General features: G+C 35.0%; 5 protein-coding genes across 7 annotated transcripts; 2 read left to right on the top strand and 3 right to left on the bottom strand.

Moving 5' to 3' along the window:
* The first annotated feature begins 1,214 nt into the window (after positions 1–1,214).
* LOC107194487 (GTP-binding protein Rit2) lies at positions 1,215–2,871 on the top strand. The gene is made up of 5 exons (XM_015584127.1): positions 1,215–1,395; positions 2,036–2,092; positions 2,213–2,286; positions 2,362–2,553; positions 2,615–2,871. Exons 1-5 carry the CDS (start codon positions 1,254–1,256, stop codon positions 2,855–2,857), a joined length of 708 nt encoding a protein of 235 aa, XP_015439613.1. The 5' UTR covers positions 1,215–1,253; the 3' UTR covers positions 2,858–2,871.
* A 2,759-nt stretch (positions 2,872–5,630) lies between these two features.
* LOC107194489 (Golgi membrane protein 1-like) lies at positions 5,631–9,322 on the bottom strand. Of its 2 annotated transcripts, XM_015584130.1 has the most exons (7): positions 9,128–9,322; positions 8,635–8,818; positions 7,953–8,253; positions 7,793–7,868; positions 6,885–7,055; positions 5,936–6,010; positions 5,631–5,752 (listed from the first exon to the last, which is right to left on the bottom strand). In XM_015584130.1, the coding sequence occupies exons 2-7, from the start codon at positions 8,799–8,801 to the stop codon at positions 5,655–5,657; spliced, it is 888 nt and encodes a 295-aa protein (XP_015439616.1). In that variant the 5' UTR covers positions 8,802–8,818; positions 9,128–9,322; the 3' UTR covers positions 5,631–5,654. The 2 variants fall into 2 exon arrangements, with proteins under 2 accessions (XP_015439616.1, XP_015439615.1); XM_015584129.1 differs by lacking the exon at positions 6,885–7,055.
* A 7,895-nt stretch (positions 9,323–17,217) lies between these two features.
* LOC107194493 (host cell factor 1) lies at positions 17,218–25,135 on the bottom strand. 2 transcript variants are annotated; one of them, XM_015584133.1, is made up of 8 exons: positions 24,989–25,135; positions 24,691–24,908; positions 21,857–22,561; positions 21,635–21,786; positions 18,651–21,563; positions 18,331–18,567; positions 17,878–18,262; positions 17,218–17,672 (listed from the first exon to the last, which is right to left on the bottom strand). In XM_015584133.1, exons 2-8 carry the CDS (start codon positions 24,857–24,859, stop codon positions 17,551–17,553), a joined length of 4,683 nt encoding a protein of 1,560 aa, XP_015439619.1. In that variant the 5' UTR covers positions 24,860–24,908; positions 24,989–25,135; the 3' UTR covers positions 17,218–17,550. The 2 variants fall into 2 exon arrangements, with proteins under 2 accessions (XP_015439619.1, XP_015439620.1); XM_015584134.1 differs by having other exon boundaries at positions 21,641–21,786; positions 24,691–25,135.
* A 2,914-nt stretch (positions 25,136–28,049) lies between these two features.
* LOC107194486 (coatomer subunit alpha) lies at positions 28,050–32,367 on the bottom strand. Its single transcript, XM_015584126.1, has 5 exons — positions 32,288–32,367; positions 30,720–31,944; positions 29,697–30,644; positions 28,466–29,620; positions 28,050–28,388 (listed from the first exon to the last, which is right to left on the bottom strand). Exons 1-5 carry the CDS (start codon positions 32,365–32,367, stop codon positions 28,152–28,154), a joined length of 3,645 nt encoding a protein of 1,214 aa, XP_015439612.1. The 3' UTR covers positions 28,050–28,151.
* Positions 32,366–34,859, top strand: LOC107194485 (cysteine-rich with EGF-like domain protein 2). The gene is made up of 5 exons (XM_015584125.1): positions 32,366–32,562; positions 33,337–33,463; positions 33,715–34,372; positions 34,451–34,546; positions 34,639–34,859. The coding sequence occupies exons 1-5, from the start codon at positions 32,366–32,368 to the stop codon at positions 34,857–34,859; spliced, it is 1,299 nt and encodes a 432-aa protein (XP_015439611.1).
* The last annotated feature ends 30,674 nt before the right edge of the window (positions 34,860–65,533 follow it).

The raw sequence follows: 65,533 nt of genomic DNA, 5'->3' as shown, positions 1-65,533 counted from the left end.
CGTACCTACTGTTGCACATAGATACGTCCATGGAAACAACCGCCGTCGAGCTGTGACGTCAGCTTGCGCATGCGCACGAAGGCTCCCACGTGGGAGAAAATCCCACGTCCTGGCATCACTGCGCTCCACTCGCCTGAACCTATATATATAAGTGTATCATATAGCAGTATATAGGTATATAACTTGTCTGTAGCTGTACGCAAATTACGCCAGATGCCAACCGCTTACTTTTTTGCGATTGTTCCTTACGCGAATAGAAATTCGAATCTATAACGTGTATTATTTGTATTACCTGAACCTGTACTATGACTTATATTATTTGTTGTTTGTCGTTTGTTATAAAAAAGCAAGACAAGATGTAATTATACATAGACATATATTTTTTTAAAGAAGATAGTCAAATTTTATGCATCGTTTCTATAGCAGACACTTATTTAAAATATCTCACAAAATATTCATTTTTCGACTATTTCACCTTAATACTTTTTTACGCAGGACAACGAAAGGAATCAGCGTACATATAAAAAAATATATATCTATCATAAAAAACTGTGGAATCGCATATTGCACATACACCTTACGTTACGGATAAGATTTTGTCACGCGAACATGTGCTCTTTGAACCATTCAACTTTTCCCTCTAACATTTTTTTCCAATTGCAATTATAGAGAAGAGATATGCTTTAGTTACGTGGGGAACTTCCTTACAAGGTGAATGCTTTTGTCGAATAAGTACAATTAATCGACGTTTATGATGTATGGTGTTGATAGTGAAAATGATGTATATAGCCAAAACAGAAAGTTTGTTGTGAGCTATTGATACCCAACTGGATACAAGGAACATGATGAACGCGTAAAAAAGTCTATTTATCCCGACAATAGAGCCGACAGATACGCCCCTGGAGGCACGATTCCGCGCGTGCTTAATCTCCGCAACTGTCACATTCTGTCAATCCCGGTCGTCAGCCTGTGCTCATCAGCCATGCTATGTCTAACTGTAAAACGTGCGAAATCGTAGACATTTAATCGTCGCCCAAGTGCGGTTTCGGGCCACCGGGAAAAACGGCGGCCCGCAGTTCCGATCAAACATGTACCGTATCTGTCACGATCTAACAGTCGATACGGGTGTGTCTACGCGTGTGTTCCGATACATGACCAAGTATGTCAGTCAGTTCTGGTCAGTTCGTAAAAGTGCGACGTGAGCCGTAACCGTGGCGAGCATTGGGTTACCGGTAGCCAGGAATTTTCTGACGATGTCAGCTGACATCCTGCAGGATAAAAGTGTGGCCTTGAACGGCAAGAACGACGTACCGGTAGCCCCACAGCCTACTACCAGGGGTGGACTTAGGGTTTATAAGATAGTCGTTTTGGGTGACGGCGGTGTTGGTAAATCAGGTACAGCTGATTTTTGTATTTATTAGTATACATTACACTGGCTAACAAAAGAAATCAATTTTTGGTCATACGAAGTATTATAGGTATCTCATATACATATAAATAGTATTCCTTGTACTAAATTCAAGTGTGTCTTTAATGTTTTTGTTTCCATCAGTCATGGTTTGGAATAACATAGATTTCAAAATTTGAAATATTATATACTTGCATTTACCACAGAAAAGTATATCTATAATTATTTAAAAACAACTGGTTATCTATTTTCTTTGGTATTTGGCTTCTGACATGACATTCTTGAAGATCCAACAATAGTCGAGCAATATAATCACTGTGCTTATTGCTCATTATTCAAAAATATTTGTGGGATGAAATTTCATGCATTTTAGATATTTTTTCGTAGATCTTCTTTTATTTAGATTAGAATTTTTCAATTAAATACAATTTTAATACAATTTTCAAACGAGGAATGAATCAGGAAATGAGTACGGGCAATAGGAAAATTCTAATTGCACATTTGAATTCATCATGAGAATTTATATAAAATGTTATATAAATTAGTGCTTATGTGACAATACATTGTTCTCCATTGTTATTCATGGAAACTGCTTGATATATATGTATTACAGAAATGGTTTTTCAGCTGTCACTCTTCAGTTTGTCAGTCATAGTTTCATTGACTACCATGATCCAACTATAGGTAAGAATCTGATGCATATAAAATGTAGTTAAAACTTTTATGAACACAAGTAATAGTTTTTTCTTGGAATGATTTAGATTTTGGGATAATGTGTTATTTAATCCTTTTTGTTATTAACAGAGGATTCATATCAACAACAAGCAGTTATAGATGGAGAGGCTGCACTCTTAGATATATTGGATACTGCAGGACAGGTCAGGATTTGTTCTTATGATGATGTTCATTCTAGGAGAAACTGTATACATTACTATTGCATTTTTTGTATGCAGGTGGAATTTACAGCAATGCGAGATCAATATATGAGATGTGGAGAGGGTTTTATGATATGTTATTCTGTAACAGATAGGCATAGCTTCCAGGAAGCTTTGGAATATCGAAAACTGATATCACGCGTAAGGGCTAATGAAGATATTCCATTGGTATTGATTGGCAATAAATACGATTTGCAACATAAAAGAAAGGTAGATTGTCTGCTTACAATTAGGTTTTATTGATTTTCTGTATCTAATAATTGTATTATAGGTAACCACAGAAGAAGGTAAAGCTCTTGCTGAACAACTTGATTGCCCTTTTTATGAAACATCCGCGGCTCTTAGACAATTCATAGATGATGCGTTTTATTCGTTAGTCAGGCAAATTCGTGCTAAAGAAAGGTCACGCAATTCAATACGTAAACACAGTCGCTGGTGGCGGTTGCGATCAATTTTTGCCTTCATTTTCAGGAGAAAACAAAGACACAGCAACAATCATCACAATTCCCCTTGAATGTGATCGTTCTAATAGAATAGACGATCTTTTGATAGCATATATTTTAAATTAATGAAACTCGGAAACACAGTTTAAACTTCCATAAATTACAACGAACACAATTTTCAATAATTTTTTTTATATTTGATAATAATCTCCCTATTTAGAGACTTACCGATTAACAGCTCACTGCCTTATCTTCAACCCCATTATATTTGGAACATAGTAAGGGAGATGCAAACCATAGACTGCAATTCATATTTTTTTATCATAGGTCCTACAACAATATGTCAAATTAGATTTAGTTACCAATTCAAAGAGAAGTAAGCTTATTATACATTCTATAATATGTACTTCTCTTGAAAGTAAAGCTTCAGTATGGCAGTAATAGTATTTTCATGACTCACTGTCTCTTGATACAATGGTTCTTTCACTATTATTTATTGAAAAGGCTGTTAATGTTATTTATAGTATATTTTACCAAGAAGAGCAACAGAATTTAATGCCTAATTCTCATAGATATAGTTTATTTATGTCTTGTTTCAATCAATATAATCACATCCGGTTGGTGCTGCTTTTTAGACAGAATTTGAATTTTAATTGTTAGAATACATCTATCAAATCATATGACCAAAGAAGTCAGCATTCACTGCTGAGGTTAACATTAGACATAATGTAATGAACTTGTAAATGTACAACATTTTATAAATGCGAGATGCATGGTAAGCTTTTTATATCACTAATTGTTATATCATCCTAATTAATGATATGAAGTTGAACAATTGATTTTTGTTTATGTTAATTTAATTTTTACATAAAGCAGATTTACAAGTGATTCTACATCACAGAGATTTTACATCGAATGGATCAATAAAAGTGTTTAAATTTTATATATATTTAAAAGTCGCACAAAGTGTAACAGTTTTTTAAAAGACATTTACTGATCAAAAGAAAATGACTTACACGAGTATATTTTTTATTTTTAACGCGTAAAACGTTAGCCGTATATGATGTTGTTGTCAGTTGGCAAAGTTTTATGTTCATGGAAATGAAGTGGGTCCTAACAAAATGTACATTTTTACGCTAGAATTAACATAGTCTACGTATAACAGATGATATTTTCACGATTCCTACTATTTGTTATTTATTGACATTTTTAATTTATGCAGCTTCTAAAACACGTAATTTTATTTCTAGAGTGTATAATGAAGTATATAATCATAGACGAATCTTGAAAGAATAGATATATCAGTAGTATGATATGCTTTAAATAATTACCACGCAATAGAGCAAATTTATATTGACGAATAGTCGTAATATAAAGGTAAAACGGTTAAACGTAAGTTTATATATTAAAGATCTAGTCGTTACTTAATGTTTCCTAGTCAAGTTTTGCATTTTGTTATACACAGATAATTTATAGTATAATCGTGCAGTTATGAATTTTAATTGAACACAATCTACTATGGTTGTTCATATATATGTCATACCATAGAAATATTTATACGCGTTAATTAGTATTATATTCGTTATAAACATTTTATAAATTCTATATAAGAAATGCTGGTGATTTATATGTAATCAATCTTATCATATCGTGATCATGATAACAGAACTATTTTATTTTTTCGAACATACATGTATATATATACATATATACACAAAGTAGTATTATCAAGCAATTGATAATAAGTTGCATAGTCCATAAATAATAGCTTTGTACTGAAGAAATAAAAAGTATTACTAAATACAAACGAACTATATACAGTTAGTGATTCAATATGTAAGAGGAAATCTGTATAATATATGTAACATGTAAAATGTGTTTGATCTTTAGATGATTGTATCTATAAAAGAGATTACTTTGTTCACATTACTGCAATTATGTCTTTTTATCATTTTGAACAACTGAACATACACAACTATAGTCATGAAGTATATGAAAATTAGAATTACAATAATATGTAATTTATTAATGTGGAAAGGTAATTTGCATAACTGTTTTGTTAGGACATTATGTAACATTTATTAAAAAGGGAATTAATTAGAACTGATAGAAGTGTACTGTAACAATGTAGTAAGTCAGAATTAATTCTGTATAAAAAAAGTACAGGAGGAGGAACACATTTTACAATGACAATACGATAAAATATTAGTCGGAATGTAAGTTCACAATGTAATCTTAAAAAGAATTTTCTAATCGAAGAAAAAATATAAAAGACGCACACGATATACATACATGCTCCTTTTAATAATGAGCAATTTGATATGATTGGAGTGAATTTAACTAAAATTAATATCGTATATAAATTGTAAATGTGACATGCTGATCGAAAATATCAAAATATAAATTGTAAATGTATTCAAAATACAAAGTCTTAATCTACAATTTTATTTAATTTTCAAATATTCATCCCACCATAGATTCTTAATTAGAACTTAATTACTAAGTAATCATAATTTAATTAAGAATGCACATTTTATTGCTCTTAATTATAATTCAAATTTTTTTTAAACAATCACAATCATAACAGTTGTATTAATTCTGGTCAAAATTTAAGTAAACTTAAATATATATCTATTGGCACTTACAATTAGTATAATAAGATTTTTGTAAACTATATAATTGTACAAGTGTTTCAGTTCAAGTCATTGATTCGCAAAAATATTCAGATGCAAATGTATTAAAACATAAATCATGTCTTAATGAATTCTTTGTATTATTAGTTATAAACTCTTACGAATAATTATGAAAAGTTATAAATCTATCATGTTTAAAAGGTGCCTTTTAATTAGTGTACGAAGTCCCCTTGCATTATTTATCCACATTGCCTGTTGCTTTCATTTGTTGATCCCTGTCACTTTCTACTGTAGTACTATCGGCGGATGCCGGATTCCCTTGTTTACTATCATCTAAATGAGTCATAAAAGAAACAAAATAATTTAAATCTTACTTTTTTTTTTACTACTTTTTCTTGAAATCAATACCAATTAATATAAAAACTTATAATTATTCTTCACAGTGTATTATTAATAGAATGATAATGAATGAATTGCATATTGGTAATGTATACTTAAAGTACATCATTTAATTACCTGGACCCTCTATTTCTACTCCATCTAGATCGTCTGGTGCCACAGCATGATTTGGTTCTTTTGGACTTGCTTTAGCTGAAAGTCATGTAAACTAAGTTACTATTCTACAATGAAACAATAAAGGTATTTCTGAAAGGTTTTAATTGCAGTTCAATGTAGATACAGATAAACCATTGTTAGTAAATAACATTTTAATAGTCTCTGAAATTAGTTTATCCCTCACCCAATTAGTCAACAAATGTTAACAGTTGTCCATAATACCATACCGAAAAAAGACCTTAGCGATTGAAAGTGTAAATTCACATTGAATAATTCTCAATAAGTTTACATTATAATTGTCCCAGAAACATACACAGGAAAATAATTTAAATTCGATTAAGATCGCATAAAATGAAAATCTGGTACAGCACATATTAAAATTAATAATATTCGTATATCTTTTATTTCTTAATACGTTGATACAAATACATAGAGTAAAATCTATGATTAATATTTTATCTTTTATACCAGTCTATCAAATTTATATATTAAATATATTCACGAGAATAAAGTGTAACTAGATTGGACACAAATAAATAAGCTTTTTAATTGTGGCATCAGTGTAAAGAAGTTAAAACTATAAATATACGTAAAGTTAACAGTAATAGTAAGCTATAAATAAGAGATCATTAGTTTCCTGTAGGAAAATTTAAGAGACCATTAGTGCTTATGCATGGAAATGCATCTCCATCCATGCTGTGCCAAATGATACGAAACAAACGATGTTCCTGTACATGTTAAACAAATAAGCAGTGCAGTGTGCTCATTAAACATGTTATCTATTTCATGTAAACAGAAATTTGACGGAAGAAGCGCAAAAAGTACATGTTACAGAGTAACTGTAGGAATATATTGGTTTACTTTTCTGATAACTTTCTTTTCCCCTGAGACAGGAGAAAAGTGTCACTACCTTTCAGCATTGTAACTGAGAGGCGAGGACTTTGGCGCACAGCACCGGGTGGATCTCGTGGAAGAATTGGGATTCCATGGTACTTCAAACCACGCTGACCGGCTACAGATACTTTTACAGCCGACTCCACAACAGAACCCGATTGAGTCTTGTTATTGGCTGTTCTTGTAGCTAAATTGACAAACCCCCAGAATATCTTAAAATGTTAAGTAAGTTGGTAATATGCAGAAAATGAAGAAAAAAACATGGTATTAATGTTTCTAATGAGGCCCCGAAGATGTTAGAATTACTTAGAACCTGATTATTGGAGAAGTTGCTGTAATTTGGTCTGATTCTTGACATGAAAATATAATGTCAAGCTAGTGACTCAAGTTAAAAGAGACACTGTTCATTATGTGTTCCAATTTATAACTGCAAACAACACATCTTAAATTGTTTCAATTTGATCTACACTTTTGTGAAAATATATAAAGGTGATAAAAAACAAGGTCCGATACTTATAGGTCTTATTGTACCGAGAGGAGTAAAAAATGTCTTAATCAACGTAAGTCCTAAAAGCAATCCTTTCCTTGTAAAATCAACTTTTATTATTTATTACCGTTTCAGAGTACTACGACTTATGTTTATATGTACCTTCTATGTTTACAACCTTCAACTAATACTTTCAACTTCTCTGTGTTGGAAGCGAAATAATACGATCATGATACGAAACGCTAATAAATAATAAAAGTTGATTTTACAGGGAAAAGATTGCTTTTAGGACCTACATTGATTAGACATTTCTCATTCCTCTCGGTGAGTACTATAAGGCCTATAAGTATCGGACCTTTTTTTATTACCCTGTATAGTTCAGAGAATATAAAAGTATAAAATAAAATTAAAAAAGTATAGACAGAGTTGCAACTTACACTGTTGAGTTAATTCAGGATTCTTTTCAGGATTTCTGGTGCATGTAAGTTTAACTTTGTCCAGTTCATCCTTCAACTAGAAAAAACATTTATATGATAAGTGAAGTATCGTTATTAGAATATATCAAATAGAATCAGAGTTTTTAAATGACATTTGTACCTGAACTATCTCTTTTTGTAATTTTTTATTTTCCTGTAGTTTTTCATATAATTGTGTATTAAAATTATCGTTGTCCTCTCTCAAGGTTTTTAGTGTTGCAGACTTAGTAACATCTAATTTGCGCAAGGAATCCAGATCAGTCTTGTACACATTGATTGATTCCCTCAATTCCTCATTTTTCTTCTTCAAATCTGTTTGTTGGTCCAAACGAACATGAAGTGATGCCACCTCTTCCTCTACATGCTTATACCTTTTCTCCAGATTTCCACGTAATGTCACACATTGATCTCTCTCTTCAGCACTGAAAAGCCGAATATAAAGAATTAACTTACAGTTGTAAATATTATCTCTAATCATTGACAACTTAAAAATAAAATTAAATAATGACGCTTCATTTTTTTTACACATATATTAGTACTATATACCATGTTATATACAAGATTTTTCTAATACTTGCCATGTAAGAGACACTAATGAAATAAAGATAATTTGTAATATTAACATGTTTAGCAGAGAGCTTACAACTTCAGGTCAATCAAAAATTTGACAAATGTTATACAATGTGGGCAGAAATTTTATAAACGTGTGATAATTGATAATAAATTTATAACTTCATTGATATCTAAGTTGCATTAAAAGAAACATGATGTCGTAATGTTGTAATATTGTATGAAAATAATACCTGATTTTCAGTTGCTCATTTAATTCATCAATTTGTCTAACTAGCTCGATATTTTCCGAAGACAGAGTCCACCAGTTGCAAATGAGCATTAAACAAGCGACGAGGAGACCACCGACAAGGACGGGAGGACATCGGCCTCCTCCGACTCTCATACTGTCAATTCCCATTCCTTATTTATTGTACCCTGTATTTAGGACAACATACATGTGCTCAATTATTTATACACGTGTTAATGAAAAATTAATTCTCCGTATTTGTCACACGCGTTAGATTCCGTAGAAAAATAATTAAGATCGAGGGGGAACACGACATTTATCACACAACTGTCACGGTGCATTACTCACGATTGATGCAAGGGAATAAAATAAACAGTCGTTCTTTTCGATTCCTTTCCGAGGATGCGAATTCTCGCTGAACAATCTTCGCGCGATTATTGTGTGTACGAAAGGAAACGCGTGTAACGTGTCGTGGGCGTATTCTGATTATACACTACCGGTATTGACACATTTTATCGCGGTAAATATTAAATTTTGTTGCGCCTCGACGTGCCGGGGTCCTTAACGTGTGTCAAGCAATTCCGTTTCTTTGCGGGTAGCTGCGACATTAGCGTAAAACCGTTTAAAAATCAATGCTGTGCATTCATCGTGCTGCAATAACTAACAGAGAGACGACTGACTTAACCACGGCAATCACAGTCACATACAGGACACACATACGCTTGCGTTAGACGCGTATAATATACTGGGTGTCCTATGGTACGTGCCGGTTAAAATAAGTTCTAAATGAAGTAATGATAAAGGATAAATATTTTCATATAAATCACCAAATCGTTCATATATAAGTGACTGTGTTTGTTTTTTTCTTTCAAGTTTCTTAAATAGAACACTATAATTTCATGACAGTATCTTGTCCCACAAAAAAATAGATTTAAAGATATTCTACAATATGATATTGCAGTTAGTGAAGGTAAAATAATAGAATAAATAGAAGATTTTTATTTAAAAAAACGTTCTTTTGCGCGTAGTCTGAGCATAGCAACTGGATTCACTTACATAGCCCGGTCTTTTCCAACTTCTTTCACTTGCAGCAGTTGAAACGATTCTCAAACTATTTTCATAAGGTTCATGAGACGATCTGACATGACGATATAAATATATAAGCTGAGAATCGCTGCAGGCTGTGAAACGAAGAGAAGGGGGAAGGCCTGTTTGCTAAGTGGAACCAACTGCTACGCTCAGACTGCGCGCAAAAGAACGTTTTTCATTAAAATCTTCTATTATTTCTATTATTACATCTTAATATTTATCTTTTTTTTTGTTTAACTAAATATCAATATGAAGATACAGCACTGTGCTTACAAAAATTATATTAAACATTAAATAAATGTCAGAGCAAGACAATGTTATCTCAACAAATACTGATTCGACAATACAAATTTTCTTCTAGGATTTTTTTAAGAAATAAAAAAATATTATTTCGATCAGCGTCTTCCTGGAACACCCTGTATACACGTATAACCCGATAGAACCGCATCCACACATTTTATGTAGACACGTATTCATGAACGAAGAGTTGACAGTGTCTAAATGCACAGTCAAATACTACTTCTGTAGAATACTGACTTCTTATACTGATGCATTCACGGTTTTTGCATTATTATCTTGCATCCGTCCGTTGAAAGATTTACTTGCGAACAGGAATTGGCAAAATATATCTCGAAAAGGATTTGAATGATGAATACGTAGATTTCTTTGTAGTCGAATTTGTTATTTGAGTAGACACAGAATGTTTTCTTTTGGCTTCATTCTGGAATACAGAGTACACAGGTGTTTTCCAATTGTCTCATTAACAAATTGGCATAATTAACAAAGCAGAGATCGTAGCCAAATGAGTCAAGAATATTATTTGTTCTATCTCATTGTCGATTGAATATATCTTATCAATGTTTCATCGTTTTATTCTTTAGTGTTCACACTCTATGGACGAATAGTGACTCTGCGCAGCATTTCTGTGATGCGCAACAATTATAAATATCCTCGACTGCAATCGATTGATTGTCGTATACTTCGAAATTCACGGTTCATCGAAATGTAATTCTCCAAGAATTCGAAGTCAATAGTGCAATGTATTAAAAAAATATCTCTTTTTATTTGTCTATTTAATAGAAAAATTAATGCATTAATATTTTACTTTTATAACTCAGGAACGATAATGGATCTGTATTCGATAATAATACCGAATCAACAATTCAATCGACAATAAAAGGCTCGATTAGGCATCGAGCAAGAAATTACGAAAATATTTAATATTCCATAGAATTGTTGAACACGAAATAGAAATGAGATTAAATATTCGATCGTAACAGAATACGCAATGCTAGGTTTGTTGGAAATTGACCTCTGTATTCAATGCGGGTACTTATTTAGTACTTCTGTTTTACTTCAGTTATCACAGATCCTTCGTGTGCGCTCCACTCTGTTTGCGAACACTCAGAGACTGCCGCTACGAACAATTATCTCGTGAAATTATACATAGCAATGTGTTCAGGCTCTGAGCAATTTTAACGGTTGTTAATTACAACAGATACACACAACTTTAAACTGCGATAATGCAACATAATCTTCCAAGATAACATTCTTTTTTTGCGTACCGTTCATCCTTTGAAAGGAATTTTTGTCAAGCCTGACTGAAATAAATTAGCGAAAAATAAATACACATATTGCTGCAATTTAAAAATTGGCTGTGTACATTTTTAAATTAGGTAGATACCCTACGGAATGCAGTGAAGGAGAAAAGTATTCCTACGTTTTGTATATTGCAATTAACTTCTCTTCTTGTAGATTCGTTATTACTAAATTATTACATACACAGAGTTTTTCGACCCGTGGTTCACTGTTAAATAAATATTTTAGAATTATTTATGTATTGTTATTAAATAGAATTTCTAGTAGGGAAAATAAAATTCTAGTTTTGCATTTATATGAAGTAATAACTAGTACTGCAAACTATAATATAAAAAATATAGCTCTTTCTATTTTCTCATTTTTACCGTGCAAACATTTGTAGCCTTCACGTGATAGGAAAAAAGAGAGAGTTCGAGAAGATATATAGAAAGGAAACAAAATCGGAGAAACTAAGGATAGACGCAAGAAGAAAAAACAAAGAAAGAAGAATAAAGTAAATAAAGAAAAGAAATAGTAGAGAATCTATTACGAATAGATGAGAACGGACAAATACAAGAACCCAGATAACATATGACGCCTAATGACGCCTTGAAGACGGCTTAAAGGTGTCTTAGACTTAAAATAGCCATAAAGTGGGCGTCTTCAAGGCGTCATGTGCTATCTGGGGAAGCAATACGAAAATATAAGTATATCTATTAACAGACCATGACGAAGCAGAGCAAGTCATACTGGTGCGATTTAGATGTGGAAACGAAAAAAAAGAAAGATACTCGAAATTTAGCATATGTAACGAAAAATTGGAAACATTAGAGTATCATTTGTTAATTGTTCAATATTTTTTAAAATAATGTGAGGATATAGACAAAGAAATAGAAAGGGAGTGATTAGGGGACAATTGAGGAGGAGCGCGTTGGTGGAGGAAAATCATAGACGCGAGAAAGTACGAAGACATAGGTAAAAAAAATCACTCCTTTATTTATTATACCATATTGTTATATATGCATTCTTAAACATGTAACATGAACTGTATAACGCCCTTTTCTAAGGCTAAAGGGCAAAGAAATAAACTACTACTACTACTACTTGTGTCCTTCACCGTATGTCGGAATCGAGAGCAGAAAGTAACGCTTCGGAAGTAATGTCATACGTACAGAACTCACATTTATATTGTTCTATTTAATATATTTATATATTTATTTATATATCTTTACCGAACACTATACCATTGAATCATTGAATACAATAAACAGCTGAATGGAGTGAAAAAGTATTGTGTTCACGTAACGAATTCGAACGACAAGATACACGTGTATTTTGAACGTCGACGTTCAATCCATACACCGTGACACGATTTACCGAAAGACAGCTGGTTCAAGAAACATCGAGCACTCTGTTTCTTCTCTGACATCAACTAATTGATTATAACGAGTAACATAAAAATAGTCCGTGGATGCATGCTGATCTAAAATTGTAATTCCTGCCAGTAGGCAAGGTAACTCGAACACATACAAATCTCAAGTTTGTTCGGTTATGATTCACGTGGGAAAGAAAAACAGAGATCTTGATTTTCGAACATTGTCGCGTGCAATATCATCCGCGATGTGTATAACAGAAAATAGTTTTCTTTTATTTTACAATTCTTCACGCACTGTTAATCAACTAGCGTCGATTTATAATAAGTGTGCCATCTTAAAATAAAACAGAAACATTCGTGGACCAATATCGTGAGCGTAAAATGTTGTTTAATTCTAATTAAATACGAATTTCAAGGATCGTGTTTAAATACCGGACGACCCTCTCGATGTTCTGCGGTCTTACAATAATTCTACGCGCATCTTGAACAGACGAATTGATCATTTAATCATAAACGAACACCCCATCATATATGCGCAACTTATCGTCGACATCGTTACAGTATCATTTTTCACGTGCAGCGACCTTGCCTGCGCGCGAACCAAAATAAAATATATGAGAAATTTAATATACATATGTATATATGTCGGCACTCGGCATCATTGTCGTGTTTGTCGTTTGGAGAGTCGATTACCCACTTTTTGCTTTTTACTTCCTACATCTGGCTGCGCAGACGTTCGCCATTTGTACGAAATATTTGAGCTAGACTTCAAAAAATAATCTATCGCAGCGAACGTTGTACATACGTTGTATTATTCCGTACACTCGGTGTCACAAGAGTACCGTCTGCGGCCATACATGTGCAAGTTGGGCTATCGATTATTGTGCTGACGCCGATTATTCAGATTTTTGATTATCAGGACATCGATCGGCGTCCGAAAGACCCTGACATTAATTTTTCGATGATTTATCGAGCTTCATGTCTCGTTTATATTTGTTTTCGTTTGAAAGTTTCGCCCGATAACTGACGTACTATTATCGATTTATCGGACCGGCGGATCGTCCCTCCGACTTGTCCACATAATCAGCCTCTTACTGTCTATCTGGCCAAACCATTTATTTCAACGAGCCAGCTGGTATGACAATCGGACCTACCATTTTAAAGGTTTCTCATTGAATTTCTATGATAGAGCCGAAGTGATTCTCATGCGATCCATTTAACCGAAATATATCTTATTTCTAAGCAACACAATACAGGGCACAATTACGTAACTTTATCCTACTAGTGCATACATAGAAATATGTAATTTAAGTATTTGAGCGATAGTTATGTTATTTCCCATTATTCTCTTCAAAACAGCATAATCGTCGTTTAATTAGCCTGTAACATGTATCGAATGAGAAAATCAGGTGGGAACATTCCGTACATGGGAACGTGCTCACAATGAACCACGTGCGTCCAAGTTAGTTATGTTATTTCCCATTATTCTCTTCAAAACAGCATAATCGTCGTTTAATTAGCCTGTAACATGTATCGAATGAGAAAATCAGGTGGGAACATTCCGTACATGGGAACGTGCTCACAATGAACCACGTGCGTCCAAGCACGTGCTACTAACATTGAAATGAGTAGTAGAATATTGCGGTTCACGCAGGAGATATTCGATCACAGATACACAGTTTCCTTTACGGGACTCTCTGCGAAAAATCGGTAACTTCCCGTCATCTCGTTTCACGTTTGAAGTATCTCCATCCTGTTTCAACTACATACGTATTTCGTAAAGGAGAACGAAACTCTGAATGATATCGTTTTTCTCTCTTTATACATAAAGATAGATCCGTAGTAACAACTGCGAGTGATTTTACATCGATCTTCGCGCACATGAATATTGTCTTCTTGATCTGTTTTATGTTTTTGTCCCTTCTATTCCGCTCCGATAGATCGATAAATCGGACAGATCTGAAATGCATACAGAGTTACACAAAGAAACTCGTGTTTTCTATTCGTTCGTCGTTCTTCTTACAATTATAAAAGCTGCGCCGCCGTTCTCAACAGCATGTAAACTCTTCTCTGTGCTCCAACGTCAGTTTTAAATCGTGTCTTATAGTCAGAAACAATTGCTGATCCGGGAAAGTGATGTTGACGTCTAAACTAAGGCGTCGAATTGTGTCAAAAACGTTAATTAGACAGATATTCCGGAAACCAGCTCGGAAATTAACCTGCACGTTCGTTCGCGGCGATGTCAAGCAACTGTTACGTTAGAACGTCGCATTCTTGCGACTTTCGAACGCGGCAACGACTGAACGATGGAATTAATCGATAAAAGGTACGATCCGATATTCTGTTGAATAGCGCGTTATTATTTTGTTTTTCACTTTGTTTCCATTTGCAGACCCTATACAAAGTTCGTTATATTTCGGGATAATTATTAACTATACAAGGTGTGATACCATTCTCAAGAAAGTACATACATACATCGATGTGTAGCGTTTTCATTATTAGCGACAATCGTTTTACAAGGGATATACAAACATAAATTTATATCGAAGTATAAAATTTGAATTGGCGAATATTGGTTTCCTTAAACGATACCGGGTCTGCGATCAGGCACACTAATTTTGTAAATGTAGTTTTAAACATTTATGAATATCTAACACGTTTCGAATCATTTATTTACAAATTTCGGTAAACCTTCAGAAGATATGCACGAGAAGATGATTCTTCTTTTTTAGTTTCCAAAAGTGGAGGGTTCGTTTGATGAATCTTAGAATTACACTTCCCATATACAACGTGTCTTCGTTTTCGTTTTTAATTCCTCTATTGCATACAATTCGCTCTCTATACGTTCGATATTTCACGTACGCCCATGCAAATTGTAATCATACTAAGGTTGTTTTTCTTTTTAAGTTCTAGTCACGTAGAAAAAGAGTCTGTAGTAAAATCGTGGTCCGATGTTTATTTTTTTTTTGTTTCCAATATGCTCCCTTATAGGACGTGGTGGTGCAACTTAAAATATGCGAGCTCAAGGAAAACCAATCTTATCGATCCGTTTGAAAATTTTATACGTAGAGAACAAAAAAAAAATACTACAACCATTTGAGACTATGTTTTTTTTCTTAATTACATTACAGTAAAGTAAACCGAGCAACAGATAACTGAGTGTGCTTGTGTGATTATTTGCTTTCGTTACTGCCAAAGAATATCGATTAACAGAAAGGCAACACACGAAATTAAAGTGCAGAAAAATGAAGTATGGTACGAATATGTCTTATGATTAAAACTGTAAAGTGCTTCAAGCATTTCTTCTTGGATTATCATAGAATGTTCTTTAATTGGTGTTGTAATATTACACGCAGCATTTCCTTTCGATCTTTGTTCTCGTAAAACAGTTATAAATGAGTAATGAACAAAAGCTTTTTATAGTAAAATTAATTAAAAACTAAAATATATAAACACCTGTAAAAAGAATCCTTTTTAGTACAATTACTGAAGTACCCAAAGTAACTTATCTGTTTCTAAGTTCCTGACATGTAGTAAATAGATCATGACACTTTTATTTGAATGTTAAAATGGAATTTATACCTTTACTTCCTGTTTTAGTAATATGTTATAGTTACGCTTTTAAAGTTACAATTATCTACAGCATAAGTACATATTTTCATTATGCATGACACTATGATGAAATAATAAGTACTTCATGTACAATTATACATGAAATTATTATTTTCCTTTTAATTATTACTTTATTACTTTACAAAGAACAGAATATCGTACTACATATATGTACATGTCAAAATGTTTTATTTGCACAGTTATGAACTAATATTCCAATATGGTCTAGTATTATTATGATACACTATTCAAATAATTATTCTGTTGTCATCTAAAAATATTGTTAATTTTCTTTAAATTTTGATGGTGCAAATATTACAAAGATGATTGCACCTGATTAAAAAGAATTTTACACTATGTGCCCCTTTCTCTTATTGATTCTGTGTTTGCTTTGCAATTGGCAGTAACAAAAGGAACCAGGGTATAGTATAGCACCAATGTTCTATACAGAAAAAGATGGTATGATAAACTTTTCTATTCCATACACTTGCATCATACTATAAATTTTAAAGAAACATATTAAACAAAATCCTGAGGAAGTATTAGTAATAAATATTCGAATATATCAGGAAGTTAATCGACTTCCGAAACATAGAAATTCCAAATGTTCGTATAACCCAAAATTTTAAGCAAGATTAATTAAAAATATACTTGTACGAAGCTTTCGACAGAAGCTTCATAGAAATCAAGTAAAAGTACCAATTCTTCGTTTTTAGGTTAATCTGCAAGTGTCTTAATTCATTCTATGGAGAAATAAACATGAATATTGTCGATATTTGAACAAAAACTGTATTTGACCATGACAAATGATGCAAGTGTAGTTATAATCGATATGTCATCGCATTTATAGAAAACACTATAAACATGAAGAAACTTATTTAACTCAAAAAAAAAAAAACCATCTTGCTATTTATTAACAGTACTCGTGTTACCTTTACAGAAAAATGTCGCGTATCCGCGAAGGAATAGGAGAATAACGGTGAGTCAGAAAACGCGGTACAGAAAGACCTTGTATTCTTTTAGAACACTGAAAATACTTCTTTTTTTTAACCGTATGTTTATACCCCTATCTAGCTATGGACACCTCTTTCATCGCTCTTTATCGTGCATTAAGTTCTTTCATTTACTCGGATATATCACATCGCTTACTCAAACAATACACTGTTTTCATCATCCTTGTTAGGCGTGTGTACCAGCGGAAATTAAATAATGAGTAACGCTGTTTGGATATATATATGGGCTGTAAGAGGCCAAGAGAAAACAGGCTTACGAAAAGTTATCACTTGGTGGTTCTTGTTTTATCTTCTTCTGAGGGGAGATTGTCTGTGAGCGTATGTCTGTACCAGGTCTCTTCACCTGAGGATTACTCTTCACAGCAGTGGTTGGATCTATTGGCGAAAAGTGAGTTAATTATCCACAACTCTTATTATTATAATAATTATTATCTATTACTGCACTTAAATATACCCAGAATTATTCGTATAAAAAAATGTTTGACTTTTACTAGAATAATATGGGACTATTTAACGGAGCCCAGAGTAACAATATTTAAGTGTTTAAATTTGTTAATAAAAAAAAAATATATACACTAACCCTGCAACCACCTAACTTGCGTCGCTGGTCCGTATCCTTTATCATTTCGTGCTGCTATTCTAAATATTATGGCCGGTTTTGTAGTGGTATCGACGTGAGCGGCACTAAGAGAACTATTTGTCACCGAACAAGAATTATTCGAACCGCAATAGACTCTAATAAAGGCTAACTGATTCGGAGTCGACAGAATTGTTCTTGGTTCTCCGTCGTTATTCAACGCAGTACTAGCACTCCGCACTGCTAAATAGACAGAATATTCTAAAATAGGTCCAACGTTGCTGGATGGCGGTTCCCACGAAATTTGAGCACCCTCCGTAGATTTGGAAATTTTAATAGCGCTAGGTGCACCGGGGTATCCCGGAAGACACGTTTTGAATGCAGATACCTTAAAGGAGAATAGAATTTAATATTTATTATTAATGTTGTTACGATACACATAATTATTTTATTTACCTCGCTCCAAGGACCTCGTCCACAATTATTCGCAGCAGCGACTCTGAACTTATACGCAGTTCCAGGTTCTAAGACAACCCTAGTCTTTCCTTTGAACATATCCATACTTAACTGTTCCGCAGAAACATCAAGGTTTAACGGATCATCGCCAGATAAATAATAATGTTGTACAGTAAAACTTGTCCCTTTGACTATACCGACATTATACCATTCTGCCTCCTTCTTTTCTTCTTCAGTCTGTGGATACATATCACGGGATTTATATTATGATAAAACGTTGAATAATAATGGAAGCATTATGCAACAGCATGCAATCTTACCAACTCAGCTTTTATTTTCACTGGTTGTTCCGCTGAACCTAAGGCAGCTGTAGCCAATGTAGTCAACGCTGTAGCATCATCTCCATTTTCTGATCTACAGTCATTTATTTTATTGTGCTTCGAAATATCTTTTTTAACAGATTCTTCGTTCGTGTCCATTTTGGCCGGGGCCACTACTTTCTGAACAGCGATTGCCTTTTCAGGAGGTGGAACACTAGTATTCGTAGATGCTATTGCTGGTTCTGGTATTTTCACCTTTTCCGTCGGCGCATCGGATTGTTCTAACTTTATTTGGATATCTGGGGTTGTAATGGGTGTTGTAATGGGTGTTGCTAATGGCATATTTACATCGGCGGAAGCCACAGGAGAATTTGTGTCCATGGGTACATCATCACTATCTTCTAATTTCTCTATTGAAGAATTTTCCTCAGGGAGATTCGTCGATGGTTCTGCATCATCATCATCATCATCAACATCATCTTTTACTTTCGTTTCATCTTGACTATTCTCCTGAGAAAGTTGAGATATACTATCTTCGGGTGACAAATGTTCAGGAGCTGGTGATTTTTCATGATCAGAATCGTGTGTATCAACAGGTACATTTTTCGCATCGTTATTTTCAATTTGTTCGACTTCATCGTTTTCTGATTGCTCCATAGTGTCTGGCATGGATGTCTCTTCCGGAGGAGTTTCCGTGGGTACTTGCATACTAGCAATTTCAGCTTTAATTTGTTCCACCTCGGATGGTGAATTATTTACAATTTCAGCGTCATTTTCGCTTGCTGGTTCTGGATCATTAGTAGCTTCTGCAGATACTCCACTTTCATCCGGTTGTGAGTCAATCGAAGGCTCTGACTTTGCTGGAAGTTCTGTTTCAGTGTTTTCTGAAACAGGTAATTCAGGTGTTGCCTCTGCAGCTTCTGCATTTTTCGCGTCGTTCTCTTCTACGTGCACATCTTCCGTATCTGCAGCATTATTGTCACCCTTCACGTCTGTAGACTGTATGGTTGCTGCTGGCTCCTGATTTTTGGGTGAGGGACTTTCTTCTATATGAACTTCATCGTTCCCTTCGTCCTCGGACAAAAGATCACCTGCTGCACCATCGACTTGAGGAATCACGAAGTTATCATCGTCGTCAACTTGCATATGTTCACCAGCTCCCAGTTGGGAGACCAAAGCGGCGGCTGTGGTAGCTTCGTTACCATTGCAACTATCATCCACCTTACCATCCCCCGCTCCTCCATCATCTGTAGCCACCATAAAAGATAAGCCACCAGACGGTTCTTGAACGGGATCTATCAAACCAGCCTCTGCAGCTAATGCAGCTAGTGCTGCATCAGTTGTAGCGGGACCATCAGACGTAGATGCTAATGATGCTGACGGTTGCTTTTGTGATGGAACAAACAACATCTTGCTTGTATCTATCACATCTGATGCGCTAGAAGTAGTTACTATTGAATTACTTTGAGGCATTAAAGTAACTGTTTTCGCGCCTATTCCACCAGACATCTGTAACGTTACAGGTTTACCGGACACGGTAACTGATTCTGGTGTTTTCTGCATTTGAGGCACAGTAACAATCTGACTCTTTCCAGGATTGAAAATGGCTTGCGGGCTACCTTTTGTGGAGAGTGTCATTGTCTTTGACACACCACCCTGGAGTGGTACTGTTATAGTGATAGGCTTTCCAGCAGTTCCACCTCCCATTGCTCCGGATGAAACAACAATCATTTTCACGCCTTGCTGATTGGTTACGTGATTAGTAGCTGACAACGGTAAAACGTTTACGGGTGTAGTGATATTACCAGCTTGCCCACCACCAGCCTGAGAGGTAGTAACAGCCTGCACAGCTCTTAAACCAGAACCTGTCGTTACAACAATTATTTGATTACGACCCACTAGCCCTCCATTAGCCCCAGGTTTCGTGAGCATTATCTGTTTGCCGTTGATGTTCTGTCCTTTGCTCATCGCAACAATACTAGACGTTTTCATAGTCGTAAGAATTTTCGATCCTGCTACGGTATTAGGATTCACTAATCTTAATATCGTCGCCCCTTGGTTAAGAGGTTTCGCACCTGTTGCTTGAACGGTCTTGCCAGGAATGAGACTGACTTTCGGCACAGTTTTAAGAAGATGTACAATTTGTGGCTGACCAGATATATTTTGGCCTGGCTTCTGGAGAATAATTTGCTTGCTCTGCTGCGGAGACGTAGTTCTTAGCACTGTTGCTCCGGGTGCAGCGAAACGAATTTGTTGCCCGGGTTGAACGTTTTTCATTCTAATCGTATTAGCTGTAGCTTGTGGAAGGATTGGTACATTATTCATACTTATTTTCGGTGTAGCAGCAGCTGCTGCCGCCAACGCAGCAATACCTGACATAGCGGCTGGCGTTTGACCTGTCACTGTGGTATTAGTAGGTGGAGTCTGTTCTGTAGTTGTCGGTGCTGTAGTAACTATTGGCGAACGAATTCGGATAAGATTTCCAGGTACTCTTGGTGTCATTGGACTCGATGGTTTTGTCACAGCTTGTGATGAAACAGGTTTCTGGATCGGGCTTTGTACAGTTGATTGTATTCGTACTGGAGTCTGTGCTAAAGTTGGCCTAGCAGTTGTTGTAGTTGATGGAAGAGCAGCAACAGTGGTAATGGGTGGAGATGTAACAGGAACAGTTGCAGGTGTGACCACTGCTGGTGCAGGAGTAGGTACTGTATTGGTCGGTGTGTTGACTGTAGGAAATGTGCCAGTTGTAGCTGGAGGCATATCATATTTTTGAATTTGCAGTATGTAATATTGTGCTGATGGTGTTGCTGTCCAACTAACTTCCAATGTCTGAGTAGAAGCCCTCACTAACTGCACTCTGGATGGAGCAGACGGTTTACTGACTTCAAGATACCATAAGTCTTTGCAACAAACCTATAAGATTCCATACGATTATAAAATGGATACAATTATTCCTACACTGAAAACTAATTGTAAGGACTAACCCTAACCTGATTGTTCCAAGCCTTGCGATATCCATCTCTACCAGACCATACATAGAGCCTGCAATGCACTCCAACTGCACAGTGACCAGCTCGAGCACGAGGAATATTTTCTTCCAAAGTGTCAAGGGCAAAATGCTGCCACGTCATTGTTTCTACAAAAAAATATTATTAATTGTTTTACCATTTGACATAAAACAATGTATAGTACTTATACCGACTCACCTAAGTTTAAACAAGCCAATGTATTTGTACATTTCCATTCTTTTTCATGGGTTGCAACTTTAACATCGTCGACAAGTGGTACCCATCCTCCAAAAACATACATTTCATGACCAATTAAAGTTGCAGTGTGAAGAGAACGCGGTAATGGACTAAGTCCATGAACCACTGGCTTGTTCCAAGTCATTGTATCAACATCAAGAAACCATAAATCGCCCAAACGACAGCCACTCATTCCACCATAAATTACTAAACAGGATTTTCCTGTGTTCCGATCAGTATAAGCTACTCCAGTATGGGATTCTCTAGGTGGTGGTGTTTGCCCATTGGTCTCTGGTATTTCCCAAGCTGTTGACCCATTAGGGCACAGTTCAAGGGTATACAAATCATGTAAATATCTTGGTATATTGTTCTTAGGGTCATCACTGTCATTAGCTAATCCTCCAAAAAGGAAGACCTTATTACGAATAAGGGTAAAACTATGTCCTAGACGAGGACATGGTGGGTGACCAACTTTTGGTGGCTTTGGTCTTAATCTTTTCCATTCCCACCTACTTGCTTGAAGTTCATACAGCTCATTTGAGTATTTTCCATACTCTACCATACCACCGAAGACCAAAATTCGGGTCCCATCAACAACAAATCCATATGCGGCACAGCCTGGTGGAATATCACCTTTTGTTGATGGTACAAACCATTGATTAGTTGCTGCAAAAAGCATACATTTATACTGAGAACTTTTTGTATATAAACAGTAGTAAAATATCAGTGACTCCATTTGCATCTTTGTTAATAAAAAAGTCAAGTCTGTTTTCCGTTCCATATTTTATACTACATTTATAAAATTCTTGAATCCTTATGAACGTCAACATTATTAAAATATGTAGTTATGAGTATTAGTTTTATAGAATATACGTTTACATGTAGGATACGTGATATTATTCAAAAAAACTTTTCAAAATTGAACTCAAAGTGCGGGCCGCGGCAATACGCACGCGCGCGTCTATTAGCAACGTAATCAGAAAGTATTCATACAAATGTGAAATTTCCATCGGAACCGTTGATGTTTGAGATCCCAGAAACTTGGGGAACTTGATACTGTTTAGAGATGAAGCTGCCAGTTCTTTGCAGAAGCATATCATCTGATTTCATATTCCTATATCACACAAGGCACGATTCGTGAATCACATTTGAATGTAAACCATGTAACTCAATCAAAATCTTCATATGTATAAAACTCCCATAATGTATAAACATCCCAAAAATCGTAGTTATCAAGTGTAAAAAGTTGTAAATGTAACGTCAAATGATCCTCGCATTAAGATGCGATTGCGATCGGTTCTTGAATTTCGTTCCTGATTGGTATCGATATCGCGATATCCTTTGGAGCCACGTTCACGGTGATACTACTTGCAGACGCGTGCGCACTAATAATGGAGACCTGAGAAGGGGTGAAGTTTCGCTTCTGCATGAATACTCTGTGACGTAACGAAAAGAGGGGGAAGAAAGAGAGTGAGATGTGATGCAGGTTCATGATACGGAAGCACAGAGTACTCATAAAGGTTTGAAACTTTTGTCAGAAATAGTGAAATTGAAAATCTTAGAATATTTGAAACTTTGAGGTACTTTTTAAACACGGCGGTACCGGTTCTTTGCATAAGTACATCTCGGTCATTTTCTGTCGGCTAGTGAATAGAATCAAGAACTTTTAAACGAATGAAAAGCGCGGCAATATTCAACTTGCACTATTGTAGCATAAGTAACCTTTTTCTTAGCGTTTAGAATATAGAAAATTCGAAACACTGTAGTTTAGAAATATATACATGATTTTATAAAGTTCATTTTACGGAGCAAAGTACTTGTACTGGGTAATCTTACATTAATAATAATGATTATTGCTATAAATTTTTCTGAAGTTATTTTGATATTTTTGTATATACAGACTGTATAAAATATGCAAATACACACAAAGATTAAACGATTTTATATTTTCATATTCTACAGGGATCGTGAGTCACTTTCGTATAGTAAACCATGTATCACAAACGAAAGTACAATATAAGTTTCCCGCTTTATTTTCTGTTGCATATATCATACTTTAAGGTCACTGAAATCCTAGACATCAAATGCAAAATATGGCAAATGTAACATAGAATAATTCTCGCATGTTAATCGGTTTTTTAATGTTATTCCCAACTTTGATATCGATATCGCGATCGCGGCGATACTACTTAAACACGCATGCGCACTGAAAATTAGGATCGAAAAAAGGCCAACTTTCGCCTCTGTACAAATGCTCTGTGATGTAGTTGTCAAATGTTATACCACACAACGATAAACTTCTCCCCACTCTATATGATGTCTACTGCGCAACCGGCAAAGCTAGATTTGTCGAGGGTACTCTGTGACGGAAGGGATATGAAAACGTACAACGATAGAGTGGGAGGAAAAATAGGAACGGAAGGAAAAAAGAGAAGGAAAGGTGAAGCGCGAACGTGGAATGACGGGAAACGCAGCGTATTGCATGTCGGTGGTGGGGCGTATAGAACAGCAATGGCCGCTCCCTTGCGTATCAACATGAAAAATGACAGATCGCTCTAATTCTACGTATGAAACTATCTCGATGCTTGTAAAATGAAACTAAAAAATGCTAGCATAACTGGGATACAACTGAAGATAATAAAACACACGATATTAAACCGTTTGATACGAAGAAAATTCGTGTTTCTACGGTAATCCGGCCGGTGACCGTTTTGTTCATGTATGTCGCCATCTTGGATCGCGGGAATGATCAAGAACGGCGCGCACGAAAGACGCACAGCAGTGATGCGACTTACCTGTGTTGTAGACGTGAAGCTCGTCAACGATGCCCTCGTTTCCACCGCCGAAAACAACCATAAGGTCTTTAATAGCCACTGCCCTGTGCCCATGCCTGGGTCTTGGCTGGGGCCCGGTCGTATTTGTGATTCTCTTCCACTTTAGCATGGATGCCGCCATGATGGTCATCGATCATATTATCCTTTTAAACGCGCAACTATGTACCACTGAGTTACCCCTAGAGCCGTAAAACCCGCGCTATTTCCGAAGATAATGTTACTTTCCCTCTATACTCGATTCTGTTTGCACTCTCCTTACCTTTTCGAAAGCACGCACAGCCTACGAAAACTTATTACTCCCGATGTTCACAACACTGTCGATATCGATACTTTTTGATTTTAAGTTCTCTTAACTTTTGAATTTCACGAATTGTTTCACCATCACAGTTCAAACATACAGTCGATGGAAACATGAAGCTACAAAATGATTTTAAAATAAGAATTTTAAATTATGAATACTCTATGCGAATCAGAAGACGTCCGTAATGCAACACGTATAGGCAGAAAGCTCACCGTCTCTTACGTTCACGATATTTATGACACTGGTTACACGTTATGTAGAGTGCCCACTCAGAGAACACGTACGGCCCGGCTGTGTATATATTTGTCACGTTGTACAATCATTGTTGCAATTAAATGACGGTTCCCATCATACACCTAACTAGAGGTTAATTTATCGCTGTTCGTCTCGATTGCCGCGAAATTAATGGCACCTCGCGTCTTGTTTTAAAATTTCCGTCAAATGAACGAAAAACGGCGCGATAAACGATTGCACTATGCACTGGTAATTACTTCACTAATTGTAGGCATTACAATGTATAAGCGTTCGATCGGATGTGACAGACGTGTAACAACTGGTTTCTTAGTACTTGCCGAAAGGAATTATTGCAATCAGAGTTGACGGCAGACACAAGTAACCTCTACAACTTTCATCCACCACTGGATACAGCTCGCGTCCTTAACAACCGCACATGTTACCAACTCATATTGACTTGGGGATTTTCGTGACTTTGTTCAATAAAAGGTCGTTTTGTACTTCACCGAATAAAATTATACTTGTCCACATCCCTCTTCTGTCTCTCAGGGGATGTTATGAAAAACCGCATACTTGTCTTTTCTACAATAATCCGTGGCACGAATTATAGTGCATTATAGTGTCAGCAAGTGTCAGTAAAGAACTCGTGTGAATTTCGGAATGATTATCTGTAAAAATTCCTTCGATGCTAGAATCTTATATATACAGTTTCATCGCTCTATTACAATTTAACAGATAAAGAATTCTTTAATTCTGACAAGAAATGAAGAAAAGTAAATAAAATATTATATTAATATGAAAGAAATACAATACTTATTTCATAATCGTATTGTTATATGTAAGTGGGTATATGAAAAGTATAGAATAGTATAAAAATGTAGAATAATGTAACACAAACATTGCAAATGAAAAATTCATTTCAAATTGTAATTTCTTATTTAGTCTCTTTTTGTAAATGTATCGTTCTTATGCATTCAGCATATATATTTTATATATTTATTTATTTATTTATTTTTACGTGTTTTAATGAAATGTTTCATAAACCAGACTTAATTTCTGAATTCTTGCGAGCAAAAGAGGAATTACTCCAGCGCTACTTCTGTCCTTCGGTCTGGCTTCATCCCTACCATAAGACCGCGCAGTTTGTTACATATGCTATGTCTATGGAGATATCACAGAATATCGTGGCATAGATAGTAATGTTATGTTTTGTAGCATGGACATAGCTATTATGTCCATGTTTTGTAGCATATTCTAGGAGGCAGAAATGGGATACACAACTGTTTTGTTCGGTGGTGTAACTGAACTTCAGTATTCAATTGTTGCTCATGATGTCTTAATTACGATCACAAAATTTTACTGGCATGGTACGTAACGTGTAATACGCGTCTAACTATTGCGTTAGCGATGAATGAACAAACATACTTATGTTTGAATATAAAAACAATTTCAACATATTTGTTGAAAATAAAAAGTCCATAAAAGTTTTTTCTATTAATAGTTTCGATAAGTACTAGATAAAGAATATTTTAAATATTATATTGTCTATTCAGTAAAGATGAAGCACGTCGCGAAAAAATCATGTGACTTCGCAGGAATGTACCACAGCATTAGAGTATCTTTGTCGAAGAAAAAATTTATTCATTCTCACTTAAAATTGACATTTTACAAACTATAATTAAATATTGTACCACTAATTAAAAAATCAAAGAAATTCATTGAAATGTTTTGTCATTTGAAGGAACACAAATTTTAAATGATCGTTTTATTTAGATGAAAGAGAAGTTATGTTTTATACTCAGGCTTATTGCAAGTTCGTACGGCCCTGTCTTCTGCAATATGAACCAATAAGAATTCTACCACGTAACGAGGCGTCCCTATTGTTGTTTTAACGTGCGATATCACTATCCAGATGTAGTTGTATTGTTTGTCTAGTTCAAGATAGAGCACATTAAAAGAACAATGGTGGCGCACCGAAACGCTGTGTGAGTCACGTGACGAATTTCTCGTAGTCCATTTTATCATGCACAGGAACGTACCTATTTACATGCAATAACCCGAATTGTGAGCATAAGTTTCGTCTTCCCCATTCTTTTAAATAAAAGGTTGTCGTAAACCCCTGTGCCTTCAAATGACAAAACATTCTCTTTTAAATTAATAGCGTATAGGTATGAAGTCAAGTTTGTAATAGGCCGATATTAAGTAAGAATGAGTAAGTCATCTTTTCTAAGAAATTTAATGCTATGGTACGTTCCTGCAGTAGACACGTGATTTTGTTATAATGTTTCTATCTTTGATCAAGATAGACTTTAAATAACTTATTCTATGTTACATTATGAAATAAATGCATAAAATTCACCATCTAATTGATACCACAGATATTTCACTTGATAATTTATGTATATTTCAATCATAATAATATATAATGTCATTTTAACATTTAAAGGAAAACGTTATAATAAATTGCAAATAAGATTTATTGAGTATGCACAAGATAAATTGTACAAATCAGGGATTTCTAAAATAAGCATAAAAAATTATAATCATAATTCCTACCAAACTTCATTTCTTTACACCACATCATTCTCAGAATACACTTTGTATTGTTCCTGTATGATGTAATAATAACAATACATAGTAAAAGTTATTACATACTTCTTTTCTTGGTACATCACTGAAGGAAACATGTTTTTAATGTCTGGATTTACACATTTATGTTTTATGATATTTACAATACTTTTTGGAATGACATAATACCTTGCACATCTGATACAGTTAATAAATGACAAAATTGATACTGTATGCATAATGCATTGCTGTGTCTAATTTTTAGACGCTGACGATATTTCCATCGATAGATGCATTAATGTAAGCACATAGTAAAAAATTATCGGAATTGTATGGGGCTTATCCTTAAGCCAATGCATTCTTTACCAATTAATGCAACATCACAAACTTTACATACTGTCTCCTTAAACTGTGGCAAATAACTAGCTCCACATAAGGGACACTTAACTTCTGGCTTCCCTTTATAAATTGGAACGAATGTGCTAGCACATAACGAGAATGGATTATGCTCATCATAGACTAATTGATGCTCATCCACTGGATTCTTATCACATGCCTGAAAAAGATAAAATAAATGAAACAGTACCCCATTATAATTGTACATATTAGCGATCGAGATAAAACAATACATACTTGTAATATTTTTCTAACTTGCTGTGCTAAGTCCGGTTTGGGACCTAATTCAAGTAATCTCCTAGCGAAGGAAGAAGCGGTTTTGTAGTTCTTCAATTTAAAGAACATATTCACAGCTATCCTCAAAGTGAGGATTTGATGTACTGGTTGCAAACTGCAATGTGTGAAGTAAGCTGCCATTTCGCAAATGCGTTTTTGTTCAGCTAGAGTGGCTTTAGGCAAATTCTTCCTTTCAGTCTCCATTTTTAAACCTAGAATATACTCCCTGCAAATTTGAATTAACTGCTGAGCTTCCGCAATATCTTGTCTCGTGTCCACAACTAACAGTGGTACACTAAGTAAAATTGCTTGGAACTTTTCGATTGCTTCCAGGAATTTTCCACCGGTTGTTAAGTGATAACATACTTGAAGTCTCTGAACTAAATCTGTCAGATGTAATCCAATTGCAGGTAGACCGCTTTTTGGATTTGTATCTTTCCAATTTCTTTGAGGATACGCATGTAAAGAAGGTATACTAGGTAATGTGTCGAAGGCTGTTTTCGCACGTGCATATGTGTTCATAAAGAGATTCTCATAAGCCGCGAATTCAACCACACCGACTTGATCGTTTAATAATCTAAATGCTGTTTCAAATGATCCAGCCAATATATGGTCTACAACTAATTGGGAATTGTTCACCCAATGTTGTGTTGGTGGTACTCCTTTTGTGGGTGGTGTAAAATAACCATCTTCTGTTGTAGTAACTGCAGTTTCAAGTTCTGGAGGTAGATCTACGTCTTCAACGTCCCATCCAGCACTTTCTTCACCTTCAGGTGGCTGTTCTGTTTCACCACCTTCTTCGTCATCTATTCCTAATTCTTCATCATTGCCCCATCCTTCGGCAGGCACAGTAGTATCTTCTTCTGGAGCCAAAGCAGCAGCTACTTGGCTCTTTCCACGTGATAACATTGCACCCTCGAAGAAACCTTTCGAAACTGTTAACAATGGCCAGTTATTTTCAGCCTGTTGAATAGGTACAGGTGGCTGGAGATATACTGCTCCTTTTTCTAGGGCAGAAAGTTCTTCGCTCATGGAGCTGTAGTGAACATCATCTTCCGACGATGAAATTCCGTGAACTTTTTCTGTCACGTAAGCTAAAGATGCTTGGCCGGAATTCTAAAACATACCAAAATAAAATGAATATTCCGTAACAATAAATCAGATCTTGATTAACATTTGCAAAAATGCATACCTTTAAAATTTTTGCACGCTCATAGATGTCACCAAGTAACAGGCTACCCTGATATTGTCCAGAGACATCCTTTCTAATTTCTGCAATTTTTATCATTTTACGTAACTTTTCCAAGTTACCGGTAATGAGGTAGAGGAATGATAACTTTTCGAAATTCTTTGTTCTCTGATAACACATCTCCACAACTTGATGATTGCCTTGTAGTAACGCTGCTTGAGCTAAACTCTCCCAACAGGCTTTCTGATCGAGAGATCTTGCCGCTTCTAAAGCAACTTCAATATTTCCGCATTCCAGAGCAAGACCAAATCTAGTTTTTTCGTCTTTGACAAAGTGCAAAGCAACTTCGGGATACCCCTTTTGTTGCAGGTACGCAATTATAGATTGACCGACGAGATTTGCATTGCGAACCATGTGCAATACTTCTTCATACTTTCTATTAATCAAAGCCAGTTTGAATTTATATTCTGTTGGATCTATTCTAAGGATCCTTGGTCTGCATTCTCTGTCCAGGCAATAAACTTGATTGCCTTTCACTCTAGTTACATAGATTGGTAAATCTAATGTGCGAATGATGCCGTGATCACCGTTATTAATTGCATATTTAATGTGATTACTAGTAGTGTAGATAAATACTCCAGAATCGTCCCATGCTCCTGACTTAACTCTAGTGTTCTCATGAACGGAGCACAGGGACTCTAATCGTCTGTTACAGATGTTAACCGTATGTTTTGCAAGTAGAGCAACATGAGACATGTCGCTAGACCAAACGACGTATCTGCATTTAGAGATCTTAACTTCGGCCAATATCCTTTTTTGCTGAACATCAAAGAGTGTTACTTGGTCAGCATCCCGTAGCAGGAGCATTCCCGTGCCAGCATAGAATATTTCATCACAATTCGATATCTGCACCTTTTTAGTAACTTCATTCTTCAAGTTTTTGATGACCAGCTGAAACAGAACATAAATTAATTATTGTTTATTAGTTCCAAGGCTTTTTTGGTCAACTTTTCTTTAAATACCCACCGAATATACTCTGTCTAATACAGCAAAACGGTTTCTAGCAACCCAAATCGCGGTGACTCCAGATGCTCGTTTTGTGTCTGCTTCGGTATTTGAATCACCTTCACGAGGTATCATGTACAGATCATAGGTACTGTTCTCAACATTGTTAGGTGATCTTGTACAAATTAAAACAGCGTTTTCTGCTTGATTATATGACATACTATAGGGAGGTATCTTCCCTCCTCCACGAATCTGCATAACAGACGTGTCTTTCGAAGTAGTAAAATCCAATTTTCTAAGGAAACGTTCTTTTACATAATAAAGAACATTGCCATACACAGCATACGCTGGACGTTCTCTCTCAAGTTTGAAAATAATCATTCCAGAATCATGACCAGCAGCAAAAAGGTTTAAAGTGGGATGAGCAGCAAGGACCCAAAATCTTTCGTGCTCTCTTCTGAATGTGTGTAAGCAAGAACGTTTTGTCATATCCCAAACACGAATACTCTTATCCTCAGAATTTGAAAGAATTAAGTCTTGTCTAGGGTGGAATAAGACACAAGAAACGTTGTTGTAATGTCCACGACAAGTATCAACCTCCCACGCTTTAGCGTCATTCATTCTCCACATTTTAATCTGACGATCGTCGGCTCCAGAAACAATTAAGGGTAATGTGGGGTGGAAAGACGCCCAATTAACACCACGATCGTGTCCTTCGAGGACATGTTTTACAACAGCATCGGCTTGGCCAAACAAATCTGTTGCTCCAGGATTTTTCAAATGATCTTCCAGGCCTCCTGGACCAGGAGCCACATTTTTCTTTCTCAAACCAGATATATCCCATACCCTGACCGTTTGATCTAAAGAAGCTGATACTATTATGTCTTCAGTAGGATGGAACTGTGCACACATTACATAGTGATTATGTCCAGTTAATACACAAATGCAAGTGCGGCTCTGCCAGTTCCAAATACGGATTGTTTGATCATCTGATGCACTTAAGATCCATGGGTATTCTTGATGAAATTCAATTGTTCTGATATAATCTAAGTGGCCTAATAAAGTAAAGATACATCTACGCTGTTTATAATTCCATACTTTAATTTTGTAATCATCACCACCAGATACAAACAATGGTTGTTGATTATGGAAGCAGATTCCACGAACAGGACCATCGTGCTCATCAAATTTGTCTAATAGGGTACACATACGATAGTCCCATAATTGTATAACACCATTATGTAAACTGTAAAAAAGGATTTATGTTATACTTTTTCATAATTATTTTATTTTATTTGCAGTGAGCACTTGATTAGCAACATTTTATTTTAATAATAATAATTTATATAATAATGCAAGTTAAAAAAAATTATCAGAATATTGAGACTTTCACAGCCTGATATTGTATAGTTGTTACTGTTAAGGATTATGAGTGTAAATTGTGTCCTTTTAAGAGAAATGATTCCAACTTAAAATCTTTGTTTTCTTATCATTCATTCAAAACATAAAATAAAAATTTATTTCATGGATAATATAAAGAACAGCAAAGACATATTAAAGTAAAAATTAAGAATTTGTATGTTATATACCTGGCAAGAACCCAGGGGCGTTTCGGATGAAAAGAAAGCCCTTTGACACGGGCAGATTTTGTCTCAAATTTCGTCAACATGTTTTATTCAGTGTCAAATAAAGTAATGTTTTTAAGCAAACATCCTCTATCCCTAACCTTAGAAAATTTGACACGACTGAAGACACGTCACTGCTGCCACGAAGTACAGTATCTCAAGAGATATTCACCTGCAGAGTGCAGTTTGAACGACACAACTAGAGAAAGATCATTTAATCGTTTCAGGTTTCGTTACATGTAAGTAAAATTTGGAATATATTTTAGTGGACACTTTATTTTATTTATAAATATCTTCGTGAAATTTTAATAGTATACTTTTATTTTATCTTTGATTCATAGTTGACTGATAATCAATGATAGTTTAACAATAGAGAATATACATATACAAACATATCTTATGCACCGAATAGGAATTTTCGGAAGGATTAAGACAGTTTTTGATTTATTTTTAATTTCATATAAGTCCCTCCATAAATGACATAAATTTCTCTTTGATACGGTCTTTTTATAGAATAAAATGAGAATTATATAAGTTGTAATAGATTAAAATTGTACTTCGTATAAATATTATTTTTTTGGAATCCAAAAGAACTATGTGCCAGTTTTGGATTGGTTTAAAATGTAGCACGCAAGCTAGGACCCGCGCATGCTCATTTACAAACCACTGTTTTGTCGTCTGTTTTTTAAAATGTAGCACGCAAGCTAGGACCCGCGCATGCTCATTTACAAACCACTGTTTTGTCGTCTGGTCTTTGCTGTCAGCCTAGAAAAATCTCTGATCTCTTCACTTACTTTGCGAATATTTTTGAAATTCTGTATATGATTATGATTTTGTATGAAGCATTGTAAAACAAACGATTCAAAGTTTTGATTTCTTTCCCTTCTTAAAGTAAAGTAAACATCTTCAATTATAGTTTTCAAGTATATACATGTTGACGTAGGACAGTGGCCGGTACATTCGAGTGGAATAATGCGAAAAACTATTGATGTTACTTTTCTTCATTTGTTAAGTTTATTCATCTTGCTTTACATAACTGTTTCGGTGGAGTGTAACGAAAAACCATCGAGTGAAGAACTCAAAGCACAACAATTTCCATCCTGTGCAGCTTGTAAGGTCTTGATAAATAGTTTTAAAAAGGTGAGTTTTTTATTTTATGTGTGTCATGAATGGAAAATAAGTTATACCTGAAAATATAGTCCTTAAAAATATACTATTTATAAAGTATTTTATGCATATTACTATTTTAAAAGTAGGAATGCATCAAAATAGAGTGATAAGTATGAAAATAAAATTGGTACAAAAATATTTGTTATATGATCTTACTTTCATTTAATTGTCTCCACTACATATTTATTCCATAATATACTAATGAAATTTTTGTTATCTAGGGTATAGAAAGGACTAAGCGTGAAAAATTTGATGGAGGCGACAGTGCATGGGAAGAAGATAAATTGGGTTCATATTCAAAAAGTGAAACTAGATTAATAGAAATACAAGAACACTTATGTAAAGAAGTAGAACGTGGTGAGACTCAATGTCATGCCTTAGCCGAAGATTTAGAGAGCAAGATAGAAGATTGGTGGTTTAATCGTCAAGAATCAAATCCAGATTTATTTGTTTACATATGTATTCAACAAACAGAACGGTGCTGTCCAAACGATCATTTTGGACCACAGTGTGTACCATGTCCAGGTTTTCCAGATAAAATTTGTAACAATAATGGTAAATGTAAGGGAGCAGGCACTAGAAAAGGAAATGGTGGATGCTTCTGTGATAGAGGCTATCAAGGAGACAGTTGTTCTGAGTGTGCAATTGGATTCTATGAATCCTATAAAGATGAGAATAAACTTCTTTGTTCTCACTGTCATGCTGCTTGTGATGGTGCTTGCAAAGGAGCAGGGCCAAAGAATTGTGAGAAATGTATGGAAGGATGGCATATGATAGATAATGAAGGGTGTTCTGACATTGATGAATGTATGAAAAGCGATGAATATTGTCCTGGCAATCAGTTTTGTATTAATAAGGAAGGAGGCTACTCATGCTTAAGTAAATTATAAGAAATGTATATTATATGTAGTTAACTTGAGAGGTAAACTTTGATACTAATTGTTTGACTTAATTCAGGTTGTGACAAAGCCTGTAGTGGTTGTACAGGTGATGGTCCAGATATGTGTATAAAATGTGCTGAAGAATACCATAAAAAAGATAATTTATGTATAAGTAAGTTTTATGATTGATTTAAGACAAAGTTATTTCTGTATTTAGTAGAGGGTAATATTTATATTGATGTAATATAAATTTATTTATTTTAGACTCGGATCTTCTGGGACGTAAAAAACAAGAGAATATGGCTAGATATGCTACGTATTTTGGTCTTTGTATAGCAACTTGCATTATCTTCCAACGAAATATTTATATAGCAAGTGTAATAGGTTTATTAGTTGGTGTATACATATCAGTTTCTGAGTATATGATAGCTAATAGTAACCTTCAAGATACAACACCAAAATTGGATATCCTAGGACCAGTGTAAATCAAGACATAGTATACCAAAATATTATATCATTGTACAATTCATTCTGAGAATTCTTTTCTTGAATAAAAAGTGTATAATGTATAATGCCAATTAATAATACATTGTAGATTAAACATCATTGTTTTAATCTATATATCATTATAATCATTATCTTCTACTTTGAAGAATTTTGTATTAAAAAACATTTAAAAATTTCTAATTTAAAAAATGATTGTAAAAATTTGTGGGATGCATATACAAAACATAGAATACTATTAAAATAGTATTCTTAAAATAGTATTCTTCAGTAATTAAAAATGTTTATATCACTGTGTTCATTGCGTTTGTTGATTTTTTATACATAAATAAAAGTATTAACTTAAGTATTTCAAGTACATGAAGTCTATGAGATATAAACTTTAGAATAACGCAAATGATGAAGTTGTAAACAATATTACTAACATAAACAGTATTTAATACCAGGTAAATAATAGCTATTATTGCATAAGTTAAAACCATTATAGTTAAATAAATAATTCTAACATATATTGACGTAAATTTATAATTTTAGTACATATACATATACATACAATTTTATTGCTGCAGGATACAGATCCTGTTACATATTGGTCATGTATTACTTTCAATCAGTTTCACTAGATGGCGTCAAGGATGAAGAGTTTCTCGCAACACTGTGTAGTTCCTGTAAGTATATATAACCGTAAGGAGGAACGAAACAATGCAATATTCAATATCATATCCATATTATTATTTTTGGAGGAAGCTTAGCACTGTCAGAGCTACATAAATTGATTATAAAAAGAAATTAACGCTTACAAATAATTCCTATAATTGTTTATATTTGTTTTATATCTTACATCTATAAACAGTTTTAATTCGTAGTTATAATTCTGTAGTTTTTAATTTAAATAGAATTTTATTTCTTCAGACGGAATATGTTTATTCCTACAAGTGTAAAAAAGTTTGAGATGAATAATTTAAGCTTATACCAAATTCACACTACCGGTCACAGACACGGTCAGATGTTCAAATCACGATCATTTAGAATTTAGATTACGTAATGATGATATGTACATATTATATTTCTCTCATTGGTTTACGTGCATATGAGTGATAAAGACTGTTGCCACCGTGACCGCTAGTGTGAATCTGGCCCTATGGTGATCACTTATTTATATTTTACAACTGAATCATGTGAAATATTTGATTTATGATTCTTGTTGATAATATAGATTTAAATATAAACAATGAAATCCTACGATTCAATAGTGTTAGTGTACGATAAATATTGATAGATGAGTAAACAATATTTTTAATAGTAATTCATTTATAAAGGTCATTCCATTTCAAATCGATCACTTCTTGGCTCATTGTTAGTGTCAATGTCGGGGTGGTGAAAAAGCCGCTGCACAAAATAATTGTCCATCCCATTCCTGTCTCCTACACTACGAAAACAGATAATTACAGTAAAGTCTTTCTAGTAAAATTAGCATTAAAGTAATTTGTTCCAAGAGAATCCTACGTTGTAACTTCGACAGTCTTGCAAAGGTACATTTAAAGTGTTGTGTAGAGACGGGTGATGTAGTCTTGTACAGAAATTTGACTAATATCTTTATTCAAACCGAAGACGACAAGCAAATATGCACTAAAATTGTCCGATAAGCTGCTACTAACTAAAAAAGTAAACAATAAAGAAGTAAAAACCCCAGCACAAAAGTTGATACATAATATTCAGAAACTGAAAAAAAAAATAAAAACCATAAATTTCAGTAATCTCTCCACCACAAACCATTTCTCTAAATAACTCAAGATCTCCAACAAGGAATAAATTCTCCTAAATTACAAAAAATAGTATTATCATTACGCACATACTCCCACGCCCGTTTCACACAATTAACAATAGACATTTGCAATCACACAGTGTCCACGAGTCCCTAAATTCCAACCAATTCTACTCAAGCATTTCCTATAATATTCAAACCCGGTGATTCGCCGGTCACTGCAAGAGTTCCACACCAGAATGTCTCTCGAACCAAGCGTCCACATCTGCAAAAGTGAGCACCGCCCTGTTATCCTAGACAACTCTCAGCACTGACACATCCTCCGGTGTACACACCGATCAAACCTCGAACAGAAAAAAACCTCCAATACATCAATACATTCAAAGAGTCCATGTACGACGATCCTTCCACAAGTTCCCCGAGACCATAACCAATTACCACCCCCACAACGCATAAGTAATGCACTTCCTACCTCAACAGAGCACCACAGTACGTAGGACTATCTCTCATTTCATCTCCCAGACTCCAAACACGAAGCATGTAATTCACCTCAGTCAAAAACACCGTTTCATCCATGGAAATCGACAAATCCCATTGACTTCGACTATCAAGTAGACATTGCAAGACAAACGTGACACGGTCCTCGTCATGTCTTTACAACGTGTCAGTTTTACGCACAGTTCGACGGGAAGGAAACCGATGTCCCGTAATCTATGACGAATAGTAATCGTATGAACCGATGCACTGAGATTCGCGGCAATGTCAACTGAAGTCTCGAAAGCATTCAGTTCCGCTTCCTGGATAGTGCCAAGGTTTTCATCGGAAGTCGCACGACTTCTTCAGCTGTTTCCTCGGTGTCGGTCTTGTATCCCGTCTGGGCCATTTAAAATGAATTCTTTAGTATATCTTCTTACTATCTTTTCAATGCAGTCTTTGGATGTTGCAGTTCGCAGGCAATTCTGTCCTCGCTGGTGGTGAGCAACAGTTTGGCCCTTTGAAAATTCTGGGAGAGTACGAATCGTTCTTTGATGCAGTCTGTGTATCGATCATAACTCGCAGGTGTAATAGTTTCATCGATCTTACGGTACATCGAGCTTTATTTTGGGAGGGTTCCTTGGAAGGATTGTCTTTATTAAACGTTAAGATGTGAAGTTCTGCTGTATGTGGGTGAAAGGAAAGCTTTCTGATGCGTCTCGCGCGAATAGACTCCTGAAAGACCACTCGGATCGAGGTACAGAATATTGTTTAACGGTTAACTGGTTTTTTCTTATTTGATTTTATTGTTACTGGTAGCATCTTGTGCTTACCTTGGAGAATAATTTAGACGCTTCTGCTAGTGAGAAAGAAGAAACGTATATTGAAGTGTGGAAATTCGTATTAGGAGGATATGCTTCGCGGTTCGTTTCAGACTGCGTGTGAAGTATAAAATGTGATCGTATTTATACAGTGCGTTTCGTGAATATATCAAGTCCACGTGAAACTCATTTTATTTCGATTAGGACGTTTATTAACTTGTATTTTGTAATTTATTGGGTTGTCATTATTTCGGACGATTTGAAACATTCTTTTTCTTATACTGTTAATGTCGTTTTTTATATTTTCCTTGATATAGTCGTACGTTTATATAATCGTCATTTTTAGTGCATTCACGGTTTGAAGTAAATGATTATTAGAACATGTACGTTGTATTAAGATGCTCCATACATTGTCAATGGGATTTATATCTGGGGAACGCGTGAAGTTGTCGAAAGGATACGGTATCGCTAGTCTGTGAGAAGCACGTATAATTACTTCATATTGGCGATTTATTAACTACACAGTTATAAGTTGAATAAATATCTAGTATACATATTTTTTAGTTCTTTGAAATGGTTTTAGTCGCTGACCGCTAGATGGCCGAATGCACTTTTACTTTCTCACAAGCAAAAATGCATTCGCATAATATATGTATACCAATGCAGCGTGGGAAATCTATGCAATACTCAAAATATGAAACATTTCCATATTTAATTTTTGTGGTCGTTTGTCATAACAACAGGCATTTGGTTAACATCAATCATAATACATACTTTCTTTAAACACTTTCAGGTAAAAAAGCGTTTCTGTTACCGAAATTAATATTATTCCGAATTTCGTGAAGCAGTGATAAGTATGAATTTGTATCAGTTTCTGTTTGTACTTGATTCGTGGTGCTATACAATCGACATTGATGCACGAGTAAAATGCAGTTAGTGTATCTATTTTATCTACTTGCACAAACACATCAATACACATTTGTTATTAATCAAAGGAAGTCTTCATGTTCCAGTACAAGTTGTTCTGATGTTTATAATGTCATTGTTAAATTAGTTTACCGTGTAATCTTTGAATGCATTCAGTGATTGATAGAAAGAACGTGAAGATTCATGATAACACTAGCGAAAACCAATAAGTTGCAGCCTCAATACATTTATTCCCTCGATTTTACCGGTAAAGCATTTAAACAAATCCAAGAAGTAAATAGCATCCGAGCAACCGCGTCAAATTTACGATGACGATCCAGCGCACGTAACATTAGACGATTCACCGCTAGATTCTTTAAAACCAGAAAATTCATTCGCTGTTTCGTTTCAAGATATCGTCTCATTGCTGCTCCCTCATTCTCAGATAATCCATATAAAACTAGACAGAGAGAAAAGGTCGTAGTCACAATAGATTCGGTATTCAAGCACCAGTCGCACAACAGGAAACGCATCGTAAATTAACAACTGAAAAAAATTATCGATGCAGTTCTAAACGTCGAAGGAACGAAAGCTTGAATTTAACAGATTTTCCTGGGGAGGATGTGGAAAATGGAAATGAAACACAGTGTCTGTTCCAGGGGGAGGTTTGTATGGTTCTCGGTAAGTTTGACGATAGGGTGAAATGTCTGGAGCGCGTGAGATGGAATCGAGGGGGTTGTAGGGTTGGAACTGAAGACCATTTTAGAGGAATCCGTGTGTGTTCCTTGCATCAGAAAAATAGTGTTAGTTGGTTTAATTCTTGTTGGGTTTTGGTTTTATTTAACAAGGTGCGGCGGAATCAAGGGTCTTCGTTTTGAAACCTTGGAAGGGATGCAGGTATTAGTGAGCCGGGTGGCGCATAGAGGGCCATTGGGATTAATTAGTTTCTCGAAAGCAGAATTTCACGTTCTCTGTATTATATGCAGTAAGTGCAGACAAAATCATAGCAATACTCTGTGTAACATATCCATATATTTTATATAATTTTTGGCCGTGAGGAGATGGTTTTCCGTCCCAAAATGAAATTCAAACAAAATCTAGTACCATGTACATAGTTATCTATATACACTATGTATGTTATGTAATATTTAATTATAAATTGTTACATGTTTTACTTAAAGGTATCGTTTTTAATTAATATGCCGATATTTGTGTACGTATTTTGTGGTAAAAATATTGCAAGATTTTATTGTCAGTGAATATAACAGAGTCACTTCCTTTCAGTTGAATGCACTTGGTTTATTAGGAAGTGTTGTTTTTACTGAGAACAAATAAATCCTTTATGTATATTTGTGAATAGTATTTTTTAGTATAAATTTAGATTTCTATAACGTCAATAAATGAATTATAATGAACCAACATATTTCGTAGTTTGAACGTAATATTATTTATGTATGGTTAGTACTATCAAGTTGTATAACGTATTTCAACAACCTATATACACCATGTATTGCAAATAATTTTTAACAGATTACACACAGGCGTACATGTATGTATTTTAAAACGAAATAAAAATTTCGATTCTTACAGTATTTTTTGTTCTCAAAATTTTGAAATAAGTAAAGATCATTCTTTTAGTGTCGTTTCACATTTTTTCCTACATAGACTGTTAGAAAAAACGAAATCGAAAGAGAGGGTTCGTCTCCACGTACCCCCTGCCCTGAACCCCCAGAGATTGCCGGCACCTGGACCAAAAACCGTTCACCCTTCCCAACTTTTTAGTTCCCCCTTTCCTCTGTTCAAAGGTCCGCGTTCGTAACTTTACCCTCCGCGTCGCTCGAAGGGTTGTTTTAAATAATAATAACGCAACCCCGATCAGATGAAGGAACGCTATGCGTGTCAGAGTTCAGTACGTTGCTGGTATAAGACCCGTGCTGTTCTCTACAACATCGACGCGGTGATATCGTAGAAGCAGTGTTGCAATTACCTTTCTCAAGTTTTAGTAGTAAATTTTTAATCCACGACAAACCTTTACGTAAAAAAGTTTATAATTGTTTTCCGTTCTCTTAACGATACGCGTTTTAATCAAGTGTTCAGTGCTGAGAATAATAATCAGAGTGGAATTAAATATTGAACGCCATCGAGTGTTACTTCAAATGTACTGTTGAATTATAAATTATTCAGTTTATGATTTCTGCGTAAGTAAACTTTCTACGGGCTTCTAAATTTAAAGTAAATGTAATCATCATCTTGTTTTTATAATAATTGAGGTAAAATATCGTTAATTTGCAATTGATTGCTACTTAAATACCGATTGGGTGAGTAATACTGCCTAATTATAAATATTAAACAATCTGTGTATGTAAGAAATTTGATGATTAGCCTTGCTATTAACTCTTTTATTTACAAAATACAGAATACAGACAGGATGAATAATGCAATATTTTATTCGTCTATGGAAAGCTTTGAAATAAAATAATTAGAATATTTAATACACACAAGTTAAATGAAAAAGGTACGTGATTGTTGTTAAAAATTAAAATGGGATATTTATTTAAAATAAATATAACGTAGTCTGTCGTTTCTAACATAAAAATCAAGAGATGTTAAAGGATGACGTGTTCAACCCAGTCGTTGGCCCGGCACATGTGACGATACAAAAAAAATGCAGCGTGTTAGGTTTAAAAAAGGCAGCGGGTTGCCCATAGACGGCTTCAGAAAAGGGGGTTACTTAGATTTTTAGGGGTTACGTTTTACCCTAACCGTGTCATCCCTTCTATTCAACGCGGTCGTTCTTCAAAAATGTGCTAGAGTGAGTTTCCCGAACAGAAGGATACATCAGTATCACAAAAATTCTCCACATTTTTCCAGTCTCAATATTTTCAAGCTACTATACAATAAATAAAGAATAAACATTCTTTTAGAATACATATTTCATTCTTCTTTTTATTTTAGCATAATAAAAAACAACATTTAATAATCACAAAACTGTATATTGGAAATGGAAATAATCTTGAAATTGTTTATGATAAATCTGTAATATCACACAATTATATTTTGTCAATTGTCCAATGAATTTTTTAAATTGCCAGTTTAATTGTTTCTGTACGCAATAATTGTTACGATTTAAAAATAACAAAATTAGTTATTGAAATATTGCTAATTAATTGATACGTCTAGTTGATCCTGAAATTGGCCTATCGGTTCAAATGTCGGCACAATATGGTGACTGACCGCTATTGTAACGCGCCATTTTCTTATTCGAACAGTCATCGAAAATCCTGACAGAAGGTCGGAAGTGGCCAGGGGTTGCTAGGACAATATACTGATCTCTGGAAACGGATTCGAGGGGGTGCGCGCAAGCATCGCCTTTTATCCTCCTAGTCCGACAGCCCATTGGTCAGATCAGGCTCTGTCCCTGGTCAGAACTATCGATTATTTGCTGCCGATTTCCAAAGGCTACCTGCAGGATAATTTTCACAATGTGGCTGGAGGTGTGGTCTGTTCTGCGATCGAGCAACACCTACGAGATCATCGTCCAATCCATGCAAATCACTTGATTTACTGGTTCATCCTAAAGTACCCTATCATAGTACAGTTTTTATTATTTATTCATTTTTATTGCTGTAGAATTAATTTTCTTATACATAGTATGTATTAAGATATATAATTATTTATGTATTTTATTATTTACATTTTATAATTTTTATTTTTTAATATCTGATGTTTGTTAAAATAATTTAACAAACAGGAATAATTTTACATATATGTACCTTATGAAATAATAAGGTTTGAAATATGGACGATACAGAAATTTAAGGTTGACTTACTTTTGTGCTAGCGATTCTGGAAGATTTAATATTGAGGGGATTAGTTGTTTCTTTAGTGCATCGTTTTGTATTTCTTAAACGATATTCATTATGAATGAGAGATAGTTTTGTATTCAATTTGTATTCTATCTTGTTCATAATTAGAGTGATATTGGCATTAGTTTTAGAAAAATCTGTGTATTGTAAGAAATAATATAAGGACTGCCTATTGAAATAGAAAAATAATGTTTTTAAAATTTAGTACTATTGGAATGGAGAATTGAGTTTCTTCAAGCATTTAATTAAATTTGAATTATCCTTTGTGCACTGTTAACTTGACGCAAAACGGAACTAATTTTCAATAGATTTCTAGCATTGAAAAGTGTATAGGTATACTCTTCTGTTCTCCAGATATACCTACGTGTAATAGCCATATATTTTAGAAAATGTTTTAGAAACGAGATCCTTTCTATTAACCCACTTTTTCCTTTTCAAAATACAGTCCTGCAATTCCATATGAAAATGTTTCACTTTCCATATAGTGAAACAAACAGAGTCCTCTTCGAGTATCATTTCCCAGCATCTCTTTGATGTTTTATAGAACACGGTGAAAAATTAAAAATCTCAAAAAAATTAATATGTTTCAACCGCAAACAAAGGGTATATGTGGCTTGATGGACGCACGGAAAAATTAGAGTGTCCATCAAACGTTTGGAAACCTCATCACAAGGTACATCTTCTGTTAGGTGTTCGCCGCAGATAAATCATTTCATTGTTCTCCTTTTTTTTTGTCAACTCCATGGAAACGATATCAAAAGTATCGAACGTGTCCTGTTGACACAGTTTCTAATAATAAAAGGGGCCCAAAAACTGGCCAAAGTCCGTTCATTCATCGTGGAACAAATCCTTTTGGATGTTCGTCCGGTGTCTGCTCAGTTGACCGTGAAAATCATGGTGAAAAAAAAACTGAAGAAACGCGTTTGCTCCTCAGAACAATTTAACGAATACCGTTGCGGTGAACAGAGAAATTTCATGGAGAAAGTAACTCTGGATCGGTTCGGAGAAAATGTGACTTTATTGTTACTGCTTCGGAACGAGGCGGAAAAAGCGGTTTCTGCAAACGTAAAAGTGAATTTTTAATGAACTTTAGGTGCACTTACAAATATATAGCCAATTTAGAAATCTGAAAGCGTGTCGGAGTGGACAAACAGATACATATTACGGTAACTATTTAGTGATCACATTAACCAGACAATACTACCATTCACTATAATAACAACAATAGTAATAAAGTAAGACAATAATAATGGTAATAAATCTCCACTCCTATAGAAGATGGTGGATTGTTATTTCCTTGTTACAGTAGTTGCACTAGGGAAGTTCAATTCATTCGCAATTTTGCTAATATAAAACAATACAAAATAATAAAAATAATATAAAAAGAGTCTTTTAAGACATTTCACATACTAAACTACCTAAAATCTTATACTGAAAGAATCATACTGTTAAAAATAATTGAAGAATCTTTGAGAAAAAAAGTAACGGTCATCATTGACGCCATTTTGTCCGGGTAATTGCGTCGGGACGCCTGTGGAAGTGTGGACCCGCGATACCCACGCGCGCGTGTGCTGCGTGCACGAGGAGGGTGAAGACGCGTGTGGGGGCGTGCGGTCACGTGACGTCGGGGAAACGTAACTGGATTGGCTGGTCGATGCCCGATGACGCAATAAACCTGACGACGCGCGGACTGCCAGGACGAGTGGAACTGATCGACGACAGTCTGACGAACGTATCCACCCACTCGCTCACACGCGTGATGGACGTGTAGTAACTATCAGGACACACCGGAAATGTTTTTTTTTTTAAATACCGGTCCCATGTTCTCGCTTTCCTGGCGATCCTGATTGATAAATAGATTCTGGACGCTTGTGGAAACTTTTGCTTTTGTTGTTATCATTTCATGGAAATTGGGAAATATTTGTCAAAGTTGGCAAGTCCAGTTTTCCAGAATATTAATTTTATTTGTTATATATGTTAATAGAACTGAGTAGATATCGAGCGTATGAAGGTAGAACATTTAATATAGACTTTAGTCTTCAAAACAGAAAAATTCATTTTAATTATTCTTATAAATAGTGTAAATATACGTTCTAATTGTACATGAACATTTGATATAGTATATGTTACATTTCTGCAAACATTGTAATCATTGGTCAAAGTATATTAGGAAATCAATTTCACAATAAATGTTCGTATACACCAATAAATTACACATATTTTTATTAGCTTATCTGTACAATTTCTAAATAGGTTAGTTGAAGGCAGTATCTTCGAACATACGTCATCCTACGTTCCTATCTAATAAAAAACTGAAGCACAGAATTAATTCAGTGACCCGATATCCTACTACATATTACACAGTATGTATCTAACTATTCCAGTATAAATATTCATAAACGTTCCCATTATACGGGGTCACTAAAAATGTTTGCCACCACCTAGATAAGAATTGCTCGACCAGAGTCATATAAACAACCTTTTACCCTGCCATCATGATACACAAAAAATTCCAATACACAGAATTAATTAAAAAATTCAATATCTCAAGGACAAAAAAGAAACAAAAATTCGTATTTATATTTACAATGCAAGATTAAGAAGCTTGACTCACAGAGTAGATAGACAATTTCGTTCAAAAATTGCCAATAAACCGCGCCCGCTATCGAACATTACATTTAGCGATTCGACTGCTCCGATTCGTCACTCCAGAATCAAACGCTTATCTCGATCACTTGTGACAAACCGTGGTCACGTATCCCCGAGTTTAATCTTCGTGCAAATTGATAGACTATCGACGTGGTGTCGTGTGATTTAAAAGAAACGAAAATAAAGAAAACGAAAAGAAGCATAAAGGGTCTTTGTAGTGGGGGTAAACGAACCGCAAGAGAAAGATCGAGCACGGGTGTTCCAGCATTCCGTCACGGGCGCTCGTGATCGACGGAAGTATTGTGCCGGCACGTGAGAGGGATCCCCGTCGGGAATGGATCGAAAAAAAGGATCGATCGGGAACGAGATCGCCCGAGAACGATCGAATCGCGTGTCCTGGACGTAGACTGGTGTTCGTCTTCGAGGAAAAACCATCGTCGGCAGTCCATTGGGTACATGAAGTGCAGCGTCCTAACCTCAATCGATGCTTTTTGAACATGACAGGAAGCACGGGGGCTCCGGAAGATATTTCAGGTATTTGAAATTTAATAATAATTATTAGTGAAACATTCAGAGAATTTTTCATAGGAATTATTGTAGTTTTAATGGATACTTTTCTGTGGAATTTGTTAATGGTAGGTAGTACTTACGAGGGATATTTTTGTGGGGGGAAATTGTATTTTTTTTCGTATTTTCCACTGTAGTGGTTTTGGTAGCGTTTAGAATTAACCTTCAAAAACGTGAATTTATGTGACTCAGAGGAGAATAAGTAAAATGTCGATTATAATATAAGGAATGTTGGTGCTAAAATATTGCTATTATCAGAGGAGTAATTTTGTATTAATGTAGCGTTTGAATGAATTCGGGAAAGGTAATAGTTTTAAACGTAAATATTTAATGTTAGTTTCTATTGGATTTATCAGTATTTATTGAGGTTACGAACGTATAATCTCAAGGTCACAAAGTGTCATAGAGGGTCAAAGGGAAGATACCGTTTTATTAACTTTCATAAATATTTCTTTATAATTTGAAGAAAAATACACCTATCAAAATTAACAGATCTTAGAATTACTATTGGAAACTTGTATTTATAGAAACATTCATTTAAAATTCTAATAAGTTCCGTTCAAAATTAACTTTATTAATGATAATAATTATACTCTTCAACACACCAATACTCTGTTAAAATTTCCAAGTAACATTAATTGCAAGTAATAAGCATTCTAAAGAAGTGTAATAATAATAATTAGTCTACGGATGTTTACGCGAATACAGTTTTCAAGAATAATTTTTTCATTATATGAATCTTTAAATAAATTAAATATAAAATTCAAATTTTGTTGTGTATTAAACCCACACTATTTTTCGTCCAAGATATGTCGTATGTTCCCCAGACACGATAAGCCCCAATTATTTTGGGTATACATTGTACACATTAGGTCTCCTATAATTCCCCAGTAAAATTTCGTTTCTCGCCCCATGGTCCCCGTGCAAATTTTCGATACAAATAAAGATAACGATAATGCTGTATTTAATAGTCGTTGCGTTGACTAATTAAGTTCGTGGTACCCGTCGACTCGAAATTCTTTTCTTTTTTTTCCATATTAATTACCTACCGGTCATATAATTCGACAGGAAGCTGACCTGGCGAGAACCTCTCATTTCTTATTTTCACCCGAAAAGAAAAGGGGAAGCAGAATGGGGGGAAAAATGAATAAAGCGAAAAGAACCGGAACGAAGGCCAAAAAAAAAAAAAAGAAAGAAAGAACGAAGCTTGCAGAGAAGCGCGTTGCATAAATTGAATTTCGCACGAGATACCAAGACGCATAATTATTCTTCGTGGCCGTATGCTCGCCTCTGTCAGCGTACTTCTTAATTGACGTTAACAGGTTTCCTTCCTGCATGAATATCTTTTCCCATCCAGATCGGTATTATGCGATAAAGAATCTTCCTTTCTTTCTCCTTTCTTGCGTTCTTCGTTTTTCTTTTCGTTTTTTCTTCTTGTTATTCTTTTCTTTTTCTTCAACGGCGATGACGTCACTAGACCGAGTATAACGACCCTCGGTACATGGCTCATGTATTATCATGTTATTATAATTGAACCGTGCTTTCGGCTCACTAATTGAGAGCATAATTAATTAGGGGACGGACTAACCGCCGCCGATTCGGAATAACCGTTTCGAATTGTTTGCTGTGTATCCCCGTGTCGCGTTAATAGATCCGAGCTCCGGTCTAGAATTAACCGGGGAGTATCTGTTAGATATAATTGCATTTGAAATGCAACACTGTTGAACGGAGTTGATGTAAACCGAGCGATAATCGTGAGGTTTCTGGAGAACCGTTTACGTTATTTATTACTTTTCCGTATCGGGGATTGTATCGTGTATGCCTTACAAATTGTCTTTGGTTAACAACCCGTGGGGTGTGTAGGAAAAATAGTTGCAGAGTTGAGAATTAATCGGGTCGTTCGTGGGATGCATGAATCAGATTAGAGACTTCGTAACCGTTTCTGTGGCTATAGAAAATAGAATTGGTGTACTATGAATTTTGTATCTGCTTTATTGTGTTGCATTCCAATATACAGAGCTAGTAAAAATTGTAACTTTTTATCAACAATGGTATCGAGAACTCAGTTTTTACAATTAAATGTAATTGGTTGTGACCCATGTTTTTTAGTAATAATAATAAGACTTCTACTGCCTGTAAGAGTAGGATGAAATTTAGATAAGATGTAGAAAATATTATTATAGGTTGGTGCAAAAGATTCATCGTGTGTTTAAAATACAGTGGAATATAATAAGCATAAAATTTCAGAGTAATTTGGATTATTTGAACTTAGTTCACAATGTATACTGTTCATGTTTCGCTAAAAAGTTTCGAAATGGAATACATTAAATGAATTAAATATGCTAAAAAAGATTTAAAGAGAACTTTGAATCTCTTGAGTCCACAAGCTTGAATATTTCATTTGAAGGGTAAGGGGAAGAAACGGGAATGTCTATTTTTAATAATTTTACGGTATACATAAGACGAAATTTGTTGATGGCACCTGATACTACAGAATTATCGAATCACAAAGGGGTATAAAGTAGAAATGCTCACGTAAGATAACATTTATAAGTTAAAAATATAGTGTATTGATTAATCCTTTGGTCGCTAAAATCAATACAGTTACGAAAGGCTTATATACACCCGCCTAATAAATTTCGCTTAGTATAAGACATTTATTGTTTGGCTAGATTGATAGAATATAATACAGTGTGCCTCTGTAATGGATCTTCGATTCAGAGAAAATCGAATTTCAAAGCTCAACAAATTGCAGCGTCAGCATTTGAGTAATGGGCCGCAGCCTAAGGGTTGTAACAGAGGTAGACTAAAGTATTAAAAATTGATTTTCTCTATAAAGCTGTTTCATAACATTCTTCATTTTCCCCTTACCCTTTATTTTGAACATCTGCCATTTTTTAATTCCTTTTTCGACAATACATAATAGGATCTTCACGTCTAATTTGAAACATACCAAATCGTCCATGCAAAGCTACATAAAAAACCCTTTTTACTTTAATTTTCATATCTTACATTTTATTTTCAAAATTGATTTTCTCAATAAAGCTGCTCCATAACATTCTTCATTTTCCCCTTACCCTTCATTTTGAACATCTGCCATTTTTTAATTCCTTTTTCGACAATACATAATAGGATCTTCACGTCTAATTTGAAACATACTAAATTCTTCATGCACAGCTAGATAAAGAACCCTTTTTACTTTAATTTTCATATCTCACATTTTATTTTAAAAATTGATTTTCTCAATAGAGTGGTTTCACGACATTCTTCGTTTTCCCCTTACCCTTCATTTTGAACATCTGCCATTTTTTATATTCCTGTTTCGACAATACATAATAGGATCTTCACGTCGAATTTGATATACACCAAATCGTCCATGCACAGTTACACAGAGAACCCTTTTTACTTTAATTTTCATATCCCACATTTTATTACACGATCATATCCACAATTAAAACCACCCGTCAAATAGAAAGCCACAATTTTATCTACATGGTCCGCCGTCGCTAAAAGCCTTCGTGACCACGTGGAAAAAATCGCGAATAAAAACAGGAACTTACATCGCCTATGTAAAGCGTCCCCGTCATTTGTAATCATAAATTATTCCTCGTAAATTACTTATTATCAGAGAAATCTTAAAATAAAGGAAATCACCCTTAGTAAAAAATGGCGGGAAACGACCTTGCGGGTCGACGGTTCTCGCTTTCGAATCAGTAGAAAAATCATCGCTGACGGTTTTACAGCGTGGCGAGAACAGCCAAGTAAGAAGTGGAATCGGTTTTTTTACGGGACGTGAACGGGGAGGGTAGATACGGGTTTTTAGCGGATCGCCGGTACCCGGGAATAATTCGACACGCCCGTGCTTTTTTTCCCTCCCTTCTCCATTCCTTCCCCTTTCTTCCCTGCCGCGCGATTTTTCCCCGTTCCGCTCCATTGTCATCGGCCGCGCTCTGGATCGCTTTCACGAAACGCATTAAAACGATCGTTCTCGCGAAACAGGAATAATTGAAACGCGCGGCGGTAACGGTCGCGATCCTGTCGAACGAAACCACGTGTAACGTGATTGAATTCTATTTATAAACGGGAAGAAGAAGAAGAGAGGAAGACGTGACGAACACCTGAGCTAGGATCACCTGAGTTGGGAGAAAAATTTTGCGGATCTATGATACGTCTCGAGGAATTTGTATTATGGTAGTTGTGTATATTTATTTTTGGAGTTTATGAGGCAATTTTGTAGATCCTGCGACAGAAATTATTTAATAAAATGGGGAACTCTTGAACTACCAAATTGGTAAAAATGATGGATTGCTGATCTCGTATTAAATTATAATAGTGCTTTAACACTGATCTGTCCCTCATTTTTCTAACTTGATAATTCCAACTAATAGAATACTCTGATAGTAGAACGTTCGAATATTAGGGTGTTCACATAATGGGTGTTCGGATATGGGAGGATCTACAGTATTATTATTAGCGTCGGAAGAAATTAATGAAACAATGGTTGATAATCGTTCTATTGTACCGTAGAATTACCTGAACTTCGTTTATTTTAATAACCTCGATTACCTGGACGATGTTGTCTGAGTACATTTAGTTCTTTCAGAGAAAATCTGTTTCACAGTAAAGACTAATATGGAATCTGGGAAATTGGAGGAAGGAAGTAATAAAAAAGAATATTTTTTGATAAATATTCCAAGTCATTACCGAGTCTTTCCTGCTTCAGAAAAATTCTCAGATGTTATCAAACATTACATAGTATACTGAAAAAAATTGGGACAGCGCGATGTAAACTGAATAAAATTACTAAGTTTTTTAATTAACAATAAATTTACATATATAAATATTCTACAATATATTCTTCTGTATCAGATTTTCGCGTGCAAATCGTTATCAGGCCAATTCATGCATCTGAACGTCAGCATTGAATTATCTGAACATCGTATTTTTATTGTATCAAAAAAAATTAATTGAAAGTGAATATTCTTAGAAACAATTACTGAAATCTTAAATTCGTAATATTTGTAAATCAACGCAGTTGTACAAGCAAACCTCTATTTCTCTTAATTTGCAAAGTAATTGAAGGTTTCAGAGGATGAAGGGGTTAAGTACCATTTCTGTGAAAATTGAGTTTTCTTAATACATGAAGGTACTATGTGATGTTCTTTCACATAGTATCTTATTTCACTTTATCCTCTCGTCGAACAAAAAAATACAACAATGTTAAAGAACGTATGTTGTAGAGGGGCAAGTGCAAAAAGAATAACTTTCAAATTCAGTTCACTTCAAACTTACCATTTCTAACCCAGCGCCTTCATGATGAATGCTTTATCCTCTGAAGCATCCACTTCCAAACAGTACAGTAAATCCTCGATGAGTGTTCGAATGCTATTTCATAAACTAATGGCCATATGCGTTTGAAACAAATACAATTTGCTTTAGAATTCCAAACTCTAGCACTGCTATACCGCATTAAAAGTCAGCATTGCACCTGGGGATCACTTTTTGTCAATGCCAAGGAGCCTTCGAATTATCAACAATCTACTAGTACTGCCTTCTCATTTTCCTTCCTTCACCACTAAAAAAAACATCATTTACAACCAAATAAAATTCCTCCACTCTCTCCCACAGTCGTTCTTTCCATCCGATCAAAACACTTTTTTGCCAGTCGCGGTACTCAATTTACAGCCAGGAAGAAAAATTGAAACCCTCCAAGTAGGGTGCGTTATTCGGTGCCCGAGACGAGCGATCTCGCGTTTCATCGATTCCGGGCATTAGTGTTCCGCCAAGTGTGTCGAGAGATTTCGTTCGTTCGAAAGAAAGGGCTCTCCCGTAATTGCCTTTTCGGTTGCATTATCCATTCCCAATACACAGGGGGTACAAAAAAAAAAGAGCAGCAAAGCAGAAAACTGGCGAAGGCGTCTCGCGGAGATCCGCTACGTTCGGCTATGACTCATTGGGTAATAATCGTGTTTACGACGGTGATCGTGGGCCCCGCTAATTTCACCTGACATTTTACGGCCCACCGCTGGCCACGTTTTTCATGTCTGAATTACAAGCTGGACGGTGGGTATACACATACAGGGTGTGTCATTTAACTTGATCACCTCGAATAATGACTTAACGGTACACTTTATGGAAATTCTGAGCCGTGGAACTTAAATGGCATAAAGGGGTACATCTTATAAGATACGTGCCTTTTTTGTGGGCGGAGGACTTTTAGAAATTTCAAGGTCACCTTGATTTTTTTTAACGGAATTACTTATTTTTTTACCGTAGATCAATAGAGTATCATATTCTGGGTAAACATGTGTTGATCTTCATACGTCATAAACCATTTTAATCATATAAAATAATTTTTAATACGTACTTACTATCTGGAAGCTATAGGTCAATGATAGCGAACATACGACGCGCTAAGACATTTTTGGTGACACGCATCGGTGGTTTCGTGGTTCTTGTATTTTTATATTATAAATATAACTCTTATTTACTAGGGCTGAAAATGTCACAAAAATTAGGGATATTTCAATATGTGACACGATACCTTGTTTAAGCCAAATTTTTATCAAATATTGACTCAACGAACTGATCCCCCTCAATTGTAATACAGCGATTTCAGTACAGTGATTATTTTGTAAATATCTCGTTAACTATTAGGTTTAGGACGTATGAAGCTCAACACATTTTTACTCAGAATTTAAAACTTCAACGATCTATGGTACAAAAAATATTTTTGAAATGCTCATTTTTTGAAATGCCTCCGCCCACAAAAAAAGTACGTACTTTATAAGATGTGCCCCTTAATGCCATTTAAGTTCCACGCCTCAAAATTTTCACAAAGTATACCGTTAAGTCATTATTCGAAGTAATCAAGTTAGCTGAGACACCCTGTGTACATTTATCGTACGACATTGTTCGGTATTCCTCGCAACTGGCATCGTAATACTCTCGGGAAATCGGCCGGTAACTGCACTCTCCTGCTCATTTTATTCTTGTAACGGTGAACAGAACAGAGCTCGGGTTAAATAAAAATGTTTTAGTGCGCCTTAAAACTTGTAATATTGGATTCCGTGGTTAGATGATCCCTGCTGTTGTGGAGTTGAATTAGGTTGTACCAATAAGTAATTCACCGTTTTTTTTTTGTGGAATTAAATGTTTACCTTCCTGGAAATCAAGGGGTAATGTGTAGTTCCAACGATATTCTTTCTCTTTCCAGCTGGGAAATGTTTTCAATTAAAAGTGAATGACTATTTTATCGAACAGAAATAGCGGATTATTTATGGGTGCACGTGATGAAATTTGTGGACTGAGGATTTTATACGCTTACATCACGTGCTACTGAGCAAAGACAATAACGTAAATCGATTAAGAGAGTATACTACAGTGGTAATTAAAACAAGAGAAAACTATTATTCTACACAAATTTCGATGAAAATAATGTCCTAAAACTGATTGAAAATGATTTATATGTGTACTGATTCCGTAACTTTTATGGTATCGTAATAGAATAGGAAGTTATTGTTCCATGAATCATGAATTCTGGTCCCATACTTTTGGTTGATAATGTACACCGAGGACGGCTTAAAAAAAGGTCGATACTTGTGAATTTTTTAAGGAGAATCTAGTACACTTTTTTTGTCCTGTTTTTTCTATTGTATTGACAATATATTGAACGAGTTTTACAAATATTTATATAAGAGAATAACCAAAAATGACAGTGTTACAGTCGGGTTTGCGGACCCCTTTTTTGGTAACGATTTGTGGTACCAATCAGGATTTTCATAAGATTCATTTGAAACATAAACTGTGATCATTTTCCTTAAAATATATGAGTAAATCTAGTCCTTAACGTAGCCATTTTTTGATAAATTGATTTTTAACAAAATAGTCGCTGTTTAAAGTTAAAACACTGATTGTTCATTAAAAATTCACTCGATTTTCAGCTTTAAAAAAACTAGGCTTCAAATCAAACCAATTCTACATACAAATACGTTTTTTGTTTAACAAATTAATTCCTTTTTAGTCAATGAATTAAAGTATATCATTTCTGGAACATTAAAATCTTTCATAGAAATCTTGCTTCAGTAAATTAAACGGTTTCTTTTTCAATTTTGTACGTTAATTCATGCACCGATGTTGGTTCATTAATCATTCTGAGAAGGTATTTTCCACTTTGAAAAGAGTTCAAGCTACTTCAACCGAGTATTTGGTAAAAATTCTCCGGTGAATCTTCGCTCCAGCGAAAACTAATTATTCCTCGGCACGAATAAAAAGCGTCCCGCCATCACCGTTACCAGGTTGCTCTGCTAATTCACTCGGTTCGAAGCTTCCTACCTAAAAAGATAAGATTCCTTCCTAGCTACGGTCGTTCTCAACACGATTAAGGAGGTTAAAAAGACCTAAGGTTCTTTCCTTTTTTTTTATCGATCACCTCGAGGCTGCTGCCTCCGCTGACTTGTAACTTCATTATTGATATCGAAAGATTCAAATATTTTTCGACATCGTACAAGCGGATTCCGGTCGATTTTCCATCATAGAATATCTCAAACTTTATAAAAAACTGTTACAGAGCATAGTAATTAACACGTTTATTGTTGAATTTTTACTCTTTGAGCAATATCCTGATAGAATACATCTATTCAGTTTTTTACTGTCGGGAAAATGAATCTTTACATATTACATCGTACATTTATTATGTATTTGAATAATTAATGACTACTAGATTGTGGATTTTATGTATTTAGAGTAAACACGATAATTTAGATTTCAATGAAATAATAATATTAATGAAGTTAAATTAGGTTTCTATTTTATTTCGAATCTGATGGAAACCTTAACAAGTTTCTGTTTAATTCCAGTCTCTGTAAATTAGTCCATAAGAAATTACATTTCCATAAATATCCACAGTGTACATTTTCAACATTGTAGATGTTACTTTTTACAAAATCGAATAATCTCCTGTAATTTAAAAGACGTCGCTCTTGGTGATAACCGTGGCAGTCAGTTTGTTAATTGAGGGCATAATTACTGCATAAAATTTAAGTTTCAGTTAATTGATCGACCTATTGTGTTCAGCACATCAATTTTAATGTGAGCATAATTTTACTCAATAAATCATGATTGTTATCACGGTTCATACGATTACATGAAAAATCGATTAATTCCTATAAATAGTGCTTCACAATCTTTATTGTATTTTGCATGAAGGTATCGATTAAAGATAATATTTATCAATTAATTCATTTTCGATCAATCAAATGTGCAATCTTTAGATGAGATTGTTAGTCCTAATAATAAATTGATTAATTGAGAAATATTATAAGCTTGCAATACCCTTCATTGTAGTAATTAACTCACTGAGACGGTATTAATCAGGACAAACATTCATTTTTCCTATTGGTAGTTTTCCCTAAAGTGTAGGCGGAAATGCCGTGAGCGATTGGTAGCTGTATTATCGAGTGGGCGTGACGAGTTTACTTCCCTCCACAGACAAAGATAACCTCCTATTGTTTGCTTCTATGTATTGTCCCAGGTTTTTTCGGAATTAGCTGCGACGAGTATCAATTACACCAAATCTGGTCACTAGACTGATTACGTTCATGCAAATTTCAATTTTTATTCACTATTTCGTAAAAACCAGAATCAGTGAAAAATTGATCCTATGAGAAAAGCATTTTAATGAAAAAATTGATGGTGCTTATGTTCAAACTATCGATTTTCCATGGAATGACTAATATTGATTAAATCCTCTTATTTTACATTGATATACAGACTTGTGTATATTCCGTGTTAGTTAAAATGAATTTCGAATTTCCTCCTGCAAGAGAAAAATAATAAAGCAAATTAGCAAAAGTTTTTTTCACGCCACTGTACAATACACTACCTAATTTTAAGGGTTCTAAAATTGTCCGCCCCTTCTGTACCAACTGAGCAAATTTGCAAGTACAATTGCTAGATCGCAAATTCCCAATATCTATATCATTCTCGACTACCTCATACCCGATACAGTAAAAGCTTAAATAAACCCAGCATCGACCTGACAGAAGCACCAACAGTATAATCAAATTTCCATTTGATCCGAAGTTTCCATGAACTAATAAAAATTCAATTTCAATCGGGACATCAGCCCGAAACAAATTTTCCCGTCGTCGTCGCCGGGCGAACCGATTCGATTTAGTCTTCAAACGTCGAACTCTTTTTGTCCCCCGGAATCGATCGACCCCCGAAACTTCTCAATCCGTGCCGAACAAAAAACCAGGGCTTCCTTCCTTTTTTCCATCGAAAAAAAGGAACGAACAAAAAAAAAAAAAATAAAGGCGCTTAGCTCCTGCACAGGCTGCACCGCTATCACCACCTGGATCTTATTGTTCTCTCGGCTGGTATTCATCACACAAATTGCTTTCATCGGGCCAAGTGTCGGGTTAGACTGTCGATTCGCGCGGTTTGTTACTTCGTTATGCTTCCTGACGAGTGAGCAAACAAAAAACAAAATAGAGAATGGAACAGAGTCAGCGGCCGATTAGCCCGACAGAAGCGAAATTTTTCGAAGGTACATAACGGTCGAAGGCGACACCGTCACACGTTCCTCTCCTGTTTTTTTCACTCTCTCTCTTTCTCCTGTTCGAAGGGGGGTAAATTGTGTGCCGCAGGGGTGAAAAGCTTCGCGTCATCGGTGTTGCTCGCACTCGCAAGATGGTTCCTCCCGTGGAGAGTAAAAAAAAAAAAAGGGAGCATTACCGTTGCTTATCCCTATCCTGACCTACGGGTTACCATGGTGACGCGCGCCACGGCCAATCCCACCCTTTTACGTTAGGGGAGTCCTCCCAAGGACCACGGGGAAATTTCATTTCTCTCCGATCAAGGGAAAAAAATATATCCAACTGGGGGTTTTTTTTCCCCGTTAGCTTTGTATCCGGGCAATTTTCGGTCTGGGACATCGATTTTTTTTTTCGCACCCCTTTGACTGGTTTGGGAATGCTCTTTCGGTTGTCGAAATTTTAACGTTTATGTTGGGAATTGCAAGTCTTAGAATGTTTATGGAATTATGGTGGTTTAATGCTTCTGAGCTGAAGTTTATTAAGTTGCGATAGGAGATACACAGTATAGCTCGAGGTTCTTGGTTTCCTTTGAAAGTTGCGAGAGAAATAGTTTTGGGTGATTTTAACTCCTTAATTGGGCTGCATGGAACTTCTTTGGAATCTTAAATTCCATTTTATAACTTTGAAATTTTAGATCGTAGCACGTTGGTGCGATTAAAAAGTTATGAACTTTCAGCGACCAGTGCCTAAGCTAAAGTATAGATATTTGTAGCAAAGAATATTTGGAAACTTTAGCTAGTTCATCTTTATAAAAATTTGGAGAATACCTAGTTACTAAGGTATTTAGAAACCTGCAATTGAACTTTAGTAACCCTTCTTAGCAAAATGACATGGATACCTAATTTGTACAAATCACTTCGAATATTTCACATCTTAAAACATTTATGCATTTATGGAGATCCAAATTTGAAGTTCCTAGGCTGAAGTGTACTCATTTGTAACTCAAAATATTTTCAACCCGTAAGTTTACTCATCCTCCTAAAAAATCATGGAAGACAAGTCACAAACATGTCTTCAGTCCTACAATTGAACATTAGGTCACCTTTTATTATTCTTAAAAAATTACATGGAAGCCTAATTTGTAAAATTCAGTTTAAATATTCCAAAAGTTAAAACGTGGATGCATTTATAAAGACCTAAACTTGAAGATTCTAGTCAGAATTATAGGTACTCATTTTTAACAAAAAATATTTACAACCCTTAAGTTTGCTCATCTTTCTCTAAAATTATAGAAGACCAACTCCCTATCACGTCTTCACTCCTACAATTCAGCTTCATGAAACCTATCATTATTCTCAAAAAAACTACATAGGAGCCTGTTTCCTACCATTCACTTTAAATATTTCAAACCTTAAAACGTTTATGCATTTATAAAAGCTTAGACTTGTATCTTCTTTACCAAAGTGTGCTCAGCTGCGGAAACAAATACTGACAACCCCAAGTTTGTTTATCCTTCCTCAAAAATCGCGAAAACTGCGGTCGCTAAAATGTTCCCAGGATTCCACTGGTTCGCCATCCTGCAATTGCAACTCCGGAGGAAACTTTCTAATTAAACCGGCAAACGTTGCGTCCAATCTCATGCAAACTTTACTAGCTTCCTTGGATCTCAGGTCTTCGCGTAAGCCTATCCTGTGACTATGGTCGCGTACTTTGTACTACTTATGCTCGGTTGTAGACCGGTTTGACTTCACACCGATGCACAGTGGTCTGACAACGCAATTTTACTGGCTATTAAAAGTCAAAATGTCATTGGAACTATCTAAAAGATGGTAATGAAGGTCTTTTGAAGTCACGGATAATGAATTTGACACCACAAATTCAAGATGGTGGATTCAATATTATGCACATATGGTATGAAAACTCGGTTTTCTTGGTCAAAATTAAAAAGACACACATATTAACTTTTTCCAACACAATATATTATAGTTATTTATACAATAATTTCATTACATATAATTATATTACCGACGTGAATTCCAAATTATCCGAATGTTCAAATAAAAATTCTAAACATCTGCGTCCAAACTGCTATTCAAAAGTCATGTGGCTAATGTGCCTGGATAATATTCAGACGCTAAAATAGTGTAGGTTTCTATGTATTAAAAGTCGTATATACTATGTAAAAGGTTGCAGGAGGTTGCACTTAGAATTTATATGCTCCTCTTAGCAATTGTTTAAACTTTCGGAGACTTTATTTCGGAATCAAAAATTATTTTGGAATTCTAAGTGAAATATATACTCGTTTAAAAAAGCCTGAAGAGTTAAAAGTACTGATTATAAATTGCATTGTTAAATAAACCTTGATTAACTCTTACGTTCTTATGAATGGGTCACTGGGCACCCACTGATGAACCCACCAAACTTTTCATGCAACGATAAAGTGAATATCGTTTTGTATAGACGTGTATTTGTAAGATCTCACGGGTCACGATTGACCCAGCCACCGGCTCCGCTGATGCATACTTCGAAGGTTAATGTACATTACGTCAAAGTGCTGTGAATGAAAAAATTGTTAATTTCAATATGAATTAAAGTGTTATTTCGTTTATATTTTTCAGTGTTTGTTACATTGGTCTCTTAACCAAGTTTGAAAATGTATTCTGAATGATGTGGTTGAGTTACACTTGAAATACGGTTACTCCAGACAATCTACTTGTTCATCTACCCTCTGAACAGTTTCCGGAATCATAAACGGGATTCCGCATCGTTAATTATGCATTCCATATTCCACACTGAAATTAGAATTGGAATATATATATATATATGTATCTTCATGGCTCGTTAACTGAATTTTCGATCCTCTGTCCTCATATTTAACATTTTCTTTGGACACTTAGGACTGGGGTTACCATAATTCTTGCTTATACTTCCTTTTATTCCCCTTTAACAGTTTCTTTCTTTGTATCCGTTACAAATTACCTGGTCTGTAATAAATACACGGGTTAAAACGGGGAAATATTTCTCTTATAATTCCCCTGTTGCACGTTTGGCTTACCCACCATTCTGGTAATGAATGTTTTTCTTTCTGGATATCCGAGTTAGAAGCGAGTTAATTCTACTTTAAGTTCTCCTGCTCTGCTTCTTGGTGCTTCTCCAGCGTAACTCTGAAGTCCGTATTGCGAATTATGCATGTTTGCTCTGGATTTCTTCCTTTGCCTCCTTAGAGGTTCCTTAACCAAGTTCTGTTGAAATTTCAAAATGTATATTTACTGTGGAATCGAATTACAAGTGAAGTATTCTCGTTGCAAATGTAATTTCCTTTGGAAACTGTCATGTCTTGTAAATTTTTAAAGATATTCACCATCATGTTATTTACTTATCAATACTTCTCGAAGATTCGACATTCATTTGCTAAAAAGTGTATTCTTGGGAGTAGGTACTAAAATAAATGAAATAAAATCCTATCATTTAGTTTTGGGAGTTACTGAAATTTATGCCACATTAATATTCGGTTTAACATTTATTTCAGTACTTGAAATAAATTTAGCAAATGGTAGGAGACTTTTCTTCTACTCCACTTTTTTCCCTATCGGAAGTCGAGTTTGCTCGTGAGGGTATGTACGATATTTACAGATACATGTGGATATATGAGAAATTCTACGAATATTTATGGAATAATTAAACCTTATAATTTTGTCTCGTAATACATTCGTAAGTGGAGAAGTTTTTTTCGTCGCAGTCCTACAGTCTGCAAGTGATTGTTATTGCTTCTTGCACAGACGTTTGGGTGCATAATAGCGTGCTCGGTTCGGCATCAGATTAAAACCCCAGGGAAGACGGTGACGCGCGAGGGTTACCCGGATTATTCTCAACCCATCGTGTGTAATTGAATTTTAAACTCCCCAGTACATATGCGCCTATTCACAGCGGCCACGGGACTGGCCTTCTTTCGTAGAACTCGCGGATTTCATACGTGAGAGAATCAATTGAATATATTTCAGCGCCGGAAGTGCTGAATCTACCCTGTCCCATCTAATATCCGTCAACCACGAATTTCTCTATTTATTTTTTTATCGTTCGTTCCAGACTATTCCTTTACAAACAAAATTCTACGATAATCTTAACACTTTCTGCATTAACGTCTATGTAATTAAGAAACAAGTATGGAATCTAGGGGAATATATTAGGGTAAGTCATAAGTAGACTGCGGATGGTTATGCAAATATGGTCGTTTTATGGGTTAATTTACAGAAATTGGAATGAAAGGTAAATTTATTTCTTCCATTGTGAGTTTTATCAGGCTCTGAATTATATAAGATTCTCATTAGACTTAATTAATTATATCGCTGTACTGAATTTTAAACAATTGGACGTGATATATGGTGAGCATTGAGTGTAGCCTAGGAGCAGAATGTGTATGATCATACACATATACATGTGCAATTTGAATTTATAGGGTGCATAAAACGTTTGCCATAATTATGATTTAATAGTTATAGAAAATCGTACATTTAGTATCGTTTTATGTCTGTCAGCGGAGTCGTTTGGATTTTATATGCGTTCCGTTTTGCATTCACTTAGAATCGTATTTTATTTAAGTAATATTGGCTATTTGTATATATATATATATATGTATCCCTGTTCGTAGTATTTTTTTTAATTTTTTGTTCACTGTAATGATCGCTTGTAAGCAATTAAATTTGCATAATCTATTCAGCTCTATATTTTGTGCTTACATAAATTGAGCAAAGACATGATTTATCCTAGTAAGTAGCTTTAGGGCGGCCATGTATGTAATACATTTTACATTGTAATTTAATGTTTTTTATGATAACATATATTGTTTATTTAAATTACTGACTATATTCTCAGATTAAATATTCTGATTTGTATAGTAATCAATGGACTGCAGATTAAAAAAAAAAAGAAATATAGTAAAGATTTCAGAAAGTTTATTTAGGTCTTTTATTTATTTCGAATCTATTGGAAGCCTTAACAGGGTAAATCAATTTTTCTTTGCATCGAATTTCCAGAAATTAATCCATGAAATTCTATATTTGCATAAACATCCGCAATCTAGTAATCAGTTAAAGTAGTTTTGTGGTTACAGTCGGTATAGGTATCCACCACAGTCGAACAGCAATAAACCATCTTCTGATTGGTTTTGGTAATCGATTAATATTAGATTGCGCGTAACCAAATTGCAAACTTCAACCACAAAGTTTGACGTAGTATGCACATTAGGTTGAATAGCAAAATTGCGACTTTTTCTTTACTACGATTTTGCCATCACTTTCTACTTGTAGTCACCATTTTTCAACATTAATTTTTAAGTTCCAGGTACATAAATACAAGTACATGAATTTCGTAACTTTTTATGTAGATCCGAAATTTTTTTGTTACAAACAAATTATATTTTCGACAATTTGTTAGCACCATATTATTCTACATAAAAAACCGCAAAGCTTGTCCATTAGAAGTTTTCATGTATCTCCTCTGGTTTTCGATATAGTACTTTCGGGTCGAAACTTTGAGGGGTGGTTTCACCCCTTAAAGTCGCGTCTCAGCCAAAAAAAAAAATACGTATCTCTTATTTTTGACTGCTTAACAGACATACGAAGTTTCATGAAAATCGAAGGGGGATATTTCCGTGCCTTTCCTTGTCAGTCAAAAGAAACAAATCATTAAAAATGCATAACAAATTTGCATTCCACACGAAAAATCTTGCGCAATTGAAAGAAACGTGATTCTAACGTAATCGAGCCCGCTAAAAATTATCGTTGTCATATAACAAACGAAAAATAGCAACACACGACTTTGTTGGCCGCGGTTCGATTATGTAAATCAACCCCCTCCACTCGTTCGATCTACTTGGAATGTTGGGAAACGAACGGGGCACCGAGGACACACGACACCATTTTGTTTCTAGTACCGCGGGGACAAAGGGCTCCGCTTCGGGAATCTGTTCCGTGTCCCACGCACGGAGGTCTTGAAAAAGTGCCCTTCCTAGATCGAGTGTCCGTACCCGTGAGTCCTGGTGTATACGCTCGCAAATATAGTGTGCATGTATGTATGTATACAGAGTGTCTCAGCTAACTTGATCACCTCGAATAATGACTTAACGGTAAACTTTATGGAAATTTTGAGGCGTGGAACTTAAATGGCATCAAAGGACACGTCTTATAAGGTGCGTGGTTTTTTTGTGGGTGAAGACATTTCAGAGATTTTAAGGTCACCTTGAGTTTTTTTAACGGAATGACCTATTTTTTGTACCAAGATCGATAGAGTATCAAATTTTGAATAAAAATGTGTTGACCTTCATACGTGCTGAATCTAATAGTTAACGAGATATTTACAAAATAATCGCTGTATTGACGTTGAGGGGCATCAGTTCGAGCACCTGTAGCTTCCAGATAGTAAGTACGTATTAAAAATTATTTTGTAAATATCCCGTTAACTATCAGATTTAGGACGTACGAACGTCAACACATTCTTACTCAGAGTTTTTTACTCTATCGATCTGTGGTACAAAAAATATGTCATTCCGTTAAAAAAAATCAAGGTGAGCTTGAAATCTCTGAAATGCTTCCACCAACAAAAAAAGCACGTACCTTATAAGATGTGCCCCTTGATGACATTTAAATTCCACGCCTCGAAATTTCCATAAAGTGTACCATTAAGTCATTATTGGAGGTGATCAAATTAATTGAGTGCTCTGGCGCTATCGTTCGCTTCACTTACGGGCCCTCTTCGATCGCGAGGCAGAAAGTGCAGATACCGACGGTCTGTTCGCCGGGAAATTTTTTAATCGGCGAATGCACACGAGGGTGGTTTCGTTTCAGCCGGACGATAGGATCGTGAGCGAGTAATTTTCCTGGCCGCGCTTGTTGTTCGCGTTTCTTCTAAATAGGCTAATGCACTGGGATGGTAGAGGTTCTCAATGGTCCCTTTTTCACTTGATGGGTTTTTAATGTTGATGGCTTTCTTTGGATCTATGGTGAAATATATGGTTTTATTGAAGTTTGGGAATAGTCTTGTGTGAAACATACATTTTTTGTATTGGGTGTTTTTGTTAAGTTTAAAAATAGTGAACAGTGTATCAAAAGTAATTAAATATGTTGAATTACTTTTTTTTCCTTTAGTGTTTTTATCAACTCACACGTACTTTATGCATTTATTGTTATTAGCAGTATTGTATGTAAAGTTTTGGAATATAATAGATTTGCATTAATAATTGTAGTAGTAATTGGTTCTCAGGTAGCCATCCAAAATTGCAGATCAGCGTTGTGAATTGTTTTAGAACCTAGAAATCTGTTTGTATTTCGTGTATTAATCTTACAAAAATAGACTGATCTGAGAATCACATTGTTTTTTCTTCACGTGCAGAAAACTGTAAAAAAGTAATACAAGAATATACTAAAGAATCGAGTCATAAAATGCTGGAGTGGGTAACTGTATCTTAGAGAAAATGGATTCTAAAGAAAAGATGGTAAAAAGAAAATATTAAAGATAAAATAAAATAAAAGATTTTACGACATAAAGATATTCTGCAAGAAGATGGCCATTATGTAAATTAGAAATTATTAATGCAGCTACTTATAAATTCCCTCAAGACAAAGAAAAAAAAAATGTTTGTAGACATAAGTTGCTTATAGACATACTTTGCATAAGTTGCAAAGCCTTATTTTTGAAGATCAAAACTCTCAACGGATTAAACAAGTTTCTGTTCAAAGTCTATGCCTTAATTATAATTTAAAAAATCAAGATTTTCATAGAAATTCACAATCCAGTTATAATCAATTAAGAAAGCGTGAAGATTTCAAAAATGAAAAACGGATTCTATACATTTCTAGAACACGCAACCATGCAATGTAATAAAGTAAGAATTTTAACGTCAATTTAACAAACCTTTCACATTTTTCATATTTTATTGAAACTCTCCATGAAACACAAAAATTTGTATAACCTTTCCTTATAAACGCGCATTGTCGACTTCCTCCATCGATTCGTCAATCACACCAGCTTATCGTCAATCTTCATAAAAACTAACACAGACATAAAATAATCAGTAGACTGGGGATTTCATGTACTTACAGCTAATCAAACTCTATAAAATGCCATAAAAAGCTAAACTTTCACCAAATGTAACGAGTTCATTATTTCATTCTTCACCCAATCAAATATTTAACATTACACTACCAACAAATATAAAAATGTAGAATCCATAAATTAACTAATTTCTTCACTTGAAAATATACAAATTCATAAATTAACGAATTTCTTCATTTGAAAATATACAAATTCATAAATTAACCAATTTCTTCACCTTCATATTGCAATAAGAGGTGTAAAAGAAATCCGAGAAAATGCATTGTTATACCATTTTAATCATCCTTATAAAACTGTATATTAACCAGTCATATTGACTGTTTTGCTAGTTCTAATGTCAAGGGAGGAAAGAAATGTTGATTTTCACTTTTCCCCCTACAAATCACTTAAATAAAACTTCATTTTATATAAAGGAACCGCGGTCTAGCAATAACCCACAGGATATTGTTTCCAGGCGGAGTACGGAGAGCCTCTGCGGAGAATGCGCTCTGGGAGCATGACTCGTATTTACCAGACGCGGTTTCCCGCCGCCACCGACGTAGATTCTTAACTCGTCTCAGAGACCCGGCGCGGAGCGGATCGCGGTCGGTGTTTCGGATTTCGAGCGATGGCGACTGTATCCAGCCAAGGGGTACGCAGCCTTGTCATCCAGGTGAGTACAATCAATTGAGAATCAAATTCTAATTGAGCAACTCGCGGTTGAATAAGGTCAATGTCCCTATTTCTAATCACGTCCCGATTTCTGCTCAGTTCGTATATTTTTTTATTTCATGTAGAAAGTTAAATAATAAGCTAGTTGTACAAAAAATTATTTAAACTAGTTCAGTATTTCCGTACAAAATGTTACAGCCCGTTGGCAGCATTTTAATGGAAATAAATTTAATATGTGTGTTTGTCGTAAAAAAAAACGTGGTTTGAGCGGTTACACGTGGACGCTGCGTTTTTTCTAAAAAAACTTAC

The sequence above is a fragment of the Dufourea novaeangliae genome, unplaced genomic scaffold (assembly GCF_001272555.1).
Source record: "Dufourea novaeangliae isolate 0120121106 unplaced genomic scaffold, ASM127255v1 scaffold51, whole genome shotgun sequence".
Lineage (NCBI taxonomy): Eukaryota > Metazoa > Arthropoda > Insecta > Hymenoptera > Halictidae > Dufourea > Dufourea novaeangliae.
The sequence above is the reverse complement of the archived record's forward strand: the minus strand, read 5'-3'. Positions and strand labels throughout refer to the sequence as shown.

What these genes read in the sequence shown, in the direction of transcription:
- LOC107194486 (XM_015584126.1), bottom strand. Translation starts at nt 32,367, where the DNA reads ATGTTGACGAAATTTGAGACAAAATCTGCCCGTGTCAAAGGGCTTTCT. An exon ending in AGCGTGCAAAAATTTTAAAG is followed by an intron (nt 29,621 to 29,696) that starts GTATGCATTTTT and finishes GGTATGTTTTAG; the next exon opens with AATTCCGGCCAAGCATCTTT. An exon ending in AAGTTAGAAAAATATTACAA is followed by an intron (nt 28,389 to 28,465) that starts GTATGTATTGTT and finishes TATCTTTTTCAG; the next exon opens with GCATGTGATAAGAATCCAGT.
- LOC107194493 (XM_015584133.1), bottom strand. Translation starts at nt 24,859, where the DNA reads ATGACCATCATGGCGGCATCCATGCTAAAGTGGAAGAGAATCACAAAT. An exon ending in ATTGGCTTGTTTAAACTTAG is followed by an intron (nt 21,787 to 21,856) that starts GTGAGTCGGTAT and finishes ATTTTTTTGTAG; the next exon opens with AAACAATGACGTGGCAGCAT. An exon ending in CTTGGAACAATCAGGTTAGG is followed by an intron (nt 21,564 to 21,634) that starts GTTAGTCCTTAC and finishes GGAATCTTATAG; the next exon opens with GTTTGTTGCAAAGACTTATG.
- LOC107194485 (XM_015584125.1), top strand. Translation starts at nt 32,366, where the DNA reads ATGTTTTATTCAGTGTCAAATAAAGTAATGTTTTTAAGCAAACATCCT. An exon ending in CGTTTCAGGTTTCGTTACAT is followed by an intron (nt 32,563 to 33,336) that starts GTAAGTAAAATT and finishes TCATTTGTTAAG; the next exon opens with TTTATTCATCTTGCTTTACA. An exon ending in TGATAAATAGTTTTAAAAAG is followed by an intron (nt 33,464 to 33,714) that starts GTGAGTTTTTTA and finishes TTTGTTATCTAG; the next exon opens with GGTATAGAAAGGACTAAGCG.
- LOC107194487 (XM_015584127.1), top strand. Translation starts at nt 1,254, where the DNA reads ATGTCAGCTGACATCCTGCAGGATAAAAGTGTGGCCTTGAACGGCAAG. An exon ending in CTACCATGATCCAACTATAG is followed by an intron (nt 2,093 to 2,212) that starts GTAAGAATCTGA and finishes TGTTATTAACAG; the next exon opens with AGGATTCATATCAACAACAA. An exon ending in TATTGGATACTGCAGGACAG is followed by an intron (nt 2,287 to 2,361) that starts GTCAGGATTTGT and finishes TTTTGTATGCAG; the next exon opens with GTGGAATTTACAGCAATGCG.
- LOC107194489 (XM_015584130.1), bottom strand. Translation starts at nt 8,801, where the DNA reads ATGGGAATTGACAGTATGAGAGTCGGAGGAGGCCGATGTCCTCCCGTC. An exon ending in TCCTGAATTAACTCAACAGT is followed by an intron (nt 7,056 to 7,792) that starts GTAAGTTGCAAC and finishes TTGTCAATTTAG; the next exon opens with CTACAAGAACAGCCAATAAC. An exon ending in AGTAGAAATAGAGGGTCCAG is followed by an intron (nt 5,753 to 5,935) that starts GTAATTAAATGA and finishes TGACTCATTTAG; the next exon opens with ATGATAGTAAACAAGGGAAT.